A 71,314-nucleotide genomic window follows, 5' to 3' on the forward strand; every position below is an offset into this window, starting at 1 on the left:
AACACGAGGTCTGTGCAGCGGGGCTGCGGAGGAGAAGAAGGAAAACACGATTTTTTAAAAAGTTGGTCCAAAAAGCAATGTTTTGGCCAATTTGTTTATTATTATTATTTTTTTAAAACTAATGAGACAAATGGTGCCGGTGCCGTTTGTCAATTGTCCTTGATTCTATATGCCTAGCCCCACATGGGCTCATTCCCAAGAGTCCCTTCCCTTTCCTTTCCCCCATTCCGTTCCTCTGCTTTTCCCCCTAATCCCCATCTTTCTTATATTCACCCAAAACCTTAAATTTCTAATCCAACCCAATCCCATATTATAATTACATTACTCCAATATCATACCTCCACTTGTTTCAATTCTCCAAGCCACCACTATTTGGTTCAAAATTCAAGTAAGTTTTTTGGTATTCTAATATAATCTCAATTAAATTATATTAGATATTGGTGGAGATTTTTAGTCTATTATTGATATGATTGTTGATATGTTTTATGTTTGTATACTCAATTTATAATTGAAATTTAGATGGAGTTTTTGTTTATTGGTTGATTGGTATTTGCTTTGTGTTTTTGGTTAAATGTGTAGTTTAGAAATAAGAAATAAGAAATATGGAAAGATTTTTCAAGCCAAAGCCAATAGCACCATTTACTTGTTCAGGTAGTTCGAGCTCAAGATCAACTTGATATTTACAGATCGAGATAGATCGGCACTTCAAGATCAACTTGATATTTACATTCATTTTGTGCGTTATGATAATGATTTTTCTCAATTGCGGGGGATTAAATGAGCTTGCTAAGAAAATGATGGAGAAAGGGTTTCATCGAACATTTGCATATGTATATTTGCTTGTTTAGTTGGCTTTGGTTTTACCAGTTGCAACTGCTTCAGTGGAGAGGGCATTTTCCGCTATGAATATCATTAAGGGTCCACTTCGCAACAAAATGGAAGATCAATGATTGAGTGATAGCTTAGTTGTTTACGTTGAGAAAGATGTTTTTTCATGTATTGGTAATGAAGCTATCATGGAACATTTTCAGACTATATAACCTCGTTGTGGACGTTTGAATTAAGATTTTATAGCTTGTAATGTTGTCTTGCACATGATTTTTGAATGAAATGTATTATATTTAACTTTTCAATTTTATTTTTATTTATAAATTTTTTTACCTTTATTATTGGGACCGCCCAAGTTTAAAATCCTGGATCCACCACTACCTAGGCGGGTTTAGGCGGTGCTAGGTGGGAATGTTTAGAAGACTAGAATAGACTTTTTTCGAGATTTTATGGTCTCTCCTCGCACTCAGAAACAGTGAACTTTGCCCATCATTTTTTTTTTTTTTGCACCTACCTATCATTTGATTTCGTTTCTTTTCAGTCAGCCCAGCATCATCTTCCTAGCACTGTTCTTCTTTTATGGACAAACTTATATATGAAGGCTTATATCAAACCCCATGACGTCGGGGACAAGGAAAAGCCTTTGCCAACCGATTTCCAACTTAAATAAGAAAAGTGGGAAGCAAATGAAATGATGCAATTACAGTGAGAATATTACATTATTTTATTATTGTTGTTGTTGTTATCTTATTACTCTTTTGATCGGCAGATGGCATGTGGATGACGATGGAAAGCCAAGTCCACTAACAACTCTCCACCTACCGTCGCCTTCCGATGCGATGCCATGTCATCCCATATCGGATGAATGCTTACCAGTTCATCCATGCAAAGGATATAGTCAGTTTAGGGCTTCTCCTCTTTTGTTTTTTTCACGGACCCTAATATTAAATAGTAAGCTATTAAGTTTGGATACTGTGGACGGTGGAAAGACGGCTGCATACAAGTTGTTACCCTTTGTAAAACAACGCCAAAATCATTTGCCTAATTAAGTGCGACTATGAGCCATTAACTTTTAGTCATTGTGGATGACCGTGAGTCGTCGTTTACATGTTGTGAAACCTGCATTAGGCACATTTATGTGGTTAAATCATTGGGGATGCGTTGTAGATTTGCAATGGCGAAGCCATGAATGGGAGAAAAGGATTTACACGAAATCATTTTACTGTTATCGTAACATTTTCAACCAATAATATAATGTCACATGTACACTTCTCTATATGACATTACACTATTAAGCAGAAATATCACGTAACTGTGAACTCGTTTTATTAAAGTTGTTTTCTTGTAACGAATGACTTACATTTGAAGACATGAAATCATATGTCGTAAATTTTACTTTTTCAAAAGAAATACATGGGCTATTATCCCAAAGTGGGTTTGTTACTAGCTCCTAGACAAACCAAGCTCTTTAGCCTCTTCTAGACGAGAGTTCAAATACCGTGCAGTGGCGGGCGGCAGTTAAAACTTTCAAAACAGAAGACCACATCGTATCAATTTGGTTTTGGTTATATTTTGTGGACTGTATCCAATCATCCAACGGCTTCAATTCCTCCCCGCCCTCCAACTTTGGCCGCATCTTTGTTGTCCATCCGACGATACCATAACTAAATAATATTCTCTCTCTCCTCTATCTCTATCTCTCTCTCTCTCTCTCTCTCTCTCTCTCATCACAAAGACCTGCTTCCTACCCTTTCAACTCCATTGCTTATCAACTTCACCAATATATCCAAATACAGTCAAATACCATGTCCATTTTCCCCCATATAACCACACCTTATCTTTTTCCTATTTTCCTATCTTTTTTTTTATCATCGATAAACAATCTACTGCTTCATTGATTCATTCATTTGATTTGTTCATGGCAATATCTCCGCAAGCATTTCCACCGCGAAAACGCCAGCCCTCGGCGGGGGCCTTCATATCGCCCAAGCTCTCCGACCAGACCCTCCTCCGCTCCCTCCACCATCTCTCCCAAGAAATCTCCTCCCTCGAGCCGCTCCAGTTCCTCCTGCGCCGCACCTCCCTCTCCGTGATCCGCAGGTCAACCCTCCTCTCCATCTTCTTCGAAGACATCATCCGCAGCTCCACCGCCGTCTTCTCCCACTCCGCCATCCTCTGCTTCCAGGAGCTCTACATCCTGCTCCAGAGGATCCAGACCCTTCTCGAAGACTCCTCCAACGGCAGCCGGATGTGGCTCCTCCTCCAGACCGAGTCTCTAGCGAACAGCTTCCACGAGCTCACCCTCGACCTCTCCACCTTACTCGACATCCTCCCCATCAAGGAGCTACGATTAAACGACGACGTAGAAGAGGTCGTCTCCCTCCTCCGCACCCAGTGCTCCCGCAGCACCACGAAGTCGTTCGTCGATCCAAGAGACGACGGCCTGCGCCTCGAGGTCTGCTCCATACTCGACCGCCTCAGGAGCGAGATCGTTCCCGACCACTCCAAGCTCTTCGATATTTTCACGCAATTGGGAATTCGCGATGCTTCGGATTGCAGAGAGGAGCTTAAGAGCCTCCGGGAAGAGTTCCAGAACCAGACGGAGGAGAAATCCAAGTCGCAGCTCGTTGCCCTCGTCGGACTCGTTCGCTACGGTAAGTGCGTGTTATTCGGATCATCCACGCCGGCATCGGACCTAATCCGCCTTAAATCGGCGTCGGAATTAAGTTTCCCGGCGGATTTCCGGTGCCCGATCAGTTTGGAGCTAATGCGGGACCCGGTCACCGTGGCGACCGGGCAGACGTACGATCGTGAGTCCATCAAGCTGTGGATCGAAGCGGGTCACAACACGTGTCCCAAGACAGGTCAGACCCTGGGCCACACTGAGCTCATCCCCAACCGCGCGTTGAAAAATCTCATCGCCATGTGGTGCCGCCAGCAGAAAATCCCTTTCGAAACCGCGGAGACTAATAAGGGGCTGGTCAACGCCATCAAAAAGAACAAGGCGGCGCTCGAAGCTACTAGAATGACGGCATCGTTTCTGGTCAATAAGCTTTCGGTGTCTCAGTCCATGGAGGCGGCGAACGGCGTCGTTTACGAGCTCCGGAGTCTGGCGAAGACGGACGCCGACTGTCGCGCCTGCATTGCGGAAGCTGGGGCTATTCCTTTGCTCGTACGGTACCTGGGCGCGGATGTCGGTGGGGCCCGTCCGAACCTGCAGGTTAACGCCGTGACGACGATTCTAAACCTTTCTCTTTTGGAAGCGAACAAAACGCGGATCATGGAGACGGACGGAGCTCTTAACGGCATCATCGAGGTGCTGAGGTCGGGGGCCACGTGGGAGGCGAAGGGGAATGCGGCGGCTACGATATTCAGTTTATCAGGTGTGCACGGGTACAGGAAGAGACTGGGGAGGAAGACACGCGTCATAAACGGGTTAGTGGAGCTGGCGAGGGATGGACCCGAGCACGGATGCTTTAAAAAGGACGCCTTGGTGGCGATATTGAATTTGGCGGGAGAGAGGGAGGCAGTGGCGAGATTGGTGGAAGGTGGGGTGGTGGAGACGACCTTGCAAGTGATGGAGGGGTTGCCGGAGGAGGCGGTGACTGTGTTGGAAATTGTGGTGAGAAGCGGTGGACTAGTGGCCGTTGCCGCGGCGTACGGCGCGATGAGGAAATTGGTAAGTGTGTTGAGAGAAGGGTCGGACAGGGCGAGGGAGAGCGCGGCGGCGACGCTGGTGACAATTTGTCGAAAAGGGGGATCGGAAATGGTGGCGGAATTGGCGTCAATGCCGGAGATTGAGAGGGTGATATGGGGATTGATGGGGGTGGGGACGGTGAGGGCAAGGCGGAAGGCAGCGTCTCTGTTGAGGATTCTTAGGAGATGGGCTGCGGGTTTGGGCAGTGAGGTTGCGGAGGTGGGATATTCAACGGTGAATCATGTGAGTACATCGACAACGGCGACAATAGTGGCAATCTGATTAAATTTAGCCGTCACTAATTTCGTTGAATTTGATTGTAATTGTGTATAGAGATTTTCGTTTTCTTTGTTTCGATTTGTTGAAAGTTTAGATGAAAAAAAATCTTATTCATTCTTTCGTATAGATTATACACGCAACCCAATACATTCTTGGCTATATATCCTCACCATATATCCTCTTGATTTGAGAAAAATGTCAATATCCCTTGCGCATTTGTTTTGCCATCTTCACGACGTCTCTTCTCTTAATGCGTGTAAGATGTCAGTACCCAATGCGCATGCATTTACTTATCCAGAATTAGTATTAAAATATAGTATAAGATTATAATTATGTTTATAGAAAATGTGATTTTAATCCTTTGGATAAATTTATAGTTAGAAAAATGTCTTTATGCAAGATTAAATATTGTTTATAGTCCTTTGACTCTACGTCCATGTCAACATACATTATCCACATCAGCTTTTATTTGTTTGGATGGTTTTCTTGATTCAATTTTTCCTACATTGCCCTTATGTGACATTGGAAAATCACCACTTTTAAATGCCGAGTTATGAGTGCTGCATTTTTCATTTTAAACCCGAAGGTTCAGTTGTATGAATCTTTCATTGCCCCTTTTTATGGTGTTGTGCAGATTTGCTTCTTTGTCTAGCATTTCCACTAAAATCGTGTGGGTGTTTTTTAGGGTTTAGCTCTGTGGTGGGTGTTAAAATTAAGTTTTTAGTATGTTGAATACATGATATATTAGTTCGATATTTGTATATGATTTGCATATTTGTACTACACATGGTACACTAATCCATATTTTGGCACATTGTAGAAGTGAGGTGCACTAATCCAACATAGGTGCCATGGTTTAGGTACGTTAAAATTCTGATTAGGTCCTTTTACTTTGGAGGTACCATGTATTAGGTATACTATGATATAGGTACCATGATATAGATACTGTGATATAGGTACCATGGTTTAGGTACATTATATTACTTATTTGGTATTATGTATTCATTAAAATTTGATTTCTTGAGTTTTGTTTCATGGTGATATAATATTTTTTTTTTGAATTCTAATTAATAATTACATTCGTGTTTTTTTATTTGATATGTAACTGAATTTCTGATTCGGTGTCTCTATTATTTTTAGATGTATCTTCATGGTGATATAATTATGGGGTATTTTAGGAACTAAAATACACATAAAAACATTAAAACCAATAAATTAGGAGTTTTAATGTTAAATCTGAGGTGGACATCCAGTCAAAGGACTAATTTAAATTTTTAATCTTATACCAATGCCACAATATCAAGAAATTGAAAGAATTTAGTTTACGAATCGGGAGGAATTTGACACTTAAAATGGGGGCAGAAGTATGACTGCTAGAGAAACTATCATGCGTCTATTTTTGAATTAGGTGAATTAGTACGTAGAAAAGTTGATACACCCAAATTTGTCAACGTATCTTAGGGATATATCCAATGTACATTTTTCTTATCTTTGAAATATACACTTTGACCTTAATTGCAGCTATAAAAACTTTTTCATCTTTGATTAGGTCATGATTTTTCATTTCTTTTCATACCAGTTTGAACCTTCATATGCATTCTCATTTCACATTTTGGAGATTAGCAAACGTGTTATTACAACCTTACAAGAGTAGTTGTACCTGATTGACTAAGGCGTAATAATCTAACTTCCTCATCTCTTCTACAAAAATGTGTGGGTATAATTCTTCAAAGAGCCCAACTAGCGCGAACGGGCCTAAGTTTATGCACAAAACTTCTGGAATAAAGCCAGTTCCAAATTGGCAAATTTACATAGCCTACTAATTTATGCGCACTCATATAAGCTCTGTTCTAAAAATCTCCGTTTAACACTGCTTAAGTCTTGCCTAGGAGTTAGGTGGTTGGTCACCACTCTGATTAATGCTTAGGTGTTTGAAAATTTAGAAATGGCGCCTAGACCTGTTGAGGCGTCCGCCTAGACATGTTGAGGTGCCCACCTAAACCGCCTAACCCAACCAGACACGCCTAGACACCCCCGCCTAGGTTGCGACTCACTTAGACAGAAAATAGATAACTTTCATTTTGCATTATTTTTTTTAATAGATTGTAATAAACTTGTTGAATACTAAAATGAACACAAATTATATGCTTGTTTCCCATGTTTTCATTATGTTTTAATACTTCATAATATATATGTCGTTCTATTTTGTAATTTATGATGTAATTATATATATTTTAAGTATAAACAGAATAGAACGACATAAATTACTTCATAAATTACAAAATAGAACGACATATATATTATGAAGTATTGAAATATAATAGATTTACTTAAATCTGCCTAGTCCGTTTAGGTGCTCGCCTAGCCGCCTAGGGGCTAGGCCTCAACCTACCACCTAACTAGCACCTAGTGTCTTGTAAAACATTGCATATAAGTGAGAGTAATGAGGTTTTTCTTTGGAAAATTGCCCAAAATGATCAACTTTTAAACATCCATTGCTGACATGATCAAGATTTTAGCATGTCAGTCAATATATAATTGCTATATATATCACCAATATTTCAGCTCTATGCGGTCATGATTGATACACTAAATTTGATCAGTTCAACGATTTCGATTAAACCAAAATTTTCGCCGACTCCGAGGATTGCGTTGTTTTACTCAATCATTAACCCAAATTTCCATCCAAGACCAAGCTGTCTGCAAGTATATATAGCCATACTCTTGCATGTACCGGACAAGCGTTCCCACCGAAGCCAAAACAAAAACAAAAGGTCCCAAAACCTCCACAGTTCACGCATATTACTCGACACATCCTAGTTGAGGAGGAGAATGATGAGTATAATGTTGAACATATGACATAAATACTGGGAGGCCTGGAGTTTTAATTCTTTGTCCTCCTCCTCCTCCTCCTCCTCCCACGTATAAACAATTGTCATAAACCCCAAAAATATGCCCTAAGAAGGACAAAAATTCCAGTTGGTCCCCTCTTTTCTTCTGTATATGTACATAGTAACTCACCGTTTTGGCTGTGGGTTTGGTCCGGATACTTTCAGACCACTCAGCAGCAGCAGCAGGAAGGGCGACTAATATTCTTTGACCAGGAATTATAGGGCTGTTTAAGCAGCTGAATGTGAATCAAAACCATGCCCATTGCACCCACTGTTTGGCTTGCTGGCTGGCTTTTAATACTTTCTTGTGTGTGTGCGCGCGTGCGCGCAGTCATCCGAGTCAACAGCAGCAAGCAACTTCACCGTGATCGTCCTACATATCCACCGGTCTCTGCTTTTGTTGTTTCGTCATGCGTTATAAATGGGGCGAACCAGCCTTAAACCCTAGCTAGCTGCAAGTGACCTTTTACCACAGTAGTGGAAAAGTATTGTGCTCTTGCATGACGACGTGATTTCAAATTCCATCGGTGACTAATCTAACATCTAACTTACTAATGCTATTGCTGGACTAACAAAAAAATAAAACCCTAGCTAGCTAGGAACAATAATGATAACAAAACTCAATTTTATTTGACAAAACTAATAAGAGATAGGTGGAGTACAAACATCGAAAACTTTAGGACCCTTTTCCCTTCTTAGATTCAACGTTTTTCAGTTTTTGAAATGAGGTACTAAGTAATTTAATTATATTTATTATTTAAAAGAAAACTATAAATTGTTTTCAAATTGAAATACTATACAACTCCTTACAAAACCCTAGCTAAAGAGAAACAAATTATAAAATTATTTGACACAAATACAAATAAAAAGACTCATTTCACAGCAACGCAATGAGTTAGTGAATCTTGCCGTTTCCATCAAAACTAAATCTTAACTCACATATCCAACACCAAGTCCCTAATTTTAAAAGGAAGGGGATCCTCTCCGGATCCCTTCCGCCAATTCCTCCAAGTCAAGGAATCCCGGTATTGAAATTTTATCCAACGGCTAAAGTTATTATAACTTTTAAAGGGGAACCCTTGGTTTTAGCCGTTGAATCAAATTTCAAGAGCTCGGATCCCTTAACTTGGTGAATTTAGGGGAAGAAATCCGGAGAGGATCCCTTTCCATTTAAAAAAAACTAAATGATCGATTTTTTTGAACTTACGCCTAATCCTCTTTGTGGAACCCCACTTGCTATTATATAATATCCTTGTCCCATTTTGTACACTACCACAAGAAGATTTATTTTGGCTCCCAAATCTTTGAATGATCAACTTTAATATGAGTTTCCGGTTTAGAGTTTTGCTGTTACTTGGACTAGGGTTTTCATTTTGGGTTGGACTTGAATGATGAAAGAAACATAGGTTGGTCTACAACAAACAATAGATTATGCATAAAGATATACATTTTATGCCCTAAAAAAAGCCCAAGGAGCTAGGGTACTAACAACAAACAATAGATTATGCATATCTATCTCGATGGGACACAACTTTTCTATCTTGGAGCTATATAAACACAAAATCTTTCCAAACCTTTATGTCTTTTGGATCTTTGCAGAATTTCCCTTTATCCACAACTTAAAAACGCGAAAAATGCAAAACACACACTAGTCCTTACGGTCATTCAATGTACGACAAAAACCTGTGTTTTCTTCTGAAGCTGAATGAGTAGCAACTCTGTGAGAAGTTCCCGGCCAAGAGTAAAAGTGATCGTTTTAACAGAAGGTTGCCCTTCGGGGTAGTTTTTCCAATACGTGACCAAAGAGGCCAAAGAGTTGTGATATTCTGGGTCCCTTGTCCAGGTTAGGACCCTACCGGCCAAGGCTGCATGTAAGCCACTTTGACAAAAGAGTTGGAAAAGAAATGTAGGACACTGATAAGCCGTGGTACTATAAGAAACAACCTCCCGGTCACGATAAAATCGCTCCCAAACAAAACACCCACAAAACTGAAAGAAGGAGAGAGGGAGTTGTTTTTTTCTTTTAATAAAATGTTATTGGGGGCAAAATTTGGATAAAACCACTCAATTAACTAGTCATAATTACGTATTGAGCTCATAATTAATGTGAGGCGAACAACATGAGACCTTCAATTTATAAGCGGAGTCGTATTTAGGGAATGAGGATCCTGGGGATCCTCAATCGTGTCCGTTCATTGTATATCGTTTGGTCAAAAATCATTTTAAATATTTATATTTTAAATTAGATATGAATAGTATCTGACGAAAACTAGTTATACGATATACGATAAACGAACATGATTTAAGGATTCATAGGATCCTCACAAAAAGAATTCGAAAATATTCCTCCTACGTATTTTGGCTCTAGGGGGTGGATTATAGACTAAGGCAACTTACTTTAAAACATATCTAGCCCATGTCTTATCATATAGATAAGCACAATATGAGATATAAAAAAATAAAATAAAATAAAATAAAAAAGATAAAAGATAAGCTCAATCCAACCCCACTTGACACATCAAAGTAAGCCCATGAATCTGATCCTCATTCATTTTTCTTTTAGGCCATCTAATTTACCATTGGACTATATGTTTTAGCTCTCTCAAATATATTTTTTTCTGAACAGGCTCTTTATGCAAATAGATATATATATATATATATATATATATATATATATGTTTTTTTTCAAAAAATGGGATTAAGTGTGGGGTACACTCTACATCGAACTTCAACAATCCGAACCGTTTATTTTGTAAGTCTTGTTTCATAGATCATCATTACAAAAATTCAATTCAATCTGAAATCATTTGTCTATTTAATTATCAAGATAAAATTTCATTGTTTCTTATATAACAAAATATTCGTTAATTTCTTTGAACTCAATTAGATGCTTTAAACATTTCCGATTTGGCTAATACTTTGCAAGGATGATCTATAAGGTGCAACATGAAAAATAAATAGCTTGAATAATTAAAGTTTGATATGATGTGGACTTTACAACTAATCCCTATTTAAAAAAAAAAAAAAAAAAAAAAAAAAGGAATCTCTTTCTTTAAAGGTTTCCATATTTTGAATATGTAGTTTTAGCTGGTTATTTTTTCTTTTCATTTCCAGCAGTATATGGTTTATACTGAGAGAGTGAGAGAGAGAGGAACCTCATGAGAACTCCACATAAAGCTTTGTCAGAGGGCTAAACATAGCCCGCTCGAGAACTGCTTGAGGTTTATCTGTAGCCAACCCATCTTGGTGACTAGAATATGGCTCCCTTGGGTGGAGGTGGATTTTAAAGTTTCCAAGATATATTTTGGCATATTGCCCTTAGTTAAAGATGACCTTAATTTTAGAGGAAGTTTAACAAAATACTTCCGGTATTGTTCACTTTTAACGAAAAATCACATTTATATCTTTTCCTGGTATTGTTCACTATACCTTTAAAAATAGCTTTTCATTAAAAATGACATTTTTTTTTAAACTTTTCGTTAATTTTCCTTAATTTTAATGCTTCACTCTTTTTAGGCCTTCTTTGGTTATTCTTGGTTTTCATGTTTTCTCCTTTTTTTCTTAAATAATATGATGGTACTATCCATACACTCATTTTTATTTCTTACACACACTTCTTAATTTCCGGCTACTAGATTGAATGAATTAAAGAAAATTAATGGACAAAAACTAATAAAGGTGTATAGAAGATAAAAAAAGTGTGTAAATAACACTGTCCAAATTATATTATTCCACCCATTTAGAAAATCCTAGCTCTACTCTTACTCCTACTTATAAATATTACACTGTAGAGTTCCATTGACTCTATGATCTATGAAATTTAAGATCATATACCCTTCGATCTTTATATAATGGTAGGTGATCATTTAACTGTTGTTCTACTTTTCCTTTATCGTTTATAAAACTTTAGTCAAAAGACTAAAAAAATAACACGGAAATACTATTAGTCAAAAGACTTTATTAAAGAATCATTTTTTTAAAGACAATAAATTAGGGCATCATTTAGAGACAGACTTAAGTTTAAAGAAAATTAGAGCAATAGTTTCTGAAGTTTGGTGCAATTAGAGCTTTGCTCTCTAAATTAAAGGTCCGTGAGTTTTGGTCTTTAAATAACAAATAATGTGAAGCAAGGATTAATCTGTTAGATTGGCCATCTAAAATAAAGGATTTAAAGGGACAAAAGAATAGACGAAAGTTCTAAATTTGTTATAATGTGGAGTAATAATCTTTTTGGCTAACTTTGTTACGTTGTCCACCTAAAATAAAGAATTTAAAGGGGCCAAAAAAATAGATAGAAGTTTGAACGGAGTTAGCTAAAAATGTGCTAAATAGACCACCACTCTACATTATAACAAGTACAAAAACCAATCGTCATGAATTTAAATTCAGAGATCAAGGCTCCAATTGAGCTAAAACTCAGGGATATTGCTCCAATTTAAAGAGTTGGTTAAAGAAGTAAACAAAATAGCTATCTCATTAACTAAACAAGAGAACAAAAGTTCCTTAGAGTGGGGCTATCTACAAACTCATTTTTACTTCTCACACATCCTTTTCAATTTTCGATCGTCGGATCAAATAAATTGAATAAATTAAAAAACATAATATAACAAGTACGTGACACGTGAAAATTGGTATGCGATAACACCACCCTTTCTTCATGGGTAGACTACAATAAGGAGGCCATTTTACCAACTGCCCCCCTTGGACCCCACAACCCCATTCCTTCCCTTACTATACAAGTTCAAATCTTATGTACTCATTTTGTGTGTGACTTCTATCATTAATTGATATGTATTAATGAACTAACTCTCCTTACGTGTCAATAGTGATAGAGACCACAAAGAGATGAAATTTTTAGTGTGCCCGAACATAGGGCGGTCGCCACATGTTATTCTACAATTGGAGGAAATTTTTTTTTTTTCAAATGCCCCTCCAATTGTATAATAACATGTAGCGTACCGCTTGATGTTTTTAACATATTGAAAAATCTCTCAACAGGCAGACCATAAACAAAATGAGTGCTGAAATTTTGATCACTATTTTCTCCTTGGTGGACCCGAACCCCCTGCCCCCATAAAATTACAAAAAAACTCCCCTTTATTTATCTTTCAATATGAGTAACAGAGTGAGTGAGTGCCAGAAAACTCAAGTCCTCTCTTCCTTCTTCCCTTCGTTTACACATCACTGAGTGGAAGAGAGAGAAAGTGAGAGAGGAGAGAGAGAGAGAGAGAGAGAGAGAGAGAGAGAGAGAGGTGGTGATGGGAAACCACAAGTTTAGATTATCAGATATGATGTCCAATTCCTGGTTTAGCAAGCTGAAAGACATGAGCAAGCCTAGAAAAAAGCAATCCAAGAAGAAAAAACAACAACAAAAGCCACCCTCGTTTGCTTCTTCTTCTCTAACAAAAAAATTTACAGAGCCCTCGAAGCCAACGCGGCAACTGCCCCACCACCTCCACTGCCACCCAAGACAGTCTTACTACTTCACAAGAGAGCTCACCTCCCCTGCGCCTGCCCCATCTCACAGATTCCCCACCTCCTCTTCCCCCACCAATGACCCACCACCAAAAAAATCCAACAGACAAAAACTCAGGAACAGAATGACCACCTTGCCCTCTTCCGATCCCAACCTCCTAACTTCCTCTGTTTCAGCCGGCTGCGGCTGCCACGCCACCACCATTGAATCCGTCTGGACTAAATCCCAATCCCCACCTGAAACATGGTCGTCTTTCTCCTTCGACAGCTTCCCAGACCCGACGTCAGAGACGGAGTTTCTCGACGACGACAATGAGCCTGAATTCCGGTGCGACCGCGTTCTCGCCGCTTACCATGTCGACTCCGGTGAAAAAGACGTCCTTGTCGACGTCGACAAGGCGTCTCTGACCATGAAATTATCCGATGTGAAAGTATCGGATGCGCCGGAGGATGGGTTGGATTCATTTTCCGAGCTCGAGCTCCCTCCAATTATAACCAAGCCACCAAAATTCAGCGAAATCGTAAGCGAAGTGAAGAAGAACAAGAACAAGAAGAAAGAACAGAGGAGCATTACTAAAAGTGCTGGTAGAAGGCTTCCTTCATCAAATGCAGCTACATCTCCCGGCGTCCGCCTTCGGAATTCGCCGAGAATTTCCAACCGGAAGATCAACCAGGCCGGCCTCAGCCGGCGGAGCGTGTCGTCGAATTCGAGCTCGAAGCGAAGGAGCATCTCCGAAAGCTTCGCAATTGTCAAGTCATCGTTTGATCCCCAGAGGGATTTCAGGGAATCAATGGTGGAGATGATCATGGAGAACAACATCAAGGCGTCCAAGGATTTGGAAGATCTTCTTGCATGTTATCTTTCTTTGAATTCTGATGAGTACCATGAGATGATCATCAAGGTGTTCAAGCAAATCTGGATTGATCTCACTGATATTAGGTCCAAGTAATTACAAATTACAAATTTCCAGAAAAAAAAAAAAAAAAAAAAACCCTGGAACTGTAAATTGTTAGTCTTAATTTCTTTGTTAGTTTGTCTTGTTTCTAATAAATTTCCTTACTTTTAAATCAAGGAGTTCATGTTTTCAGTTTTGGAAGACAACCCCGTTATCAAAATTCAGTCTTTAATTTGTTCACTAGTGTCTTGTGTTTCTCGATGTGAATGTGGAAATGGGTTTTTGTACATGTTATGCTTCTAGGGTATAGAATATAAAATTACATGCATTCGAGATGTGACAATAACGTATCTTAAATATTTCATGCGTTGCTTTCTACTTAACATCTTCATATATCAACCTGTGATTCATTTAAGATATATACGTTGTGATGGATCAAAAAGTTTTGAATTTGGCTAAAGATTAGCAAAGAAATTTGTTTACACCTAAAATGTTACGGTGATATTATTCCAAACTTATAAGTCATTGTCACACCAGATATTACATGATTTGCTTGAGATATTGACAACGTGCCCAGATAGTTCCTCTCAAAGGGCAGAGGGTGTGTGGTTATCCTGCTGTGTTGTATGGCTCTTGTCTTCATGCTATACATGAATTTTTTTATTTTATTTTTGGTCAAGAGCTATACATGAATTTTGGTTGCTGAAATTGAGTGCTTCATATGGACCCCGACCAAATTTTGGGTAACATATGCCGGACTATACACATAAAATTGATTGTGGGATGACCATCAAAGACTGACACCCTCTCAAATCACATTTGTGTTTTTTTGGAAAGAGATCGTCTTTGGATTTCATCCACGAAATCTATCAATCTGAATTGTTAAAATTTGATCCAACGGTTAAAGTTATTATAACTTTTAAAGGAGGTCCCTGTTTTTAGCCGTTTGATCAAATTTCAAAAGCACGAATTAATGAATTTGGTAAGTTTAATTGAAGGGGTCCGAAAATGATTCATTTCTGTGTTTTTTATCCGAATTTTCTACTTTCCTATATCTCGCCTCTCCATGTCTTCTTTCATCCACAGCAGTTCATAATATTTCCTTGTTCCTTGTTGATTCAATGTGGAAGATTATGCCACGTAGGCAACAACAAAAAGATAAACTTTGAGGACACAATTCATGTTTTTAAGTCTTTCTAGAGAGACGAGATTACTCAAAAAATGCTCTTTGTTAAGTGCCCTTCAGAGGTGATTGAAGAACAGTAAATTTTTTTTTTTTTTTTTAATACATCTATATTTTTACATTAAAGGGTGGATAAGTTCGGTTAAGCCACACAATAGGCAACTTAATTTGATATCAAATTCACCATCTACGAGATTCGAACCTAAAACATCTCACTTTTAAGTGAAGATGAATACCACCAGACCGTAGTACAGAATAGCAAGAACAGTAAATGATTTAATTTAACAGAATTTTCACATTAGGAATTTTCTAACATTAACTATCAAAGATCTAACAGTCAAATATCGCTGTTAAAAAATATATTAGAGTGTATTATAACTTTTGCATTAGTTAGCGTTAGTTAAACTCTAAAAGTGAAGTGTGAATTCAAATCCTAAAAGCTTTTGCTAGACACTGTTACCCTATAAAACTGTTCGAAGTGTTTTTTTTTTTTTTTTTCCAAAAGTAAAAGTGAACTTTGAATCTTTCAAAAGCATTGCAACCTTTCGAACCTCTGGATTCATACATGGCATGCAGTAGATTTTATGAAAAGAGAATCACGCGGCCTACCAAAGAGGATTTGTTTTGTGTAAATTGTGTTTGGTTTTTATACAAAACCAGGCGAATGATTCAGATTGGCTTCGTAAAAGAAAGCAAGTCTTGTTGGTAATTGGTGAGTTTTTCCATTTTATATGAATATTTTGGCGATTTGAGCCTGCACTGCACTTGGTGCTTAGGACTAAATGACTTGTTTTCTGTGGCGGTAACAGTTTTAACCAATACACGAAAAGAAAGCACTGAGTTAGTGTAGTGTCTTTCTGGGACATGGAGTTTCAAGCTTGACACACTTTCCACGAGACAAAAGAAAAGTATATGTGATTTATTATCATTCAATCTTACCAGTCCCGAACTTTGCGGTTTCAATTTGTTCTGTGTAAGATTGTTAAAAACTTCGTTTAGAGTTGAAAAAGAACTTTAGGCGTAAAGATAAATGTTATTAACCAACTGAATTACAAATCTTTTACGTAAAAACTTCAATTGATTTGTTTATAATCTGTGTTGACTTTTGGAGTTTGTAGTAGTTTAGAATGTCAATTAGTTACACTCACAAGAAACCTTTGCTATTACAAGCACAAGAACTTCTTTTATATCACTCATCTTCACCTAATCACAAAAATGTACACACGCATCACCATACTAATTAGGTTGCACAATTGTTAACTTTTGTCTAATAGCATAATGAAATCTATATATAATCACTTTACTAATTTCATGGTTTCCCTTAATTAAGAATCGAATATGGACAAACCATAGGTATAACAAGAGATTAATTATTGACGATTAGTAGGAATTGGATGTAACACTTAACCCACCTCAACTTTAGTAGTTGAGGGTAGAGCTCTCTTAACCTTATTGGTTTACCACTACAGACACATCGGGGTGTTAAAACAAAGAGTAAAAACTCTGTATTTTTAGGGTTTTTGTTGAGTCAACAAAACACACTGGCCCTACGACATGAAATTAATATTGAACTACGATGTATCTGGATGGGATTGGATTTGTTTATTGCTACCTATTTGGTTAATTATGCAAGAGTGTTTAATATTGAAATTCCGCAACCAGAAAGTATATTTTATTTGGACACACTAACCAGGAAACAACAAAAAAACATGATGTATTTTTTTGTTTATATAAAGACGTATATCTTAATCCTATTGGAATAGCATAAAACATGTAACTACTTTGCTTGATATTGGACCCAAAATTAAGTGTATGCATGTATCTATCACAATGTACTTTCCTTGTATTAGCCTCACGCTTCACTTAAAATCAACATTGACATAATGCCTCACTTGTTATAAAAAGGTCAAAGTTAGAGGAATAACCTTTTTAATGGTAGGTGCAAGGTAGATGTAAAATGCCACACTAAAACTATAGCACAAGAGGATAACAAATAAAAGGCAGAGGAATAGATGATGTTACTGATATTTCTCTCTTGTTTTTCTTCTTCTTATATTTTCTGTTACATGCGGAGTGCTCTATTTATAGAGCAACTCCAAACTGATGCATTAACTGCATGTTGAAACTTATAACACGTCCTCTGACAATACAATTTCATATTCAACTTTCACTTTGCATGGGCATTGAAAACTTCTGCCCATGCTGAAGAATTCTGCTAACATACTGTGTGGGCATTCATTGCCATCAGACTTTTCAACACTCCCCCTTGGATGCCCACATATCAACATGAGTTGCCTCGTTAAAACCTTGCTTGGAAAAACCCAGTGGGAAAAAACCATAGCGAAGGAAAAAGAGTACAACTTTCTTGGATCGTTGATATAGTGTCAAGTATGCTTATGTTGCCTCGTTAAAACCTTGATAGGAAAAACCCAGTGGGAAAAATCCTAATCGAAGGAAAAAGAGTACAACAAGCATGTATCATGGATACTCCCCCTGATATGTTTCTCCCCCTGATTCCGCATTCTCCAAATTTAGCTGTTTGGTAAGTCGACGTAATCTGATGCCTTGCACTAGCTTCTGAAATGTGCACTTTGGTAGAGATTTGGTGAACAAGTCTGCCAGATTTTCATTTGAACGGATTTGTCTGACTTCAATAACTTTAGCCTTCTGAAGCTCATGTGCACTGAAAAACTTTGGAGATATGTGTTTAGTCTTATCGCCCTTGATGAATCCTTCCTTCATTTGGGCAACACAGGCTGCATTATCTTCATGGATGACAGTTGGGTTGTCTGTCTTCGAAGCTAGACCACATGAATTCCGAATATAATGGATCATTGATCTTAACCAAGAACATTCACGACTTGCTTCATGTAAAGCAAGTATTTCTGAATGATTTGAAGATGTAGCAACTAATGTTTGCTTGGTTGAGCGCCATGAGATTGTTGTATCTCCATTCTTAAACACATATTCAGTTTGTGAGCGGGCTTTATGCGGATCAGAGAGGAAACCAACATCTGCATATCCAACAAGGACCTGGTCATCTGTGGAGTTCTTTGAGTAGAAGAGATCCATGTTTGTTGTCCCACGAAGGTATCGCAATACATCTTTGATACCCTTCCAATGACGAATTGTTGGAGCAGAGCTATACCTTGCTAGCAAGTTAACTGAAAAAACTATATCTGGTATAGTACATTGTGCTAAATACAACAAAGCACCTACTGCACTCAGATATGGTACTTCTGGACCAAGAACCAGTTCATCATTTTCTTTTGGACGAAATGGATCTTTCTTAATGTCCAAAGAACGAACGACCATTGGCGTGCTTAGTGGATAAGCCTTGTCCATACCAAATCGCTTCAGAATTTTTTCAATGTAAGCTGATTGGTGGACCAAAATTCCACTAGGACAATGCTCGATCTGCAGGCCGAGACAATATTTTGTTTTTCCAAGGTCTTTCATTTCAAATATTCAGCAGTTTTATTGAGCTCTTCAAGAGTTTCAACTAGATTCATATCATCAACATATACTGCCACTATAGCGAATCCAGAATTGGATTTCTTAATGAACACACAAGGGCAAATAACATTGTTGATATACCCTTTTTTGATCAAATACTCACTGAGACGATTATACCACATTCGTCCAGATTGTTTCAGACCATACAATGATCGCCTTAATTTGATCGAGAGCATACCTCATGGTTTGTTACTTGTTTCAGGCAACTTAAGTCCTTCTAGGACTTTCATATAGATGTCAGTATCTAATTCTCTTTATAGATACGCAGTGATGACATCCATAAGTCGCATGTCAAGTCTTTCTGAAACCACTAAACTTATTAAGTAACGGAACGTAATTGCGTCCATTACAGGAGAGTATGTCTCCTCATAATCAATTCTAGGTCTTTGAGAAAAACCTTGTGCAACGAGTCATGCTTTGTATCTTGCGATCTCGTTTTTCTCATTGCGTTTCCTTGTGAATACCCATTTGTAACCCACGGGGTTTACACTAGGCGGGGTTTGGACTACTGGTCCAAAAACATTCCGCCTTTCCAAGGAATTTAATTCTGCCTAGATGGCATTTTTCCACTTAGGTCAATCCTGTCTCTGTTTGCATTCATCAACAGAGCGGGGCTCAATATCATCACTTAAGATGATTTCAGTGGCTACTGCGAATGCAAACATATCATCAATGATTATTTCATTCCAATCCCACAATTCATTTGTACATGCATAATTTATGGAGATTTCTTTGCTTTCATGTACTTTTGTCTCTTCAGGGACATATGTCTCATCAAGGACATTTTCTTTTTCTGGAAGTCCAGAATTATGAATTGTGGATGTATCATTCATTTTCTCTTCCTGAATGACTTCATTTGGATTCAGTTGTGCCCTCGACTTTCTCTTTCGAGGGGCTGAATCTTTTGAACCTGGGGGTCTACCACGCTTTAGGCGTGCACCAGATGAATCATTCGCTGCCACTTTATTTTGTCCAACAGGGATATCAATTCTTGCAGGTGCATTTGCAGCTGGTATATGTGATTTTGTCACTTTCATAGCATCATTAAATGCATCTGGAATTTGATTGGCAATGCTTTGAAGATGAACGATCATTCTCACTTCATTTTCACATTGAATGCTGCGAGGATCAAAATGAGACAAGGTGGGAACAACCCATGTCAGCTCTTTCCGTTCTTCTGGAACGGTCTTTTCTCCCCCTAACAACGGGAAAATTGTCTCATCAAAGTGACAATCAGCAAAACGAGCTGTAAACATATCACCTGTCAAGGGTTCCAAATATCTAATGATAGATGGTGAATCAAAACCCACGTAAATTCCCAGTTTACGCTGAGGTCCCATTTTAGTGCGTTGTGGCGGTGCAATAAGCACATAAACAGCACAACCAAAAACACGTAAATGGGAAATGTTTGGCTGATGTCCAAACACGAGTTGTACTGAAGAGTATTGATGGTTGGCTATAGGTCTCAATCGAACCAATGATGCAGCATGTAAGATGGCATGTCCCCATGCAGAGACTGGTAATTTGGTTTTCATAAGCAGAGTGCGAGCTATTAACTGAAGTCGCTTGATCAATGCTTCTGATAAACCATTTTGAGTATGGACATGAGGAACAGGGTGTTCAACATCAATGCCCAATGTCATGCAATAATCATCAAAGGTTTGAGACGTAAATTCACCAGCATTATCAAGTCGGATTGACTTAATGGGATAATCTGGGAACTGTGCTCGTAACTTAATTATCTGAGCAAGGAGTCTCGCAAAGGCTACATTCCGAGTAGACAAGAGACAAACATGTGACCATCGGGTAGATGCATCAACCAAAACCATAAAATATCGAAATGGTTCACATGATGGTTGAATAGGCCCACAAATATCCCCTTGAATTCTTTGCAGAAATGATGGGGATTCAGCATCAACCTTTAGTTGAGATGGTCTAATTACCAACTTCCCTTGAGAACAAGCTTTGCAAGGGTTATCATTTGAGGCAGCAATGTGTCTGCTCACTAATGGATGTCCATTAGAGTTGGTAATGATCCTACGCATCATGGTAGATCCTGGATGACCCAGACGATCATGCCAAAGTATGTAAACCTTTGAATCAATGAACTTCTGGTTCATGACAGTATGTGATTCAATTGTCCTTATGTATGTATAATACAATCCACTCGACATACCACACAACTTCTCCAATATACGCTTCTGGGTATCATTGGAGGTAATGCATAGATACTCCACATTTTCTGCACTTTTTGTTTCAATGTGGTATCCATTTAAACGTATGTCTTTGAAACTCAACAAATTTCGAGTAGATCGAGTAGCATACAATGCATTCTGTATGGACAATATTGTTCCATTTGGTAACATAATCTGGGCTTGCCCTGAACCTTGAATTACATCTGAAGGTCCTGATATTGTTGTTACCTCTACTCTTGTAAGTATTAGGCTTGAGAAATACTTTCGATCACGAAGTATTGTATGTGTGGTTGCACTGTCTGCAAGACAAATATCTTCGCAATTTCTCATGTTCTGAGAATAACCACAGTTTTTATCCATGCTCTCTGAGTAAGAGAATCAGAGTTAAAGGCAAGTTATAACAAGAAATTTACATGCCACTTTTATTGAATCTGAAAATACTACAAGTTCAGCATAATAAAAGTACATCAATGTTTTAATCGGACCGGTATACTTCATTTCCCCTTTCCACAATAAAGTCTGGAACATCTAGATGAGTTGTGTTCAACTGCCCTGATAAGTCAAACACCGGATCAGGTATATCCATTGGTCTAGCCTGGTCGAGAAAATTGGTCTCGACACCCTTCTCCTTGAGGGAGGCTTGATACAGATCCACTAGATGTTTTGGGGTACGACAAGTACGCGCCTAATGCCCATTGCCACCACACCTATGGCAGGCTCCTTCAGAGTTTCTAGGAGCATTGTTCATATGAGCTTTGCCTTTGTGGCGATTCGCATTTTTTAAGCTCAAGCCTGAATTATGCCTCGGAACCTGGTTATGAAACTGAACTCCATGGTTCTTGCTTTTCCTATTCCATCGACCTCGCTTGTGGCCAGGTCCTCGTTTATGATTATCACCACCAGAGGATGTGGCGTTCACTTTGAGGGAAGCAGCATTCACTTTTGGGAATGGTGCAGATCCAGTAGGTCGGGAATGATGGTTTTTCATCAGGAGCTCATCATTCTGTTCAGCTACTAAGAGCACAGATATCAGCTGGTTGTACTCAGTGTAGCCTCGCGCTCTATACTGCTGCTGCAGGAGCACGTTGGAAGCATGAAATGTGCTGAGAGTCTTTTCCAGCATATGCTCCTCAGTAATAATATCCCCACAGAGCTTCATCTAATAGGTAATTCTGAACAATACAGAATTGTATTTTGCCACTGACTTGAAGTCTTGAATCCTCATATGAGTCCACTCATAGCGGGCCCTTGGAAGAATCACCGTTGTCTGGTGATTGTATCTGTTTCTCAAGGCATTCCAGAGAGCTAACGGATCTTCAACAGTTAAGTACTCGCTCTTTAGCGCCTCATCAAGATGGCGGTGAATGAAAATCATGGCCTTTGCCCGATCTTGAGAGGATGAGTTGCTCTCTTCCCTGATGGTATCTCCAAGATTCCCTGCTTCCAGATGGATCTTGGTATCCAGTACCCAGGTCAGGTAATTATTCCCGGTAATATCCAGGGCAACAAATTCAAGCTTCGCCAAGTTCGCCATTTTCTTTTCTGAAAGAAAATGAGATGTGTAAGAACTTGCAATAATATGTATTCCTGGAGGAATATGATGTTAGAACTTCTGGTTCTTACAAATTTTTCATTTTGATCTTCAGGCCAAAATGATAAGTACTCGAAACTTCTGGCTCGAGATTTTCAGAGTGAATGAGGAGGGCGATCGTACCGCACCATTCTCATTGAAATAATGTAATATAGAATGGGCGATTATTCCGCACTACTCAAGTAACAGGAAAATTAAATATGCAGAGCAGCGTAAGCGATTATACCGCACCACATAAAATTTGCAGTAAAATTAAATCTGCAGTCCAAGATAGGCGATGATACCGCACCGTCTTGAATTGCAGTAAGAATAAATTTGTAGTTCAAGATGGGCGATTGTACCGCACCATCTTGGATTGCAGTAAAATTAACATAAATAAATACTGGGTTAGTAATCAATCTCTACACCAAACAAGTAATCAAAGATGTATGTAACCGTTAGATTGAGAACTAAGAGCAGGCATGGAGCAAACAGTTCGTCGCGAGGGTATACGGCGTAGTTGAGGCAGAGGAAGAAGATGAACAGTAAAAACCTTAAAGGAAACATTTTTTCTTTCTTTCGTTCGTTCGGCGAAGAGAGATGAGAGAATAAATATATTTAGAAACTCGTGCTGATAACGTGTTATAAAAAGGTCAAAGTTAGAGGAATAACCTTTTTAATGGTAGGTGCAAGGTAGATGTAAAATGCCACACTAAAACTATAGCACAAGAGGATAACAAATAAAAGGCAGAGGAATAGATGATGTTACTGATATTTCTCTCTTGTTTTTCTTCTTCTTATATTTTCTGTTACATGCGGAGTGCTCTATTTATAGAGCAACTCCAAACTGATGCATTAACTGCATGTTGAAACTTATAACACGTCCTCTGACAATGAAATTTCATATTCAACTTTCACTTTGCATGGGCATTGAAAACTTCTGCCCATGCTGAAGAATTCTGCTAACATACTGTGTGGGCATTCATTGCCATCAGACTTCATTCATTGCCATCAGACTTTTCAACATCACTTAAAATGTTGCTATATTTTCTCTCATATGCATAATATGTGTAAGATTGCTGATTTTCAGTATTAGAACTTAGTTGACTCATCATACCTGGTAAATAAAAAAACATTTACATATATATATATATATTATCTGCCTAAATTCTTGATCATATATATCTTCACCAAGGTGAACCCAAGGATTAATTTACATGCATGCACTTCCAAGATGCAACCATATAATATTCTTCTCGATATATATCTAGCCCTAGGCCTAATAATACAATAATATTTTGACCATGGTATGGCTACGCTTAGCATATTATCTTGAGCCAAACCCCACAAGCCGATATAAAAGGTACGGCCCTCTGGATATGGGGTATTTATTAGAGAATCATTGCAAAATGACTCAACTTCAACGGACTGGACGGTCGAGATTAAAAGGTTTAATATGTAGGTTGTGTCGGCAAGCCGGAAGGAAATGAGACAGACGAAGGACAGAAATTGATGAAAGGGTCGTTGACGTAAAGAGAAAGAAAGCACCGCAACATATATCCGCAGATTCTGGGTTTTTGCAGTGTCGTCGACTCATCGCCATTGCCATGTAATGTAAAACCAGTAAAATATGCATGCAGCAAGGTAGCTAGGTAGGTAGTCCTCACACTCTTCGGTCCTCAGCCACCCAGTTTGGTCCAAGACTTAAACCTAGCTAAGGCTAGGGGCTTTACTAAAATCTTCAATAATTGGTGAGCATTCGTTTAATAATTTTTTTTTTTCTTCCCCATGAGATCTCCTTCGTTTTTATTTTTGTTTGTTCCTTGCCTGTTAATTCATAACCTCAAATCTTTGGCAACTAAAATATAATTTCAGTGACATCAATCGTTCATTTAACATTTGCTACATGTTTTCAAAATAAATCTTTATTCAAAAAACGTTTGTTATACAAGCAGCTTGGCCTACCATTTCACATGCATGCATCGGATGCACCCGTGCAGGTAAGGATAGAGTATTGACCAGTCAAATGATTAAATTAGCTTTCTATAGACACAAATTGCGGCTGTCATGTACCGCAGTCTCCAAGCCAACCAAATGGAGTGAGGCAGAGACATAACGGGCACACCATGTTCAAAAAGCCCACATTTAAGTGTTGTTCTAATTAATCAAATATTAAGATTTTAATTTGAGTGCAAAAAGAAGCACAATATTCTAATAAGTTTTGCCTAGTCAAGTTTATAAAGCCCAAACACCCTAATAGCACAAAAAATCGATGGAAAGCATCTTTTTAACACCCAAATTTACTTAAGTCGATAAGGTCTCAAAATAAATATTTATAGTAGAAATTTCGTATGTCATATAATTCGTTGTTGATTCTATTTTTATGAAATTTCGTATGTCATATGATTCAACATTCTGTGTAATTCATTAATTATTAATTTGTGGTCGTCCAAATTTTCGAGGTATATAACTATAGCCAAAATTACCATTTGATCAAGAGAGTTAACATGAGTTTTTTTCGGTTCGTAATTGTGCAACAAGATGTGGATTGTTCATGATCGATTCGGAGAGAAACCCACATTCCACCTCATACCCAAGAATTTTCACATGACCATCGCTACCTTCTTTTTCTTCTTTAATGTATAAACCTTCCACCGTCCTTTGGTCTGGTAGAAACCGGAGAAATATCAATGCTAACGAGCACGTGTGTTGGGGACAGAAAAATCTTTGGAGAATTTATGAGTACATATAAAGACGACAATTCAGCTGCGCACGGCTTTGTGAAGATTGGTATTCAGGTGCTTTTATAAAAAGTAGGTATAAAAAAAAAGTTGAGTTTAAAAAGATGTTTGGTAAACTTTTAAAAACAGCTTATTTTTCATAATTTTTTGTGAAAAAAAAACTGAAAATGTGAAGCAGCAAAAATGAATTTTTTCTTACAGCACATCAGAAGCAGTTTTTTTTTTTTTTTTCAAAATACAGAAATACCAAATCAACCATAAGACGCTGACTTTCAACAATCTCATGCGCGGATTGTCTCTCTGAAATTTCAACTCTGTTAGTTTACATTTTTTTTTTAATTTCCATGCATTGCATGCAATCCCCACCACTTGCCAATAGGAAAGAGACGAAAACGATATTTGGGGTTCAAGAATTGGGCACGTTGTAGACTCATAAACCAAACAACTCATCTAATTTCCCTGCTAGCAAACACAAAAGAAAACAGTTGAAACCAGATGAGTCAGTCTGAGGCTGATAGATGATGTCACACTACTAAAATTTATCAACTTCTTATTAAGTTCATATGAGATAAGTTGGGAAAGTAGTTATTCTTGTGCTTGATGTATATATAAATATAGTTGATAATCAATAAATGTACACTATCATGGAGGTGAAATTTTTCGACCCTTGAAGGAGTCAATCACGAATAGTTTAATGCATGCATATGTCGGTGGTAATCTTGTTTATCTGTGGCATAAAAAAAGGTGTGGCCAGTTACAAATGTAGTTATTTTAGCACACATTTTTTAATCTTTTGCACATTCTTTATTAGTTTTTATCGTTGATTTTACTTTAATTATTCAACAACTACAAAACAAGAGAAGTGTGTCTAAGGTGAGAAAGAGTGGGAAAAAATGTTTCCCTTACCAAAATATTGAGTTACATGTGAGTAGATTGAAAAATTCTTAACATATTCTCTCGTGAGTTAACAAATCGAGAAGGAAAAAAACGAATTACAAGCTCTATATAAGACTTATTCTTATAGAGTTACAAGATGTGTATTTATAAAGATCTAACCTTGAAACAAAGAGAGTCAGGAAATTAAGCAATCTTAAAACCTAATAAACAAATAGAAAAAAGATAATCACAATCCATATCCTACTAGAGAGTCTTAAATACATAAAACATAAAAAATACCCACACTTTTTCTGCATATGAACAATTATTTATGAAAGAAGCAGTGAGTCTCACTATGCATACTAGATAGCTAGTCTCTCTTGCATGATGTGATCTTTTAGAATAGCATATGGTTAATTGCTAATAACTGTAGTTATGTGCGCGTTAATGCAAACGTATATAAGTAAGCTTTAGATTGGATTAGATGTTTTATGGTTCGTTTTTACAGAATGAAAGATTGAGAGAAACTTCTTCAGTTTTCTGTCATCTTCAAACCCTAACTTCTTCGGTTCCTATTGATTCTCGAGTTGTTTCTATATGATTTAACAAGCTCAGCTGCTCAATCACATGCATTAACAGTTAACCACCATTCTGTGAACAAGATCGACTTCCAGAAGAGAATCTCACGAAAATAATCAGTTGTGTTTTGCAAATAGGGTCATATCTCAGTCTTACCAAAAGCTCACATGATTGCATGTTAAAGCATGCATAGTTGTTATAGTGGAGAAAAACTAATGGGGGTCCCCAATATAGGATTCCTTAATAAGGGTTAGATCGATCGAGTTAAGGCAAGATCAAATTTCAAAACTTGAGACATTGGTTGATGATAGATTGGTGAGTTAACTAGAGAAAACGATTAAAACAAATCTGAAGGGACTCACTCAAAAATGAAACTATTCATGAACTTTTTATCACCTCATGTTTTGAGCATAATGTTTTATAATGTTGGTATGAAATTAGACGTTGAACTATAAGATGACAGATACCCCATAAAGAATCTCACTTTTAAGAGGGTCCCTTACCATTTCTCAATGATTAAAGTGACTCCAACATCACCAATAATGTAAAGGGGTTATGGTACGATTCTCTGATTAATACAAGGTACTTTATTGAGTTTGATGTGTACATTCAGATTCAATACACACACACACACACACACAATACTAGGGGCTCGGAAATCTTTCACTTGTTATGTCATATGGGGCTCTAACGTTGACATCTCAACCAAACAAATCTAATCTGCTCCTTGTCAATTGCTTATATACCGCTGGAAATAAAACATTAATCAAGTAACCAAGCTTCACTCTTTTCAACTTTAATTTATAACCAACCGAATAAACATGGCAATCAATCAAGAATCTTTGGCGAAGAAAAAAATGTAACCAAATCATTGAAAATGCTGTTTTCAGTGTTTCCAAAATGCACAATTATGAACAATGGAATGGAATTGACCAAATATATAAAAACAACGGATGGAATGAATCTTATGAACGGTTGATTTTTTGTTATACTCGTAACATTGGTATGTGATGAGGTTATTATTCCACTCAATTATAACAATTCTAGTTCTTAATATCGCCCACGGTTATGACATGATCAGTAATAAAATTTCTCCTTATAAAAAATGTCATAAAATGGGCCTTATGCTAACCATTGCACCCAACAAAAGATTTAGACAACTCTAGGTGAACCCATTAAATTTAGCTTGCACAACAAACATCCCAAAAAAAAACAAAACAAAACATGTCCAATATGGTGGAATTACTGTGCTCATCACTGTATACAGTAAACGCCTACATCGAAGGAACTGCAATTGATGAAGAAATTCATACCTCCTATCAATTATGATAGCCACAATATTGTTTAGAAATTATATGGATGTCCATGTATGTAGCAGTATGGCTTGAGGCTCCACTTCGTCCACCAATAAACTTGAAGAACAAACTTAAAGAATTAATTTATATAGAAAAGAAGAAAAGCCGAAGAAGGAGGAGGTAAGCCATATGAGTGCCAGGGTTTTGAGAATGCTGATTGTGATGTGCTTGCTTGTGCTGGGAATAGCTCAATCGCCTACCGAGTTGTGTCATAGGGATTGTGCTTCTCTTTTTTATTTTATTTTATTTTATTTTTGACATAAGCGATAGAGTTTCATTACCACAAAGAACCAATTATAGACCAATTACAAGGGTGCCAGATGAGTATATATCCTCCAATGATCAATTTCTTGATTTGGAGGAAATTAGCACAAGAACACAAATAATTTAAAACCCCTATACGACTACCCCACAACTCATACCACTAGGACGAGGAGTCTTGAAACAAATATGCCATGTAGACGAGACATGATATACCAAGCATCAAAACCCTCGCAAAAGCCATTGTAGTCAACGAGGCTACAAAACACTGTAGTGGCACAATCATCTTGACGAAGTAAGCAGACAAAATAACAAAATGACCTAGACTAAAAAAAAACAAGAAAAACCGACATGTCCATAGTGGAGGAACAAGTGCAGAATTGGCAAGAGACATGGGAGCAGAGTCATGTGCAGAGATGGCAGGAGGCATGGGACGCCAGCTGTAGCTGCGGCGACATTTATAGCACCAAAATCCGTCAGAAATTCTGCCGCCCAATGTGGGTCGTAACGGTAGTAAGGTTAGCGATAAACGACATGGATGGCAGATGGTAGGCCAAACCATCCACACCGCTGCACCTCCGAACCCCACCACCGCCACGAACCAAAATAGGTTGAAACGATAGTTCCAAGGGCTTTGCCCTTGGAGAGCCCAAATCACCGAAAGAACAACAGCAGATCTGCAAGCCAAACTATGGGCATCCAAGAAAGCCCCCGCCGGGAACACCCCAAAACTGACCCCGCCCAGGACACATAAGCATGACAAATCTGAAGGTTCTCCACGCCAAAGCGAGATCAACCCTATGAAACATGCATCCAGAACACTGTAACACCAAACCCAACAGCCACCATAACCATCCAGGAAAGCCACTTATGCCGTGAGGGAGCAAAAGACACGATCCACCAAAAAGCAAACCCCGGGTTAACATCCACCAAATGAGGGACCAAGGGATGCCATTAATCACCTTGCTCAAGAGAGAAACTGGGGAAACAGTCACCAGAACCATCTAAACTAAAACACACACGACGGTAGAGCCATCCAAGGGAGCACACAGAGCAAAGGAACCTCGGATCTAAGCCCACCAGTGGGACGATGGAAAAAGCGTGGGAGGAAAAGGAAGGGAGAGAAGCCCAGGATGAGGGAGAGAGAGAAGAGAGGGATGGACACAAGGGGAGAAATAGCCACCGGCCCCTAGCCATAGCCAGAGTCCGGTAACTAAGGAGATGGGTTCTTTTTGGGCTTTTTTAGAGTTGGAAGAAGGATTCAGAAAGATTAGAAGAAAGATTACTAGGGATTGTGCTTCTCTAGCGATGCACGATTGTGCCTTCATGTCGGGCAAGTTGTGCTGTTTTGCCACCCTTGGAAGTTTCATATGGTTGTACTCATTACTTGAGATTATGCCAATTCCGTCGCCACCACTGCCGCCGCCACCACAGCTTCAATTCCTGATAGCGGATATAGTTTCAATTTTCTAATTATTGGAAATTGTAGTACTCTTGTTTTTTACTCATAGTTATATTACAGTTGTGTGTTTAAATAATGTTTAAATAACTGTTTGGGCCTGAAATAATATTGTTGGGCCGAGCATAGGGTCGTGCTCGGCCCAAAGCCATGTCAACTACTATGGGCTGCTTGATAGATTCCGGGCCAATTAGCAGGGTCGGTCGAATCATATCCTAAGAAGGAGTAATCCAGATAAACAAAAAGGGGCGAGGAAGTCCTGGTGCAACCAGGATTCCTGGCCAACAAGGAATAAAGCCTCGGAAAAGGGGAAAGTTCAAAGTCCTAACGGTAGTAGGTTTGTTCGAAGTAAAGTTGGAACGGGACAAGGACTCCCAATCCAGATAGGGGCACGATTCAGTCTCAAGGAATGGGTGCTATAAATACAAGAAATCATGCAACAAAAAAAGACCTTCAATTCAACATACAATTGCCCTGCGCAAAGCCTCTCAAGTACTTTGAGATTTGTCCATTTTCTTTTTCAGCCGACACACCTTCAGTTTGGATAAACAGCACTGTGGAGGCACCCGGCGAACACCTTCAGTTTGGATAAACAGCACTGTTGCCGCAGAATCAGCCGACCAAGAAGCATATTCAGTTTGGATAAACAGCACTGCGTCGAGGCCGACTGGTTACCTATCCAAGTCTCGGCCGAGAAGGGTTTTCGAATCCTTGTTGGCAGAGGTCACCTTGTTAGCCCTCTCGGCGTAGTAAGGTGTTACGAATTACGTTATTCGGTGTACTGGACGCCGAGTGATTCTATGATCGGATACTCACAAGTGAGTTTCAAAGTTCGGCATTCTGACGGCCGAACTACATTCACCATCAAGACATACATCACATTTGAGTACTTGTGTCCATATAGTTTGGTGTCGATTCGATGTGCCTGTACTCTTATAAATATAATCACAGTGACCGAATCGGGCGTCGACGATTTGTGAACTTCGCAGAACTAGCAGCCTTGTCTTCAGGCTCTAGAACCCAAAAACCGAGAGTGTTCCTTCCTCGGTCGCAGTCGCAAGATAAAGAAGTCAGCAACGTGCTCAACGCAACATCAACAAATTTTACTCCTCGGTCGAGCTCAGCCGACGAGTTGGCATGCCCCACATTCAACCGAAGGACGTAGTTAGCTTATTAGTTACTCGGCCTGCGCGCCACGTAGGCTTTGTAATTTTTAAGGTTAACAATAACATAAGCGAATAACTATTTATAGTTGTATTATCAAACACGATATACATTTATGGTTTATTGCATGTCATGTCCACAGTAGATGGTCACTACGTTAATTCTTGGTACAAGAGATGCTCCAACTCCGAGAAATAAAAACTAGTAGCTTGTACAACTCCACAATCCATATAATGTTTTACAAGTTCACAACACAATATATAAAATCTTGAAATGCAATAATCCAGCAACAAATTGACAAACTGGCAACACAAAATCTTTAAATCTGCACATAAAATACAATCCAATGGTTTGAACAAACCAAAAACCCATCAAGCTATGGATCCCATAATATACACGATCACTGTATCCTTGTATAAGTTTGTTGATAAAAAAGAGAGATAAATCATTAAAATCTTCAAACCAATTAATTATCTCAAGTAGTGTTTTCTATCAAGTGACAAGGTGTGTGTATGTAAATACAACAATCTTGTATAGTACATATAGAATGACTGCAATGACGATTTGATCAGCAATGGAAACTGTCTTACAATTCTTTCTAAAATTTGAAACTAGTGGAACTTTGAGTTGTATGGAGAAAGATGCTTGGCTTCTACTGATGTCTGGGACAAAGATCATTTCCCCTGAAACACATTTAAATCCCTGCATGCTCCAAATAAAGAAAAACCAACGTAAGTTTTGGGCACTGAATGCAAAATGCCAATAGCTGGAGGGCTAGAGCTTAGCTTAATACATGAACAACATCCGTGTGACACTGATTTCAGAATTTTGTGAAAAAAATAAGCTTTTAAAAAACCAAAAATGCTTTTGACAGTGTTTGATAGGAAATTATCATTACAAGTATATATCAAGGGTTTAAATGTGTTTTTAGTTCTATTAGAAAATCACCTTAGCTCGTTCTTTTTAAGGACATACTACTAAGCGTTTTAGTAAAAAAAAAAAAAAATTCAACCTCTTTGTAATTAAAACTCTTTCTGTTGAGAATGAATCACACATTGATGGAAAGGGCAACCTTAAACGAGCTTATAAGTAAGTTGTGTTACTCTTCATATTGTGAATTAATTTTATGTTAGAACCTAAACTTTCTTCACTTTCAACAAAGATACTTGTAGGCATAAATATTTTTCTTATAAGAAGTCTCAAGCGAGTTCTAAATTAAATGAATGAAGCAAGAGCTCAGCAAAATTACCTCTAGTTGCCTTCCAACAGTGATGACTAGAGTCTCCGGCCCCGCATCAAACAACAATGCAGGGCCTCCCTCTGATCCGAGGTTAAACTGAGAGTGCTCAAGCGGAAGGTGAAGGCAAAAAACATGTTCATCATCGCTCTCACGCATGTGAATTTGACTGCCATTGATTATCTCATTCTGTAAATAACTAGGGTTTTGCCCCATGGAATGATCTTGGTGATTGTATCTTAATAACTTTACGTTTCCCATTTCACTTCCCATCTCCTCAAATTGATTTTCTTTATTTCCTATAAAAACTTGGCTCAGCTGCTCAGCAATTGCCTGAACTTTTCTTGCAACCTTCTCCATACTGTTGCTGCAAATCAATGAACAAAAAAAGTTATGAACTTCCCTAAACTTGGTTAATTGCAAATTCGGAATTTTCCAAGTCGTCACACAAATGTTTACTCGAGTTACAATTCGCATTTTAAAATTTCGATGCAATATATCACCTTACTAATTAGTTGCAATTTTTCACCTACAGTTAACTCAGTCAATTCTTTCGTGACAAGTTAAAGTTTCTACTACAATAATTTTCTTGGAAAAATTATGCGTATGCGAAAAATTGTAAGTAAATGTTAATTCACACGACACAATAATTCAATAGCAAATTGCGCCTCGGAGCAAAGTAGCAATTCGAGACGTTGTAACCAGAAGTTGTTAATGACACTCCGAAAAAAGTCATCCTCTTAACGATTTCAGAATATTGTATAAGGGCCAAAAACACTTCCGTTTGCAATCAATAAATATGACTAGTGTTTCGTGGTGCTTAATTACCAAAAGTCTCGATATCTTTTGTCCTCCGATACCTGTGGGCGCCATTTAATCTCCTCCCGATTCCCAATGCGTTCAACGAAGCGTTTCCCGATTACTCTGCCATTTCCGGAAACAGATTGGGCTTTCCGAACCACCGATCCCAACTCCTCGGCTGAAATCCCGTGATTGCTGATCCGAAACGCGCCGAACTGCTTGGCCGAGGCGAGAAGCCGGGCGACGGACTCGGGGGAGAGCGATCGGAAGTCGACGTCGGCGGGGAGTTCGTGACGTGTGCCGGAGGCCGAAGGCGGCAACGCGATGAGCTCGGGGATCTGCAGGCACTTGTCGACGAATTGGGTGAAGTTCTCGTTGGACGCAGAGCGGGAGCCTCTGCCGGTTGGGATCGGAGAGGGAGGTGGGACCGCCATGGTGAAGCGGCTCTTGCCGCGCATTATAGCCATAGGGGCTTAGGATAGCAGCTAACTGAATCGGAGTGGCGATCAGTATTCAGTGGTGAGGTGGATTGATCAGTTCTTCATATGAAACATGAAAGGGTGGCACCTTTTTCTTTAATATAATTTAATTTAATTGCTTGCACGTTGGACGTGTTTTGGACTTTTGGGTTCCAACAGGATCCTCACCGGATCTTTTTGGTGGGAATGGTGAAGATTTGCAAATTGTGTATGTTCATCGTATATCGATTAGTTTTTGTCAAGTATTGTTTATGTTTAATTTTACATAAAAATATTTAAAATAATTTCTAACCGCATGATGTACAATGTACAATGAACGGACATGATTCACAGATCTCTGAGATCCTCACAAAGAGGATCCTGATTCTTTTGAATTTGTGAGTTGTTAGTTTGGAATGAGGATTCTGGGGATTTTCTAATCACATCAATTTATCGTACATCGTGCGGTCAGAAATCATTGTAATATTTTTTTATTTAAAATTGAATATAAATAACACCTGACAAAAATTGATCACACAATGTACGATAAACGAATGTAATTAGAGGATCCTCAGGTCCTCAGAAAAAAGATCCGGCGATGATCCTCTCTCATTAGTTTGGTGTCATGGAACTCATGGGCCATAGTGGCATTGGAGATGCTATTGGCTCAAATTTTGTGACGACTAATGTGAAACAAATTTATTATTGTTGTAAAGTTATGTTTCGGTAATATAATGTTATTGTATAACTCTCTATTTACATGACATTCTTTTATTAAATCAAACGTTTTGAACTCGTTCTGTGTAAATAATCTCCACATTACACAGCTTAAAGCCCGTAACTCCTCCTTTAAGAGCTTGTCCACTTCAAAATACATTGCAAGTGTAAAGAACCTTGTAACTTGCCTCCCAAGGAAACTACAACTGCTAGCTTCCTGGTGTTTGAAAACCAACGTTCTCAATTGTCCCAACAGTCTTAAACAACCGCCTCTTGTTTACCTCCTCCACCAGTGACCGGTGCAACAATTGACTGCGCACGTCGATGAGTGATTGAATCTTGGGTAATTTCCCTTCCTGATGATGATTCAATTTGTGAGGTCTCTGGTTATCTAGTTGTGAATTGCATTGTTTGTAAGAATTTGCACCCCTGCTTTCTGAAGGACAAAACCGAGTAGATTTATGAGTAGCCTTTCCGAAGCTCACGTCATGGAGATCATCTTCATTGCCTGAGTAGTAATTTATGTTGGAGTAGTTGCAGGAGTCGAATGAACTCTGAGAACTTACATCATCATTCATAAACAAATCACCTACATTTCAAAAAAATAGATCAAATACATTTGAAAAAATATTAGACAAGCAAGACTAATTGAAGTAAATATTTTTTAATTTTTATAAATGTACCGTGAAGCAAATGATGATTCTTGCAGTGAGATCTGAAAGAATGAAGAGAATTTTGGGACGAAGAGCACAAAGAGAATGAGTAGAAAGGATGATGGTTGACACCACCATCATCGTCATCCTCTTCTTCATAGTTAAAGCTGTGCTGATGAGGATGATAACCATGGGGTGAGCCCCATTTTGTGCGACCCGGAATCAAAGAAAATATCTCCTTTTCTATCATCCCTGCGATCTCTGGTGGTTCCCAGTCACTGATTTCTAATTCTTTCACCATCTCTGTCGCTACATCGATTGCAGTGTCGTTCATGATGTCAAAGGGAAAGTATATGTTCCTAGCATTTTTCCCTGCTAAGGAAACATCACCAACACAGAAGGTTACATACTCATAAACTTTAAGGGTCTGTTTCAATCTGCTTGACCAGTTAGTCATATAGTGCAAGGTGTATATTAGGTTGAGGATTTACCGTCCAGGTCAGAAATCCGAACTTTGAGAGAAATGGTATCATCCTCTGGATTCATTTTTCCAGTGATGATCATGTTTGTGCTTCTTTCCAAATCAACCTCGGCGGATAAATGTAGCTCATCCTCCTCGTCCCCCGCCTCCGCCACTGGATCATTATTAGGAATTAACTTGGGGATTGAGATTCTTGGAGGGGACGCTAGCTCTCCATCATCAGAGGCTAGAAAAGGGTCCAGCAATAGCTCGTGTGCCGGTAACCTCTTTGAAACATTCTCCAGACACTTCCCTACAAATCGCTGAGCCTCCAAATCTTCAATCTTGTAGAATGCGTTTGGTAGCTTCCCCTGCAAGCAAAGGTCACATAATGTAGTGTAACGTAATGTCACCCATTCACATTGCGAATCAAGTGAAGACTAAACTTACTGAAGTAACTTTCTTGTAAATTTGGGCAGGATTTGAGCACTCGCTATAGGGATATTCTGAAGTAAGCATTTCCAACACACACATGCCGAAGGCATATATGTCTACTAACTCATTGTATTCCTCATCATACAATTCGGGCGCCATAAATTCTGGTGTACCTAATGAAATAGAAGCAAATTAAAATTGAAAAAAAAAAAAAATTAGGAAGATAATCAGAGAGATCTAGTTTGATATCATTACCTATGACACTGTGGGCGTGTTGTGTACCACGAAGAATAGCAGCCAAGCCCAAATCACCAATCTTGACTTGCCCTAGATGGCCATTAACAAAGATGTTGTCACACTTGAGGTCTCTGTGAATCACAGGCGGATCAAGTTTGTGCAAATAAGCCAGACCACGTAAGATCTGCCGGGACCAATTTTTCACCGCACCAATATTCACTCGCTGGTACTTATGTCTGTACCTGTTTAAATTAATACCTGAGTGTGAATTGCTACCCTTACTTTTCGTGTGTGCGCAGAGAGCTTAAAACTTAGAAGTTCGAGTTGCCATACTTCATGATCAACTACTACCTTAACATATTTAAGTCAGGTTGTGTGCAAATTAATTATAAGTTGTGAGGATATTAATTACTCTCTGAGAGTGCCGGAGGTGAACATTTCGGTGATGAAGTTGAAGGTTCGACGATTAACATCGATCCACGACTTGTAGTATTGGATGATGGAGTCATGGTGCAGGTTCTTGAGGAGGTGGACCTCGGAGTATAGGCGCTGAAGTTCGTCCGGCGAACTGAAGGCATCATTAAGCTTGACTTGATTCCACGCTACCTCCATTCCGAGGACCTCATCAAATGCCTTGTAAACTGTCTTCATGGCTCCTTTGCCAAGCATTTCCCTGAACTGCTTGGATAGAAAAATTAATTAAGAACAAAAGGGCCCTCTTAATTAGCGTTAATGATCTGACCAATATTATCATCAAAATTAATTATTCTATTTCCAAGTTTCATTGGAAGCATGTTTTTACAAATTATGTTATTTTTCTTGGTCAAGACAAATTATTACCATTAAGCTTTGTATGCACGCATGATGGAAGACTGTTTCAGAAGAAAAAGTCCGGGAGCTCGGTAGCTCGATCGGCGCCAACATATTGCATCCATCAAATAGGCATGCAGGACAAATTTAGGGTCGAATATAAAAATCCATCAGGCAGCATCATCCAATTGGGCTAATTTAACAAAACTGATCGGATGACACATTTTCAATTTTAAATCAATTTAAATGAATATCATGTACAAATTAACATGACAGTTGACCCAGCAAACATAGGGAACTGACTTATTTAACCATCCATTTGGTTTATAAATTATATTCGTGTTCTTGTAAGCTATTGGTAAATGAAAATATGAACTTATGTTAATATTAATGTTAACAAGGACTCATTTGGAGTACTTTTAAAATAATTGAAATGTTGATTGGTCTCAAAAACATTTACACCAAAAGTGCTTTCAGCCATTTTAAAAGCACTCCTAAAAATTTTAATTTTGAACCAAGCTGACAGGTCAGTTTGTTCACAATTTACATATTTTACAAATCTTCAATTAAAAATAAAATTTTTCACTAAATTGGCAATAAAACAGGTTAGTGCTCTGTTTAGTGTCTCCTTAGAAAAACGTCATTTTTTATTAAAGATTTGTGAAAAGTTTTATGCATAGTTTTTCAAAAATTTATCATCATATGGTATCGAATTCAAAAACAAGGTAATTTTCTTGCATGCAGATACATGTAAACCTTATTCCCTATATAAATTTCCAAAAGAGTTTTGAAGAAAAACTCCATATAACTAGACATTATATTTCCAAGCAACTCGTTAATTAAAGACCATATATAAAAAGAATTAGTAAATAAAAAAAAGAAATAGTAAAAGGAACTTACACGTCCATATCGACCTGATGGATCTGTTTCAACGTATGCAGGTGACTGTGGCCTGCCTCCCATGGCAGACCTGCTTCCGATCCGGCTGTTGTTTTTGTTCATGGTTAAGAACTAATCAAGCAAACCTCAGAAACTCTCCGACCACAAACAAGTCCCAGCAGCTTTTCACTTTATTATATACTACGAGTACAACGTATATGCCTAGCAATTATAAACACATAATTCAACTCTAACAAACTATAAGGCTTGTGGAAGACTTTTCGTTACGTGCTACAAAATCCGAGGCTTTCCCTCATGATTTTCATAGGAGAAGACTCTAAACAGCAACCAGAAAAGCCTCGAGTAATCAACGCTGAGCATGATCCAAGCCATTTCCACAACACCAAGCGGCCGTTGGTAGTTTTTAGTAACCATTTGTGTAGAAGATGGAAGTGTGCCAAGGAATTTAAATATAGAGGAAGAGTAGAGAGTTATATCCGATTCTAATCAAAGATTTTTTTTTTTTTTTTCAGAAGGGACAGACGAACTGGAGCAAACTGTTGAGCTGTAGCCTGTAGGGTTTGGTAGGGAAGAGAGAATAATATTTGTCAACTAATGGGATTGGAAATTAATTGAACCTAGCTTGTGGAGGAGGACTATTTTCCCAATAATTTCTAAAAATTTAAAATATCAAATGATCATATGTAGGACTTTAGCATGGGACTGGAATATTAATCCTGAACTTGAAAAATCGGTGGCTGTGCTTTGATGGTACCATTTGTGGATGTAGAAAAAACCCTAATATCAATCAGAATTGTGGAAACAAAAATTGAGATTTGATTTGTTTGAGAGAGACTCTTGAGTTTGGAAAGATATGGGAACCTTGCAAATTTTGCAAACAACAATAATATGGATAGAAAAAAAGAAGATTGTGGTGGAAAAATGTTGGGGTGGGTTGATGTTATAAAAGAAAATAGGAAGGACATTTTTTGGGGTTTTTATTTTTATTTTTATTTTTTTTAAGAAAATTGTAGTAATGGTCCCTTAACTTTAACTCAATTAGAGTAATGGTCTTTCAACTAAAAATCTATTACCATTGCTCTCTCAACTCATCAAAACGTGCAGCTATGGTCCCTCAACTAAAAATTCATTACCATTGGTCTCTCAACTTTAATCCAACTGGAGAAATGGTCCCTTAATTTTAACCCAATTGGAGTAATGATCGCTCAACTTTAACCCAATTGTAGCAATAGTCTTCCAACATAACTTATTTTGACAAAATTCTAATGAAATTGACAAAAATGACCATAGTTACACGTTTTGATGAGTTGAGGGACCCCAATTGTAGTAATGGTTCTTCCAACATAACTTATTTTGATAAATTCTAACGAAATTGATGAAAATGACCATAGCTACACATTTTGATAAATTGAGGGACAAATGGCAATGAATTTTTAGTTGAGGGATCATTGCTCCAATTTGATTATAGTTGAGGGACCATTGCTACAATTTACTCCTTTTCTTTTTCTTGTTCTTTGTTTTTCGCATGGGGTTCCCATTTAACTGAGCTGACGATACACCATGAATGGCTGAGATGTAGATCCCTGCAAAGTGAATCAAGATGGGATCCAATTCTGTGGGTTCAATACCAGGTACCCACTTCAGCAATATTTATTTATTCATTTTAAGGGGGCAAGAAAATAAAACAAAACTAAGAAACTTCATGGATAGGATGATATATTGTTTTCCTATAAAAATAAAGGGTCAATTATACAAAACTATTTTAACTATGAATCAAACAACAATCTCATACCTCATATTTTAAACATTGCAATGTCATACCTTAATTTATTAATTTGTTGCAATGTTAGAACTCTGTTAAGTTTCCTGTCAATTTGACAATTAAATAATGAAATGGCAAGTGTGGGTCCACTCCTTTAGAATAAAAAATAATTAATTATTAAAAATTAATAATCTTTATTTAACAATTAAAATTAATTATAGGAAAATACCATCTCCTCCTTTCTCCCGGAAATCACCCCCCTTCCCCAGAAATCTCCCTTCTTGTTCCTCCCCTCACTCCCTCCTCCCTCCCCTTCTTCCTCATCGTCCTTAAACACAACCAATTTTCGTCCTCCTCCGGGAACCACTGATGCACCACCGATCGTAAAACGCCAGTCATCCCCCTTCGGATGGAGATCAACCGCCCCTTTCCCGCCGGTTCCACTCCAACGACTACGCTGACTTCCTCGCCTCCGTCACCCCCGCCCTCGCTGATTCCTCCTCACTTCAAGTTGCATCCAACTTTTGTATGGGTTCTTAGAGAACATAAATATGGAGGAGCTCCCTGCCCCATCCCTTCACCAACGAACGAAGTCTGCAAAGCTCCCTGCCCCATCCCTTCCTCCGTCGACCCCCGCTCCCTCCTCCAATGGTCGATCCACCCCCAACCTCCTGCAATTTTCCTCCGTTGATTCCACTCCCCACCTTCGAAAACTTAAACTATGGAAAAAAGAAAACCCATGTCCACAGATTATTTTTGCCACAGATCTCGTTGATTGCACCCTTGATTTACAATTAATCGATTGCATCTTTAATCGCCGTCAATATCACTGCGACGACGGATTCGATGGTTGATTGCGGAACTAGGGACGGGAGTGCGTTCGACAGTGGAGAGAGTTTGGAGGATGGTTACTGTGTGTAAGGAGGATGAGGAAGGAGGAGGGACGGATGATGGATTGAGGCGAGACGGGGGCAACTTCTGGGGAGAAAGGAAGAGACAATTTTTTTATTATATTAATTTTAATTTTTAAATAAAAAATTATTAATTATTAATTTTTATTTCAAAGGCCTGCTCTTGGCACGTCATTATGTAATAGTCAAATTGACAGAAGTTTTAAAAGAGGTCTGACATTGCAACGAATTCATAAGTTTAAGTATGACATTGCAATGTTTAAAATATAAGGTATGAGATTGTGGTTTGAACCATAATTAAGGTAATTTTGTGTAATTTACTCTAAAATAAAATAAAATAAAAAGCATAGTAGAAATTCTAAATTCAAACTATTTAAAATTAAGATTAAAATTTAGGCATGTGGTCGATTGCTCCTATAATTAAAAAACAAAACCTTTTCTGACTAAAAAATTTGAATTTTTCTCTTTGAACCTGAATAAGTCTAGACGAGCAAGTGGTGATTGCTGTGATGGTTAGGGTTTTCTTCATCGGCCTAGTGCATCCTAGATTCTTGCTCTTTTCCCTCCCTTTAGAGTAGTTTAAACTAAAAAAATCGCTTGATTTCAAATAAAATAAACAATAGCCCAGGCAAAGAAGAGGTCTCAAGAAAAAGAGAGGATAAAACATTACATTGAACAAGAAATGAATGAAAACTAAGAGAAATTATGGAACTTCCGACGCTTGCACACTGTTGACTGTTGATTGTTGAATGTTTCCTGTTTCTGCATCACCCAAACATTTTAGTCCGATAAATATGAACCATTTGCATTGCCCCCGCACAATTAGCATTAAATGTTGGAAGGCTTATAACACTTGCCTCAAATCCAAATTCGTCAAAAATCAATCATGATTTTATGTGAATGCTCTCCTTAGATATTTTCTCGTGAAACTGATTCACCACATGATAAGTATCTAACAAATAGATAACATATTACTTAAACACATTATGATCATCATCTATGTAATTAGTACCGCCAATGACACTAAATATTGATTTATACGCGATACGAAAGGACAAAAATTAGCATATGATTTCAAATTTAGGGATAATTCTATATAATAGTGGACTATACCCTGATTTATCCGCCAACCACTGTGTATTTAATATTCCCGTCTTTTTTTAATTAGAAGTTTATAACGGGCCCTGTGCAGATATTCTCCAAAAGATGATGTACAAGTTTGTAAACCAAATCTTTTTCGTTTGATTTTTTCTCTTTTCCAAAGGCCAAATCTTGCCTTTCTTTTTCAAAGGCCAAATCTCACCGCACCAAATTGGCTCTACCATGCCATTGCTAGGGGAACAAGATATCTCAATACCCCAAAGTCGACCAAGTGGACGCCAAAAATATGGTGATAGGGGTAGGGTAGGTCCCTAAAGCAGATTAAAAGGGCAAATAATTAGCCATCCAAAGGGCAATCGTGTAGAGCAGACTGCCCTTTTGCACCACTGAGTAGACAAAAAAGAGAAGTTAATCCGCATCTGTGTAATTAAAGCGATTCTGAATATAAGTTACATCAAACATCAGCAACAATATTTTGAACAGCGTTCGTACATTAACCGGCAGGGGCAATGGCGAGAACAAAACCTGGGGAAAAACGATTAACCAACCAACCTATACACGAACTACTCACTCGGTGCAGAGCACAGCTATCGGGATTTTTAAGGGGTGTAAAACTTATAACTTGAATTACAAATGGCTTCCAACAAGCAGAATATCTAACTCCATATGTAACGCTTCCAAAAAATAACTGCGGCAGAGAACAGGCTCAATCCGGTATGTTAGCAATTACTGTAAACACTCTTTCATTCTACTGACCTTATTCTCACACTGCTGTCAGGCCGATAAAGGTGGGAAATCTTCTTCATCTTTCAAACGGTATGATTGTGGAGCAATCCTACATGTCCAAGAACAAAAGGTTAAACGGAGTCCTATCTGTGTTCACTATCGGTGGCTAAGAATTCTTAGCAACGACAATGGAATTATAATACCTGTTAGGATCCGTAACCAACCCATCTTTTGTCAACTGCATCTTTGGTGATGACTGGCCACTACTCGAGTTTTGAACAAACGATGAGCCAGCGTTTGTATGTTTGCCATTTGCAGGTCCCTCTTGTGGGGCATGCCCCAATGCCCCAAATTCTATAACTTTCTCAGAGGAATGCATTGAACCATTCACATTAGTGTGTACCTTCCTTCTAGGGGAACCAGTGTAGCTATCTGCAGACCCAGATTTCCCCCCACCTTTATGAAGAGACATTTGTAGTTGTGACATATCACGACTGCTTCTGTCAGACGTATAATTCTCTAGAGGTGGTATCATGGCATGGCCATTGTTACGTGGAGACTTTGGCGGTGCTTGATTTCTTCCCCTTGGTGTCACAGGCCTATCTCTGAAATGGTTCTGAAAAATTTTATGCATAAAAGCACTTCAGCTAAAAAGGACCAGCAACTGAAACATTTAGCTGAAAACAGAAACTTCAAATGGCCACTAGATTGACAAAAATCTGGACCTTAAAAAATTATGACTTCAAAAACAAGAAATTTCTGAGGCTTAGAATGAGTAGTACCGTATTGGGAAAGTAAGTTCCGGTTCCTCGTGGCTTTGGCATCTCCTCCCTGCCAAAGCCTGTGCCATTAGGCAACATTGGTGGGTTCATTGGATAGAATGGTGGTCTAGGGACAACACCATTGACATTCATCTGGGAAAATGCATTCTGCCTGTGCTGCACTGACTCTCGAGTTACATCCCATGGCTTCTTGCCTTGAAACTGTGGGTGCACCGGAGGAGGCGCCATGGGAGGAATCGCCACATTTAGCTCACAATCGTAATACCGACGCCCATAGTCCAGACTATCTAAATGACTATCGTAATCCCCACTCAGATCTGTTACATAGTTAGAAGGTTTGGGACTTCCAGTAGTGCCACTTGACATTGGATAATAACTAGGATAGAAGTCTTCAGAGGAACACACAACAGAGCTCAACCGTGACGGATGGTGCTTAGATCCAACAGGAGATGGAACTTCCTGATTACCACCCAACTGATTCTCATCCTGGTTACTGACCAAAGTATCAGCTGAACCAAAGCTTTCTGGCAATAGTTGATCTTGGTTTCCAGTGCTAATGTCTCCATTTTCAGTTGATGAGTGAGAGGAACAGAGATGAGGTGCATGCTGTACTTTACCTAAAAGAGATATACTCACTTCACAACTGGACGGCAAAGGACTTTGAGCATCATTTGAAATTGTAAGACCTTGAAATCTGGACGTAGCAAGGTCTTTTGCATCTCCTGTAAGACGGTTTTCGGAAACAGCAATTCCATTTGGGGAACTGTCCTCGTCCAACAACATTGTTGGGGATGCAACCTTCATACTGCTTTCATGTGCTCCATTAACATCTTGATAAGGTTTCATATCATTTTCATGTGGTCTAGTCACACCTTGACCAGGTATATGACCACTTGTAACTTTACCATTCCATGATCCCTCATGATTTAACTCACATTCCCCAATCACGCCGCCAGAATAGGCAGATTCCGACTCATAAATTGTCTGATCTTCTTGTGACTCTGTACCTACCAATAATGGCACACTACCATACCCATCATATAAGGACAATGGGACAGGATCTTGGACATCAGGCCTTTGTCCACCTCCATGTCTGTCCAATGTGTTTGCGAAAAACTTTTGGATCTCATCATCTACGTTTACTTCTGGCTGAGAAAGAATGCGCCCTAGTTTACGAGCACCATATGTGAAAGCACTTCTTATTCGGTAAAAGTTCCCTGTATTTAGGATTGCAGGTTACATCAACTAATCCATACAAAAATTCCACCAGAAAATACAAAAAAACAAAACGGGAGGACTACAGGGAAATTAATTCACCTTTACTCACACTTCGGCCAAGGTTGTTATTGTCCTTAAGCGGATCAACTATGTTAAGATGCTTTGGTTGAAATGTTCTATGGTTTGTCTCATATCCTCTTGAAGGAACTGAGAACCTTTCCACACATCCCTTGAGAAAATCATTACTCAGTAATAGATCACCGCCACCATTTTCTGGCGTCTCAGCTGCAAAATTGACCACAAAGAATCTCAATTAAACACATTTACCCATACAGCATGGCGCCAAGACAACAAAGTGTTGCTCACCCAAGAGTTCTGGAAGAGAAGATATACGAACAGGACCACTCAAGCTGATACAATAGCTATCCCAATCAAATTTACTAAAGTAGTCCAAGAATTTATATAGGACCTATAGAACATTAAACAGAGAGTTAAATTTATGTCATAGATACGGAGGATACTAGTGCTAAAACATTAGAGCACTCACCACCAGAGGACCATTCAAAGATGAATGGAAGAGGTGGAAGATGTACAGAACCAAAGTCTCCAAAGCATATGTTGAAATCAAACCATGATGGGCACCAAGAATCCGGCTCTCATAATAGCACCAGGCCTTAATTAGTATGATACTGCGTTTAAAAAGATGGTCTTTGCCAATGAGGCGATCAACCTATGCAATAAGAATCATCATGGATATGATTAGGGAAGCTAAATAACAAGGGACATAAATTCCAAAAAATCACAAACCACCCAGGTCACCAAAAGCATACCATAAGATCAAAAGTAAAACTATGACTTGAAAACGATAGAAGAGGGTGGAGTCACCACTCAACAGAGTACCAATTGAATACCGTTCAAGGTTATTCAATTCATAAGTAAGAAATTGAACTTCATTTTCAGTTCAGCTCTGTATGAATGACTACCTGCTCAAGAAAGCATAGCGTGCATAGCCCTCCTAACTGATTGAAGGAAATATCGACCACAATATTTTGCACAAGGCACTTTACAAGCTTGACCTGCCACAACAAAACCAAATACTCTTTACAAAGGAAAATCAAAAGTTGAGTTAACTAGAATCAAAATAATGACTAATGACATAGACATACGTAGTAATTTAATTTAAAGGAAAAGCTAGTTACACAACATAAACTCAACCCAAAAACTTTACTAGACGTACATGGCAGCGTCAACACTAACTGTAACTTCTACCTATCATCATTCTAATAAAGTTAAGGGGTAAAAGCCAAAACCTCTGCCCGAATCAACTGCACATCTTTAACCATAAACTCAGCAGCCATATTTTGATCTTCCCTTTCAAGGACAGCGCAGACGTCATTGGCCAGCGCCTCCTCAACATTCATACCACCAAAAGCAGTCAAATCAATATCTCCATCAGGCAGATAGGTCTTTAGAGGTACAGACCCAAATGGGAACACCTGCAACAATTTTAAGTAAAATCATAATGCCCGCGTAGTTACACCCCCTCCACCTCCCCCCTAAAATATCAAACAGGGTCATGACATCATAAGTTTGTGATCCAAAAGACCATTCCCGAGTCAGAGAAAAATCAAATAATATAATGAGAAACTGAATATGCAAACACCCAACTCACTCAAAGTAAAAATCTTTGAAGCTAAACCACATTACATTAGCTATTCACAAAAAATGTAGACATAATTGCGGATTTAAGTAAAGTTTCGAGCTAATCATACAAACGATGTTAAACCATTGAACCATTGAACCAATGAACTATATTAGTTATAAACTAAACTCAAGGTCCAAGTCTTGTGTAGCTAAAGCAAGACATTTTCGACTTTTCGAACAATACAATCAAATTTCAGGGTACCATACAGATTAAACTAAAAGTGCATTAATCTTCTGTCCTATATTAACCTGTGATTCTTAAACACACAAAAAAAAAAAAAAAAATACATCCTTTGCAGCCCCAATACATCGTACGGCACTAAATTCAACTTCTTTCATTCACATTCGTTTGTACTCACGGAATACGTACGTATAAAAATACTGACCTCGCAACGAAGAGAACTTTTGATGAGCCTCTGAACGTAATCAATGACCGCCTTCCTCCTCCTCTCGGACACGTCAGTGGTCTGAACCTGCGCTATGACGCCCTGCGTCGCCTCCTCCGCCCGCAGCCAGTACTCGGCGCTAATGGCCGCCGCGGCGGCCTGTTGATTCGATGAAAATTGGGACGAAGGTGATGACGACAACGACGAGGACGAAGAAGCCCTCTCCGTCTCCTCCAACACGGCGCCGTTCGGTTCAGGCGACCAATCCCGAAGATCGCCCATGAAATAACACAAATTTACAGAAAAATTACAGGAAAACCGAACCGGAAATTCTCACGCCGGTTGACCGTACAACCATAACGACGACAACAATGGCGGTGTCGGAGAATTGAAAAAACCGAAGGTTTGATGTCGGGCGATCAGATTGTGCAGGACTGGTACGCGCAGTTGCGCAAAACGACGGTGTGGTTAGAACGAAACGACTTGCAATTTGCCGTTGGGGGAAGACGAAGTGGTTTTTAATTTTTAATTTTTAATTTTTTTAATTTCTCTGATGAAGGATTAATATGTGCGAGTGAGTTTGTCGATTTCATGTTTTTTTTTTTTTTTTTTTTTTTTTTTGAGGTTTTTATTTGTATTTATTTATTTATCAATTTTCGGTCGGTTTTTAGTTTTTGTTTTTTCAGGGAAAACTATAAAAAAAATTAAAACGAATCTTTTGTCTTTGTCGTTTGCCCATCTCTCCCTTCTTTCTTCCTTTCACACTTACACAGGTGTTTTTTCTTTTGCTAATTTACCTTTTTCAGCCGGCAAACGTCGACGTTTTATCCTCTAAGTTTGAAAAAGTTCGGGTGCAACTCGGCCGGATTGTACAAAGTTGTGAGATTAATCTAATTATAATTACTTTTATACGACTCGGTATTACGATTTTAAAGTATTTGAGTTAGAAATCAGATTTGATTTGCGCAAGCAATGGCAACCCAACCTAACCAAAAAATAATCTGGTTATTCGAGTTCAGGTAAGCGTAGATTGACCTAGTCCAAATTGCAGCAAACATTATTTTCTTTCCATTTCGTTATTTTGACAATATGATATATTCAAAACTATTTTAGTTTAACTCTTTCCAATAATTTAGATATGATTTTGTTTGCAACTTTACAAGATGCTATTTTGTGTGGCTGAACAAATACTAAAAAAGTCGTCCTTGTGACTCATAGCATAAGATTTGGGGTTTGAACATAATCTTATTACAATTTTGACGTATTAGGACGGAGGTAATAAAATGGCTCAAATCCTTGCCACGACTTTTGCTTTTCCTTGGTCCTTTTTTTTCTTGCTAAAGTTTCTCCTCCACTTCACTTGATGTACCATATTCAATTTGATTATAAGCGATATTTTATACTAATTTATAATAATAAAAAATATGATGGTTGGAATCTGAAACGCAATGAGTTAAAGAAGATGGCACTAACGACCATGTTAATACAATAATCTACACTAAAGGAGAAGATTTTAAACCTAAAACACAATGAGTTTTAAAAAAAAAATAAAAAAATAAAAAAAAGACGCTAACTATTAAGATAATGTACCACTTACAGATGCACTAAACCAAAATTTCTTTCTTTGTTTGTCTCAACTAGGTGGATGAAACAATATCTGTCATCATAAAATAACAAGAACTTCACCTAGTATTCTTGCATTATTATATAATATTATTAGAAATGCTATTAATTTGTTATAAATGGTGATTGATTCGTATAAGTTCCAAAGGAGAAGCAACACGGAGGATCAACTAGAGTTTAGAGTCTTAGAGTGCCCCAACCATCCAAGAAGTCCACATGGACCATTTATTAATCTTTAAGGCATTTGGTCCATAATTGAAGCCAAAAGGGAAATTAGGTCCAAAATTGACTAAAATCCAGTGTTTTAAAACACGGCCTAGGCGGCTGCCAAGGCGTTAGTTGTTGCTCAGTCGTCGCGATTATGGTAGGATCGGAAGAAAAATCAGAGGAGGAATTAAGCGGAGCCTAGGCAGCCGTCTGGGTGCTCTAGGCGGTGCAGGCGGTTTAAGGCAGAGTCGAGGCGGTGTGATGCGAGTCCCGACTTTAATAAATTAACCATGGTTGCAGAGCTTGGTTTTGGCGGACTTGCAGGCACACTCACCATCGCAGAGAAGAAGAAAGTGAACAGTTAACCCTTATCTTTTTGTTTACTCTTTTTACATGTGGCTTAGTAAGTGCCACTCTTTTCACCCATAAAGATACCAGGAACCAAAAAAACAAGGGAGTTTTAACGAAAAGCCCACGGTATTGTTCACTTTAACGAAAAACTACATTTTAACACTAAAAAGTCAATCCTGATACTATTCATTTACCTTTTATTTTGTCTTTAACATTAAAACTCAAAGTTTTTAAGTCTTTTTCATTAGTTTTCCTAAAAAACAATATGTCATACAATCCTATTAGCACTTTAATTGAAAGAAAATGGTACTAATAGACAAAAAAAGAAGAAAAAAGAAAAGAAAATGATAATATTATATTTTGCAAGTATAGTTTTTTTTATTTTTGTTGGTATATACACTATCAAATAAAAAACACGCTATATTTAATTTTTATTTCTTTTATGTTTCACCACATATAAAATAACATAAGATATATATGTTATTTAATGAATTTTGTTAAATTAATAATGTAAACTTTATAATTTATGTATTCTTTTATTTTACATTTTATTGTTCCAATACTTCATAATATATATGTCATTCTATTTTTTAGTTTATGATAAAATTATATATATTTTAAGTATAAACACACTTATTTACACGAAGTACAATAGATTTACTTAAATCCCCCTAGCCTGCGTAGGGCTCCGCTTAGCCGCCTAGGCGTTAGGCCCCCAACCTGCCGCCTGACTAGTGCGTAGCGTATTTTAAAACCTTGCTAAAATCCACTTGGCCCACATAGGAATGTCAACAACCTAAGGTGGGAAAATATCAAGTGGAGACTGTTAATTTTTTGGCTCTTTGTATTCGTTTAAAAGTATTTCCAAACGAGTTATTTCTCTACAATGCGTATTAGAAGTAGCTTATAAACATGAGAAAAAGAAAACTTTATTCGTACGTGTTAAACTGAGATTTGTTTGTGATAGGATCCTATGTGATAACTGAATTGGTTGATAAGATGGCATTGTATTAGTGTTGACTACGACATATATGAGTGGTTAAAAGGATAAGGTTGTTAGTAGTATGCTTACGGAGGAAACTAACTAGCTACTATATTAGATAGGGTAGTAAACAGAAAGAAGGTTGTTGTATTTGTTGTTAATTGCAATAGAAATTACTCGTTACTGCTACACAGAAGTCAAGATGCAAAGTTAGGGTTTTATCATTGGTATCAGCCAATGCATCAAATCTTACTTGATCCTTCTTCGTGTATGACCCAACTCGATTCCAGACACACCATGGAAACGCGAGTGAAAAAGCTTGAGTCCTTGTTTGCTGATTTCCAGCAGGAGTTCAAAGATTCCAGACATGAATTTCAAGAATCAAAAACTAAATTTCGAGCTACCCAGGAGATGATCTTGCAACAATTGCAGGCGTTATCGACGAGGTGTAGTGGGTCCGTCAGTGAATCATCGGAGGGAACATATTCCGATCATTATTTGCCTCCTGGAGTGAATCTTCAGTTTGGGCTTAAATTTTTCTGTCAAAAATCAATTTTGCCGCCTTGATAGCTATTTATCAAGATCGATTTCCCAGATTCGGTGATGGTGATGAACCCTTGGGATAGATCTACAAAGCGGAACACTATTTTTATTTCTTCAACATCGAAGATTTCAAGAAAGTAAAAATGGCATCATTTCATTTGGATGGCGAACCTCTGCAATGGTTCCAATGGGCAAATTGTATCATAACATACCCCAGATGGGAAGATTTCACACAAGCTCTTTGTCAAGAATTTGGCCCTTCCGAGTTCGACGATTCGACCAAAAGCTTGGTTAAACTTCTTCAAACAGGATCTCTGCGTGATTACATCTTGGAGTTTCGAAGTTTAGCGAATCATACAAGGGATATTACCCTATCTCTTTTGCGATCTTGTTTCATTGGAGGTCTGAAATCGAAGCTGCATCATGACGTCAAAATTCTGAAACCCAAAGATGTTCTTGCAGCCACTGCTTATGTTCAACAGATCGATGCCAAATTGTTTGAATTAAAGGTTAAATCTTTTCCTCATTCATCTGTTAATTCTTCTTTTCGTCCACTATTGCAAATTGTTGTTGATAATTCTGTGGGAAATAGCAAATTAAAACATGAGAATGTGAGAAAATTGACCCCAAATGAGGTAGAATATTGTCGAAAACATGGTCTTTGCTTCCACTGCAAGGAAAAATTTGTTCGAGGCCACACTTATGAGAAGAAGCAACTTTTATTGATTGATGTTCAGTATAGGAGTGATAATGAAGCATTTGACACTGAGAATTTGTAACCGGAGATTACAGCTTGTGCACTTTTGGGTACCTCAGCTCCTAAGTCAATTAAAACCATGAAGGTTCTTGGTAGTATTAAGATTTGTCCTATGGTAATACTCATCGATTCTGAAAGTTCCCACAACTTCGTGGATTCTGTTTTGGTTAAGAAAATTAATGGACAATTGAATACAGCTCACTCCTTTAGTGTCAAGATTGCGGATGGGGGCAAAGTAAGCATTACAGGTTCTTTGGGGGCTATTTCACTCCAGATTCAAAATTATCAATGTACTACTGATTTGTATGCCATGGCTCTGGGAGGTTGCGATGTGGTGCTAGGTGTTCAATGGCTAAGGACATTGGGTCCAGTCCTTTGGGATTTTAATAAACTGTACATGAAGTTTAAAAGGGGCAATACCACTTTCTGTCTTTCAAGTCTAGAAGCGCCTAGTGAACACATTCAAGATGTTTCTATCCTTCATATGGAAAGGTTACTTCACCAAGAATCATTTGTGGGTGCTTTTCTCTTTCAAATTCAACAAGAAGATATGGTAGAACATAAAGATGTGATGTCAGTAACTCAATCTCAATAGTTGGAACAACTTCTGCATGATAATGAGGTAGTTTTCGTTACTCCTAATTGTTTACCTCCTTATAGATCCCATGACCACAGAATTCCTTTGATAAAGGGTAGTAAACCACATAGTATGCGACCTAACAGATACGGTCTTTTACAAAAAACAGAATTTGAAAAGTGTGCACAAGAATGATTGGATGTTGGTTTTATCAGGGTGAGTAATAGTCCCTATTCTTCTCCAGTTATTTTAGTAAGGAAAAAGGATGACACTTGACGGATGTGTATGGATTATAGAGGCCTTAATTCGATCATTATTAAGGACAAGTTTCCTATTCCACTAATTGATGAGTTGTTTGACGAGTTGTATGGAGCTCAATTTTTCTCTAAGCTCAACCTAAGATCAGGTTACCATCAAATTCGTATACATCCAAGTGATATTGAAAAAAAAGGCATTTCCAACTCATGATGGGGCATTATGAGTTTTTAGTCATGTCGTTTAGGTTAACCAATGCTTCAGCCACATTCCAATTTCTCATGAATGAAATTTTTAGACCTTATCTTCGGAAATTTATTCTAGTATTTTTTTATGGCATATTGGTGTACATCAAGTCTTGGGAGTCTCATGTGGAGCATCTGAGAGTGGTCTTTCAACTTTTGCAAGCCAATACCTTGTTTGTCAAGAAAACTAAATGTGCATTTGGTCAAACCCAAGTCGATATATGAGCCATATAGTTTCTAAAGAAGGGGTTGCAGCTGATCCTTTAAAGTTGGAGGTTATTGCTAATTGGCTTATTCCCACTTCCATTAAAGCATTGAGAGGATTTCTTGGATTAATGGGTTACTACAGGAAATTTATTCATGGCTTCGGGAAGATTGTGAGTCCTCTCACAGTACTCACCAAGAATGACAACTTCAAGTAGTCTGATTCGACAACTGCAACTTTCAATGAATTGAAACAGGCTATGTTGTCTCCACAACTCTTAGCCCTCCCAGATTTTTCCCAACCTTTTGTTATAGAAAGTGATGCATCGGGTTTTGGGATTTAAGTTGTTCTCCAGCAAGGTGGCAAACCTATTGCCTTTACTAACAAGGCACTCAGTGCACGGAATCAAAGTTTGTCTACATATAAAAGGGAGATGATGGCTATCATACATGCTGTTAAAAAATGGCAATCATATTTGGTGGGTAGGCATTTCATCATCAAAACAGATCATCATAATCTGAATTTTTTTCTGCAACATAGGCCCAATAGTCAATTTCAACAAAAATAGGTTTCTAAATTGCTTGGTTTTAATTACAAGATTCAATATAATCAAGGCTGTGATAATCAGGTGGCAGATGCACTTTCCAGAATTCCTATTGATGAAGTTTCTTAATATTCTAGTATGGAATTGGCTGCAATTTCATACCCATATCTCAGTTGGTTAGATGATTTGAGACGAAACATGGAACAAGATGCTTGGATACTGGACAAGATTCAGGAAATCCTACATCCTTCAAACCCTACATCACTGAATTCCTTGAAGTTTAAAGTTGAGAATGGGTTTCTAAGACACAAAGAGAGAATTGTTTTGAGTCCTACGAGTTCGTGGCGACAGAAAGTCTTCGAAGAACATCATAGCAGTCCTGTTGCTGGGCATGCTGGATTTTTTAAGACATATAAGAGGCTTTCTAGGTCTTTTTATTGGGTTGGTATGAAAAACAACATTAAGGACAAGGTTGCCAACTACCAGATATGCCAACAACACAAGTACAAGACCTTAACTCATGCAGGATTACTGAAGCCCTTGCCTATTCCTTCACAGATATAGATTGACATATCCATGGATTTCATCATTGGTCTGCCCTCATGTCGAGGAAAAACTGTCATTTAGGTAGTTGTGGATCGTTTATCCAAATATGCACATTTTTTACCTCTATCTCATCCTTATACTGCAACTTTGGTGGCAACCTTATTTGTGGAGCATAATTTTAAACTTCATGGCGTGCCTGCATCTATTATCTGTGATAGAGACCCAGTTTTCATGAGTAAGTTTTGGAAAGAATTTTTTTCATTGCAAGGATCCTCACTATGTTTTAGCTCAAGTTATGACCCACAAACTGATGGTCAAACGGAGGTGGTAAATCGGTGTTTGGAAACTTACTTTCAGTGCTTTTGTAGTCCTCAGCACAAAAAATGGACCCTTTGGTTACCATGGGCTAAGTAGAGCTTTAATACAGCTTATCACTCTGCTACTAAACTCTGCCCTTATGAAGTGGTGTATGGTCAGCCACTACCTGAGATTCTAGTGTATGAAGCTAGTACTACTAAATTGGAAATGGTGGATCGATGTTTGTTGGAAAGAAATAAAGTTTTATCTCTCTTAAAGGCCAATTTAGCAACAGAACAAAATCGAATGACAGTACAGGCTAATAAGCATCGAACTGAAAGGGTTTTTGAGGTAGGTGACTTAATCGATTTGAGGTTGGTACCTTATCAGCATATGTCATTGGCCTCTCACTCGTTTCACAAGTTGCAACCTCGGTTTTATGGTCATTTTGAAGTGTTAACAATGGTTGGTTCTGTTGCTTATAGCTTGAAACTCCCAAACAACTTTAAGCTTCATCCAGTGTTCTATGTTTCTTGTCTTAAGAAACATTTAGGGGCTACTATTCAACCTACGATTCAACTACTTGTGTTAACTGAATATGGTATTTTACAAGATGTTCATGTGGCTATTTTGGACAGACGAATGGTGAAGAAGGGTACAACTGCAATTACGGATGTGTTGGTTCATTGGAAAAATCATACTCCAGAAGAAGCTACATGGGAGACTTACTTAGACTTGAAGCTGCGTTTTCCAGGAGTTGCTCAGCTTTAATACATTGTATTTTTGCAAATTTTTTCCTGTTTTTCAAGTCTTGTATACAAGCCTTGTTTTGAGGGGGGTATTGATAGGATCTGTGTGATAACTGAATTGGTTGATAAGATGGCACTATATTAGTGTTGACTAGGACAAATATTAGTGGTTAAAAGGATAAGGTTGTTAGTAGTAAGCTTACAGAGGAAGCTAACTAGCTACTATATTAGGAATGGTTGTAAACAGAAAGGAGGTTGTTGTATTTGTTGTTAATTACAATAGAAATTACTCGTTACTGCTACACAGAAGTCAAGATGCAAAGTTAGGGTTTTATTAGTTTGCTAAAAAGAATGAATTCTTACATTAAAGAAGTCAAGCAATATTTGTTACTTTCAAGATTGTAGTTTAATGCTCATTACAATTCAATTACAATGAGTAAATTGTTGTAGTTTAATTGGTTAAGAATATTTACTCTTCCCCTCGATGTTTTGAGTCCAATTTCGTCTCAAACAAATTTTTTTTTTCACAAAAAATATATTATTTGCAAATAAATAAAGTACTAGGACAAATTCCATTGAATGTTTTTTTTTTTTTTTTTAAACTCAAAAACATGCTAGTTTGGTATATTTACACCAATAAATAAATAAAAGGAAGTTTTATTTAAACTCATGTAACCTCTTTCTACATCCAACTTAAATTTTAAATGTTAATTGTCTATTTAATCATCTTGCATAATTACCATCAAGTACAAGACAAAATTAATAATAAAACTACAATTTATCAATAAACCCACACATTATAATTAAATGTTACCATCATTCCTTGTTATCCTACGTTCATACGACTAAAACCCTAATAACTCTTGTAGAGAAAAACAAGTTTTTTTTATCGATGGTTAAAACCCTATTTCCAGCAAGGATGGAGGAGTTGGATGAACAATATCTCACTCTCAAACCATTCGAATTAAATAAACAACATATAAAACAGGCAAAAGCCTTGAAGAAGTACCTAAGTTACAAGCCACATCTTTTATGTCAATTGTCAACAACCTTCTATAATCATGGTCAGGTGATATGCTTTGGACCCAAATCTTCAAGGAGTCCCCTCAAAATAAAAGGACCTGCATGAAAACTAGGAGAGAATTTATAGTCAACACGAATCGAAGTTTAGCACTGTGTTCAACATTGCCGGCCATGAACGCTCTATAGCTTTGTGAATTTTTTCCTCCTCTTTCTTGCCTCAGCTACTGCAATTACATCTGCGAGCAGGTACATAGGACCTAGAAGATTTTTGACTTTCGAATTTATTTGAAAACAAAACTACTTAGTTTGAAATTTTGTTTTATGAATGGGTGTAAAGAGAAATTAACATTTTGAATTGGGCATGGGAGGACATTTTAGGTAATAAATTTAGGTTTAAAGAGAGATTAATTCTTTAATTAAAAATAATATGGTTGTAGAGAGTAAGTTGAGTGTAAAAAGAGATTACATGGATTCAAATAAAATTTCCATAAATAAAATTGTGTGGGTATCCAGAGCAATTTTATTCAAACTCCAAACCCTGGGCCCATATGTAACTTTCCTATATGTTTTGGGCCTGACCCAAATTCTCCAAACTCCAAATCCGAAATAATAATTCCTGCACATTTCTGCCCGGCGACCGCATCACCTGCAACTCCAGTCTCCAACTTCAGAAGATCGAGTGAAAGTTTCAGAGCGATAGAAATTACAAGATGGCGGGAAGTGGAAGGGGGTCGAGATTCTCACTCCTGCTGCTCCCTCTGTTGATTTCTTTCTCCGTGCTGCCCTGCATATCTGCCGCTTACAAGCCAGGCGACATCGTCCCCATGAGCAAGATGGGCCTTTATCACTCTGTCCGTACTCTCTCTCTAAAATATTTGTTCAATTTCGGCTCAATTTTAATGGGCTTTGTTCAAATTTTAATGGGTTTTGTTCAAATTTAATGGGTTCTGTTTAATTTTTAATGGGTTTTGTGCAATTTCGCGCTTTCAGATGAAAACCGAATGGCATGATATGATCGGTCGACACTGCCCAATTTTTGCCGTGAATCGTGAGGTAAATATAGGGTTTATTTTTTGGTGATTTTACATGGTTAGTGAATTTTTGTGGTGTATAAATTTGTAGGTGTTAGTTCCTCTAGTGAAGCCGATGGACTATACAGGAGCTGATGCTTATAAAATGTGAGTATAATTAAGGCTTTAAAGTTTCGTCTTTTGATTCAAATTTTGTTTCTTTTCTGTGCATTATCAGTTTTAGATTGTAAACAATGGGAATCAGCTAAACTATCTGTACAAGCAAGGGCGAAATGTTTCGCAATCGAGATATTTTTTGTAATTTGAGAATTTCAAGTTTAGAGTTTGGTAGCTGAATTTACTTTGTTTGTACTTTACAATTGAATGTGCAAAACCTCGGATTATAATGTTACTATTACTAATAAATTAACAGTTGTTCGTCGAATTTCCTTTTGACACCCAATTCACGTTTGGCAGTGAATTAGTCTTGTTATGAACATTTCTGGTCAAATTCATATTTACAGAGAGTTTTTTGTGCAGATCATTTCAAGTTGGGAGAGAAAAGTTTTTAGTACCATGGCTTTTTGTGATAAATCGTAAAAGTTCCGAGGTCCCAATGATTGATGCCCATTTGGTAAGTCGTGATTTATGAGCGTTTCAACATATGTACGATGCCACATCTTTTGAGAAATTGGAAAATAGTGGCATACTGGGATAGCTTCGTTTAGATGCAAACACTTGATTCTGTAACCTTATATCTGTTAGAAAAACTAGTTATATGGAAGGGATAGAAGTTATTTTCTATTGAACTAATCTGTTATTGTGGTCAAATTATATGCAATACAGAGGTATTCAGGAAGTGATTTGCATGGTGTCACTGCTAAAGTTGTGGATATGCCTCACCACTGTACGTAATGCCATTTTGCTCATTCCGTAATCTAGTTCAATAATTTTCTTTATCATAGTGAACCTAGCTGGCTCTTTGGAAGGGATTGTCTTGTAGTATAGGCACTTTTTGCGTTTATCATGTTTTTGGTTAGTTTAGTTTCTTCACCACTTAGGTCAGTCCAAACGAAAGCAGGGAATAGGACTTCTCTGATTGTCATTGATATAGTTTTGAGTCTTAATATCATTTTCGGACAGAAAAAAAGGCACCTATAGTTCGAGTTTATTTTGCTGTTGTTCGAGGAGTTCTCATAACCATTGTGGATTGTTCTGTCCTGAGCAGACGTAGAAATCCATCCAGATATTCATAAACAATTTTGGGATGCTCAGCACTGGCCAAAGCATGTGTTGGTCAGATATACATGGTCAGCATCACCTTCACTTATATTTTAGTTATGGATTTGTGTAAATCTCGGGGTTTCGGAATTTTCACTTTGTGAGATGTGACATAATCTTGTTGTTACAGGGAGGAGCAATCAGAGATAGACGTGACATCTGGATTTTATGTACTGTTTGGATCGGGTAAAAATCAGTGCTTCATTATGCTCATTGTGTATTCATTATCCTATTCCTACCTGCTAGCCTATCTTCAATCCAACTGTTTATAGCACATGCATTTCTTTGATGCTTTAAGATATCCAAATCTAATACGATCCATGCATAAATTAATGCGAGACCACCTCAATGTAGAGCTTTTCTGACACTATTGCTACTAAATATTTTCATGCATTCAACAGGTCTTATGCTTTCTTTTATTCTGTCGATATACATATTGCAATCATCACGGGACAAGTTAGCAAGGTAATTTTCAGAAACATTGGGCTACTTTGTTGCCTAGAAACTAGACTTTATGAACAAGCTAAGTTTCGATCACTGTTGCGTGGTCATTCATGCTTTGCTCTACCTATTTGTCTGGTAATGTGGAATTTTGCTGTTCTATCCAGGTTTGTGAGGGAGAGAGTCGCAGAAAGCAACATGCCTGCTGGAGGTGTGGCAAAGGTTGAATGATAGAACACCATTGAAAGCGTCGATATATTGTCTGCATGTGCAACTCAGTCCAAAAGAGAGTGAAATTGGTTGGGGTAGGTACAATGCAGTGAACGCGTATGTTGTTATCTGAATTCACTCAAGAAGGTCGATCTCCAATCTCTCTAGAAGAAGAAAGCTGAATGAAACTAAAACGCCACAGCGCCTGGTCCGAGGTTTAACTAATCAGATTGATATGTAGGTCATAAACGTTTCTTTGTAAACTCTCACTGATGTACCTCAAGAATATGTATAATTTCTTTTTAATCTAACAAATCAACTTGCATATTGAAGCAGCAATGCGTACCGAATAAATTGGCCTCACTAGATAAAGAAAATCTTGGATTTATGTTTTTTACAACGCAATATTCTAAACTACTCTAATTTATCGGGCGGGAATTCAGACTCAAATTCTCGTCAACTGGCCTAATTTTACACTTGCGAGAATCTTGGTTACACACGTGACGGATTATTTATCGTGGGTTGGTGAACGAAGTTAACAGGGTGGTAAGGGTTTGTCACGAAGACTTCATACAAATGTGTATACAGAAAATATTCCTTGGCGTGCTTCAATAACTGATCAAACATGTCAGTAGAACAGCATGGAAGCATGAGAGGTTCTTCACCTTCGCAATCAAATTCCTGTCCCGATTCCCGTAATAATTTGACGATGAACGCTTCGAATATTGGATACGAGAAATATTTCTCCGGAACTTCATATCTGTTCTTCTCTTCGCCTACATATACAATTACTGTGTCGATATTTGGATCATGAACGGGAACAAATTGTTCGTGCGAGTTGTTCTTGAACAGCATCCTTAAACCTAACAACTTTCGGAAGAGAGTGGCGATTTTCTTAACAGGGTAGAACATTAGTGAAGACATGATTGTTGTTGTTGGAAAGAAATAGTCTGAGAGACTGAGAGTTATATAGTATTTGTACGTGCTGGAGAACTACTACTCCTACTGGGATATGGATTTCCAGATACAAATATGAAATATACAATCATTAATTTGATCAAAAGGCGGCTGAAGTAGATGCGATCATGAGCGCTGATTTAATCGTGATGTGGAGATTAAGTAATTCCGATCAAACTCAGATTATAGTAGTTTTAGTTGGACCTTAATTTTCCGCACAATGAAGATTGGTTCGTAATTTTCCACACATGGTAGTTTTAGTCCGACTGTCCTGTTCCCTTCCCTTCCATGAAAAATAGAACTATTTTTTAAGGCTAAATTTTTGTACGGTCCCCGTGGTGATACCACACTTTTAATGTGATCCTCGTAATGAAAAAGTTGTTAAGTAAACCATCAAAGTGAGTTCTATTGTCAATTGGTGTCCAAACCAACGTTATGTTAGTTTCCATTAAATAAGCACATGTGAGTCTCACATAGAGAGATTAAAGTCGTCCAATCAAACCAAATTCAGAAACCCAAGGCATTTGTCGTTGATTTGGTGATCGATCACGTGGAAATATGGAGGACCTTTTTCTTCTCTCCTCCATCAGCTGGCGATGGATTCTGCGAAAACAAACTCATCCCTTGCTTTTGGTCACTGTTTATGACGTTTTCGTGTTGCTTCTCTTTTTCCTGGGTGGGATAAGTTCCCTGGTTTCTTCTCTTGCGACCAAAAAAATATTCATGCCTTACAAGTGTATTTAAGGGAAAACTAACAGAAGTTTAAGTTTTGACCTCAATAGCTAACAGGGCTCACCATAAGGGTTTAATTAATATCTTTTTCACTACGAGGGCCACAGTAAAAGTGTGGTATCATCATAGAAACCAAAATATAAAAAAAATATAGCAGTTTTCCATATATAAAGAAAGACCAATTTTTACGTATGGGTTTGATAAGCAGTTCAAGTTTTAGTTTTCATTTAAACAAAAAAATTGTTATTGGTACTCTAAAAATCTCATCTTGCATATTTTATAAATGTATTTTTATTTCTAAATATATAAAATTTTGAGTGCAAAATGAGAATTTTAAAATACTATTAACAATTGTCTAAAGCAATTGAAAGTTAAAATATTAAAGCTACTTTCGTAAGTTTTCATAATTTAGTTTGAATTTAAAATCAATTTTATCAAACGGTCCTTAAGTTACATCAAGAAGAAAAAAATGGTCACTTCTTAATGCAGCAAATATATTTGTCGTATGTGTAGATATTTCTAGAATTTTTCGAGTCGAAACGATAATGATTTATAAATAGTGTGTAGACAATCCCAATTTCAATGATTTTTCGACTTCCATATATTAGAGGTTTTGCAGCATTTGTTTAAAATTAATTTAATTAACTTGATCATAATCAATCAAAGTTAATCAAGCTAATTTCTTGGCAAAAACAATCAATTAAATTCAGGATTTGGCTATAATGCTTAGATATATTTTATACAATCACCATCTCAATCGTCAGATAATGATTGTATTAAATATATATATTCACATGAATTATAGCTACCATTAGATAATAATTATATAAAATACATATAAGCATGGTAGAAAAAAAACAAATTAGCCGCCGGAGATGGGTTGTAGGCCAACCTTCATGGCGAATTGCTGTCAGTGGCATTGGGGGAAGCCAAGGAGACGCACAACCTGGACTTGGGGAAGGATACGACCTAAACGTCGTCGTTTTTGGGTCTGGGTTCTAGACTCCTCGGCTCAGCATACACGGCGCAATTATGGTTTTAAGTATTCTCTATTATTATTTTTTTTTTTTTATCCTTTCCACACACTTATGTAATTAAATAATCCAATTTCAAATCAGAACAATCTATTGCAAACATTGCAATATATATAATTCGAAATTGAAATATGGTTCATGCTTCATGGGATGGATAACATGCATAAAGGTTTGTAGAACTTTGACAAAGATAAAGTTTTAGATGTTACTTGGATTATGATCGCAAATTAAGATACTGGTTGACTCGATCTTCTCTTCAAAGAGATAACATGCATAAAGATTTGTAGAACTTTGACAAAGATAAAGTTTTAGATGTTACTTGGATTATGATCGCAAATTAAGACACGCTTGACTCGATCTTCTCTCCAAAGAGATAATTCGTGTTAATAACGTGTTGAATTGCACACTCCCTTCATAGTCATGTGCCTTAATTAGGTAAGCTTTACTTGCTGCACAAGTGATACAAATCGTAAAGAATTAGATATCCCAAATCCTATTAGAATCTTACTTTTAGATTTATACAATCACATTCGTAAAGAATATTAACTAAACAAAAAGCTAATTGTTAGCATATAATTTGCCATCGGCAAGTACATGATTAAATAGTTAATGGGTGTATTAGTGCTAATTATGTATAGTTGCTCAACTTATATCCACCAATAAGATCGACCAAAGTTTATAATTATTTGGTGCGCAAAGGAACTAGCACATTAGTGTGAGGCCAATTTTGTCCCTTTCTGTCTCCTCTTAATTTCTCTGAGAGACAAGCAATGAAAGCATGCATGTATCGTGAAAAAAAAAAATAAAGACAAACATCAAAGGATATATAATTATATATACATAGTATATATCGATAGCTACTGCATATCTTTCTTTCGTGCCCGATATTTTGACATAGACAGATGTTGCCGTGTGACTACAAGGCAGCACTTGGAGTTGTCTCAAATTAGACAAAAGTATTGGTTGATCTTAATTAACTCTCTATCTCTGGAGATAAAGAAGCCTTAATGGATTCTTTAACTCCATGAAAGCTTTCCTTTTGATTTGTTTAAGTTCGTCTTCTTGAGTTCATCATAGATCCATTGGGTGGACCCGCAGTGGCTAGACCTCAGGGGGAACAAAGCAAGAGTAGAAAATGGAAGACATAAAAAATCTGTTTGTGTGGCTATGTCATTGGAGGTTTGGTTGGTCCCCACTACTGAGATTCATGGTACAACGACGAATAGAAAATCACTTTCTCAGTTAAGTGATTTCAACTTCTTCTTGTCTCCAAGGATTCTTGTGTTGAGAATGAATTTCATACTTATAGGAAAAGAAACTCTATATGAGTTTATAAAAAAGTTGAGTCATTTCACATATTACCAATTGTTTTTGTAATGGAATCTCAACTTTCTTCATCCTTGCACGTTGATTCTTAATATAAGAAACTAGCTGAGTGAAGAGATTAGAGCATTTGTGGATGTAAAATTGTGGATGTAAATTATTTTTGAAATTTAATTCTCATTTTGTAAGATCTCAAACTTGTTAAATTGATCTCTTACATGCATATGCATATTCTGCACATAGAAAGATATATTGTTGATGAAAGAGAAACAAACATACAAGTGCATGATACACCGTAAAACTAATACAAAAGTGGAAAACGGGGGGTGGTGGGGGGGGGGGGGGGTGGGTGGGTTAAATTGATCTCTTACATGCATATGCATATTCTGCACATAGAAAGATATATTGTTGATGAAAGAGAAACAAACATATAAGTGCATGATACACCGTAAAACTAATACAAAAGTGGAAAACGGGGGGGGGGGGGGGGGGGGGGGGGGGGGGGGGGTGGGTGGGTTAAATTGATCTCTTACATGCATATGCATATTCTGCACATAGAAAGATATACCGTTGATAAAAGAGAAACAAACATATAATTAAGTGCATGATACACCGTTAAACTAACAAAAAAAAGTGACAAAACGGTGGGTAAGAGGGTTAAGCTGGTTAGTTTTTCATCAAAAGCGGTTTTTGTACCATCCGAAACCCTACACTCACATAGTTTCCACCGTAAGAATTAGGTCATAAACTCGTAGAGTTTTCAAATGCATACTTCTTTAATCGGCAGGATGAAATTATTTGAAATGTAAATTATAATGATGAGATTCACACTGAACTTGGCATGACCTTTATGAATTTACCTTATCTATATATGAGATAATATAAATTAATGAAAGAAGTTAATTTACATTTTCCTCCACCCTCTCGTAAGACCAGTGAAACCAACCAATGGTTGGACCAAATAGTGCTATGCATTATCACACAGATTACTCTCTTCCAACGTGTTCTATGCCTTTTTAAGTACAATGATAATATATAACTATTCCATGGTCTTCCTAAATTATTGGCTCAAACAACTTCTTTTATCATGATTATAAAAAATAATTATATAGCACACGCTCATACATATGCAGGAATCCAAAACACACACAAAAAAGAAAGAGAAAAAGAAGAAGAAAGAATTTAAATAAAACCACCAAAAGCATAGATCTTAATCAACTTATTTACGTATCCAAAAGGTTATTACATGCACAAATATACTTATTTATGAAGCTAGATACATCACAAGTTGGTTAATTATCTGGTAAACTGTCAGTCCATATGCTGAAGCTTTGGTTGGTCCTGCTGGGCATCTTCGTACAACTGAAGGGGTCTCCCTTTTCTGCTGGTCCCAACTGATTGGGAACGTGATGCTGTGATTCTAATATAGCACGCATGCCTTTCTTAAGTACGATTTTTAACCTATACCAACCTTTTGTTTTGTAAATTGCTCATAGTTTTGAGTTTAATCATGCCTACGTTCTATTTAATTTTGTTCTATCTAGTACACCTCTATGGTTCTTAATTATGTCTTTTCTCCATTATTAATGGAACTTTACAGCCGAAAGCTAGCCAATCTCTCCACTTTTGGCCTCAACTTGGTAGCTAATTATCATTTTTTTTTTCACCAACTAGTAATTGATTTAATGGTATCTATCTTCATTTGGTTCAAAAATCTCAAACTCATTTTACTTGAATGCGAGAAGAATATCTGTTTGTGATAAGTTCTATACCTAGTTTGTGGATGTTTCATTGAGCGTGTATTTTCTTGTTGTAAAGTATCTTAAATTTGTAATATAGTATTGCTTGTAAAAGAGAAAATTTATCATTTTTTTTTCCTTATAGCTCCCACTATTTTGTTGTTCGATAAAATTAGCAGCTAGTAATTCTCTGTGAGAATGTGAAGGTAAGAGTCTCATATTGGTGAAAGAAGAAACTTTGCAAAAGCTTATAACAGGTTGGGCTAGTCAGTTTGTTCTATGGTGGAACCTCAACTTTCTTCATGGTATTACATCTATGTTTGCTCACGTGTGAAGCCTAATAGCCACATATGTCACCCAATTTGTGTTGTTTATGTGTTTGACTTGAAAACTCACCGCACGTGAGGTGGCGTGTGAAGATGTGAAGGTAAAAGAGTCTCACATCGGTGAAGAAGGAAACCTTGCAAGGACTTAGGGTTATAGACTACTCCCTATACTACCAATTATTTTTATAGTGAAACATAAACTTTAACTTTCTTCCCTTCCTATAAATGGAGCATAATAAGAACAAGCGCGCAGGCACCTCTCATGTCAAGGTAGCAATGGAGCACATCCTACTTTAGAGCAATTCCACCCCTCTCAAATCTTCTAGGGACTAGGGAATTAAATCCCTCCCACCCACCCCCCCGAAATGCGTTGAGGCGCAGCAGTTGACTGGACATCTAGGGGTAAAGCACTGTTTCGGTGCGGGCTGCAAGAGCGGTACCAAATCGAGGCAAACTCTGAATACTAGATATGACCTCAAAATAACAGGGGTCAAGGTCGGCCAGTGAGACGATGGGGGATAAGCTTCATCGTCGAGAGGGAAACAGCCCGGATCTCCCAAAACTTCTTCACCCCATTCCAATCCACTAGGCTATGGGGGAGCCTAGTTGCTCACCTAGGCTAAAATCGACCAGCCTAACTCCTAGGCTATGCGACGCAAGGTTAACATCATCTACAATTAAAAAATTATAAAAAAAAATTAATTAAAGATACAAAAATATTAAAAAATAACTAAAAATAATTAAAATACAAAAAAAATATAAACAAATAATATTTTTCCCTAAAATACCTAACCATGTTCTTCCACCTTACACCACATTTCAATATTTTCAAATACTTTCAACCTATCTTTTATTATCATCCGAAATTAAAATAAAACTATCTTTTATTATTCGATAAAAAAATATTTAATAATATTCTAATACGAATTGTCTGGGCTATTCAGTTTAGGAGTGGAGATGCACTTAAACAGTTAGTCAGTAACAATTTACTTTAGGGGATTGGATTGCCTATTACCCGGGTGGCTTTTTAGGGGTGTAAATGCTCTTATATAGATGCATGGTTTCTATCAAAAACTTTTGTAATAGATTGAGGGGGGTGTGCTATCCACACAACTCTTTTTACTTCTCACACATCATTTGTTAATTTATGTTATTTAATCTTCTTCAATTCATCTGATCTGATGACCTAGAACTAAAAAGGTGTGTGAGAAGTAAAAAAAAAGTGTGTGAATATCACACCCCGAGATTGATTATAAAGATTATGCTGAGCAATCGATAGGCTCTCGTGTGGTCCTGTCTCCCAATACAAAATGGCATCATATGTATATGTTGACACCATAATTAACCATGGCATGCATGTTTTGTCGACTAAGTTAATGGACACCCCACATTTTAACCCTATGTTGCTTAATTATAATGAGGACTGAGCCAGGACTAATTGCTAATCTTATTGAAGCGGTCCCCTCGAAAAGAGTTAATAAATGTGGAAAGCCTCCTTTTTTAAACCAAACATTTCAGGTAAGTGTGTAGGAAAAGGGAGACATGGTCATGGACATCCATCATTTTGTTCAGCAACCACAAATAATTGAAGTTATGAACCAATTAATGACAAGGAAAAAAGCTAAATGTAGGGGGGAAACGGGAAACCCCTCAATTGTTTATAGTAAAAAAAATAATGCGTCATCAATTTCGTAAATTGAAAATATGTAATGGGTTCTTCTACAATACATCAATGTGCATTATGTATCGTTGTTTAAATGATTAGATGGTGCACAATAGAATTTTTGAAATATAACAGTCCAAAACGAAAACAAAAAGGTGAGACGATATTTGCAGAAAGCTTTCTTTAAGGGCAGTGTTGGGAACACACATTGCTTTCTAGGGTTCTAGCTAAAAGTCACAACTTGGATTTTAAAATGAATCATATATCATGTATGTTGGTTACTTAACCTAATAAAGAAAACAAAAAAGGAGATTAAAGAAAAGGGAAGGGTATGCATGTTCAAGTGGAAAGAAACCAATAGCGACTTGCTGGTCGATTCTGCCTTAATTAACTTTTGGTTAAAGAGACTAAAAAGGTTTAAAGCATTCCACCCATCATTTTATTAGTTAGTTCACCATGCTGCGCATTAAGCAAACGGAATATACAATAGGTATGAACATTAATTTACAAAAAAGTTGAGTGAAAAAACTGAAAGAGAATATAAACGCAAGTACCAAGTATTCTTCTTTCCAATTGTGGTCAGCTTAGTCAAATGAATCCCCAAATGAAAAAGGGTCCGTACGTAGCACAGCTAAAATGGATTCTAAACTCATGGCTTTCTACAAGAGCCTCGTTGTAAAACACGAGACCCTCTGAGGACCCAAAAGACACGTCTCAACACACACACACAGCGGAAGAAAGTTGAGGTGTACTATAATATTAATTGATAGTATAAATAGTAACTTAATTACTTATAAACACATGTAATGTCTTTTCTTTTTCCGATGTGAGATTGATACTCTCAAAAAACCCCTTCGCGTGTGGTGAATTCTCAAGCCTAGCACATGGGCAGGTCGTCTCTGAGATTTCGGGGGTCCTATTTGAAATTTATAAAAACGCCCCTTTTTAAAATAGTTTTTTTTTTTATTTTTTAAATAAGAAAATATATTGGTACTAGAAAATAATAACTTGAATCAAAACAACTTTTAGGACTCACTGATTGTAAGTTTACAAGTGTCTTTAAATAAGTAAAAAGAGTTACAAACATAACCTTCACTAATAATAAAAAACAGTTCAATCTTACGCAACCGAATAAAGAAAAAAAAAGCTTCAAAAACTCCAACTTTAAAGTTTCACTTGAATACATAGCATTATTATATAATAAAATTGAAAAGAAAATCGTTTTTTAAGGTGTTGTTATTAGCACTCCTTATATCTCATTGTGCACTCCAAATATTTATATTTCGAAAAAAAAATTTACACTTACAAAAGTGCACTATTAGATTTTAAAGTGCTAATAAAAGTTTTTTTTTTTTAATATATAACATTATTACATATAAATATAAGATACCAAAAATTTTTGGGGGCCCTTCAAATTTGGGGCCCTATTGCACCTTTCGCTCCCCCTCAACGCCGCCTCAACGAGTGACATGAAGCACGTGTGGCCTTTGAGCTTCACACTCGGGTAACATGCTTTGATACAATGAAGAAAGTTGAGGTTCCACCATAAAACTAATTGGGAATAAAATGAATAGCTCAACTACTTATAAATACATTTAGATCTCCTTTTTTTTTGTTTTTTTGTTTTTTTGGTATTTAAGATTGATACTCTCAACAAAAGGGAGTGATTTAATTTGATATTCCGTCCAATTAGTAAAATCATTTTTAGCTAATCTATTAAAACAGTGCGCATCGGAGAAGAATTTTATGTTTTATGTTAATTAATAATAACACTGGTAAGGAAAATAAAAATCAGGCATTAAAGCAAATGATATCCAATGACAAATAAAAAAGAGTGTGTGAAAGAAGAAAAAAAAATGCATAAATCATTCTCCTGCTAGAAAATGTTATAGAAATGAAAAACGCTTCATAAAGAATCATTCTCAAATAATCCAAATTACAAAATCAACTTGCCTGATGAATTTTATTGCGGAACTATTTGATAATCGAACTCGATCGTCTGCCCAAGTTTCTCAATCTTGGTCGGGGAGAATGTCCCATTATTTGGAGGTTTAAGTGTCCTACTTATGGTCCCTCTCATGCCACCTAGCTAGGTTCTTTCTTTTAACCTTCTAATTTAAGATGAGTGAAGAACAGTTTCCAAGGTAATTTATAATGATATTCTGTGTCACATGTATATGCGTAACAACGTAATAACTAAGTTGCAAGTGTACATAATGAATTAAAATTATGTATGTATTTTTTTCTTAGTATCTTTAATAAAAGTTGTATAAATACAATGAACGACAATAATAGTAGAACATGCCAATTTTTAAAATGCAACCTTGAAAAAGAGATACACCTAATCTTAAGAAGCTACTGCATGCATGTAACAATAAATTATTGTTCTATGCAATTTTAGCGAATTATTTTATTTCATCTTTTATTTGTAACAATATTGTAAATTTGTGGACCTATTGATAACTATAATTATGACATGTCCTGACCTGTAATGTTCAACTGGACACCCCAATCGAGTTGTGCTGACCAATGCCTTAAAGGTGACAAAGCCTTACAGTGATAGTGATGTAGAAAGTGCGAATAACTAGTACAGCGATGGAGATTATTCTTATATAAATAAATGACCCAAATTGAATTCAGAAATTTTATAAACTACATTGAAGTTATTTCTTCATAGAATATCACTATAAAGAGGTTACACTGCAAAATTTTCGTGCGAATTTTATTTGGCTTGAAAAATAACGAAAAAAACGCCGCTTATTTTTAGATTGATGATCACTTTGCTATGCTTAGCGAATTAAGTATTTTAAAATTACTGACATATACCATAATGTAAACAAAAACAAATTTTCTTGGAAAAATCCAAAATTTTGGTGGACATAGACATAGTGATGCGCATGCTTTATAACCATATTTTTCATCTAATCATGAGATACCAAATCTTAAGTGGAATTCTACATGATCAATTTTGAAGGTAGATAGAATCTCTAATCAATATGTCAATCTTAAATGAATTGACATAGAAATTTTGTGCCGCCAATTTGAAATATGAGAAATCTTTTTATTTTTTAAATGCTTTGTTGTGTGGGTTTTAGTAATGCATCAATCATAAATCAGAAAAATTAGTTTCGATTGATTTATTTTGAACAGTGAATCCTACAAATATTATTTCAATAAATAAAAAAAATGAAATTATTTTTGCTCAGCACTGTTAAGTGGTGGTGACCCTCACCGCCTTATTAACTATCGTTAGATGAGTTCTACTATACAAATTATAAGATTTACACTCATATAACAGTAATTAATAAGATGATGAACATCACCACTACTTAAAGGTAACGAGCAAAAATGCAGTCAATAGATGGATTGAAGCAAAAGGAAGTTAAACATTGCCACACATAAGCTATCAAATTTACATCTGACACTTTTGCTGGTCCAATTAACCACGGTACATATATACACACACATATAATACAATTCAAGGCCTGGGAATATGTTATAAGTTGATTAAAGCTTGCTCTCTGTTTTCCACTTTCCTTCCATGTTCAAATTACTGTTCTAAAAAACACCCTAGGCGGCACCTTGGAATCGAGGCGATTTTGTGCAAAACGGCTGGAAAAATTGGGGTGGCTCTAGACGGTGCTAGGTGGCTGGGTGGTTTTTTTTTTTTTTTTTTAATTTGTTTAAAGTCTAAGTTCTAATTATACATTGAAATTTTGTTAATTTTATAGAATAGGTGTGTTGTGTATCAACTTAAATTCCAGGACACTAAAGATAAGTATCTTACATTACTAAATTTTCTTATTGTCCTTCTATTTTCCATTTTATGTTGTTTTAAATTGTGAACTTGTTGTACATGTGTCATCCTACAGTACTCCTCACTATGGTTATATGGCATATATGCTTAATGAGTTTTTAAATTTTGCACTTGTTGAATACTCTTTTTGCATTTTATCATTCTTTTATTATCTTATCCATGGATTTTATACAAGTATAATCTTTTGTAAGTGTCAATATGCACTTATTTACAAGATATACAAAAAATTTAACTAAATTTGCCTAGGCGCTAGGCGCTAGCCTGCCACCCGACTAGCGCCTAACGTTTTTTAGAATCTTAGTTCAAATGCACCATTTCTGCCCTCCTCCTCCATTTTATATGCAATACTAAGCCCAATGCCACGGCCGAGGAGCTCATCTAGTATCTAGCTGATAAAGTGACGGACAATCCAGCAAGCTGCATCTTAATTTGGGGCTTTGAAATTAAATACAAGGTTTGTTTTCGGAATGATATCTCATTTTTTTTAAACAAAATTTTGGGCGCACTTTAAAATCAACTACTAGTGTTAAAATACAGGCTTGGAAACTCTACTTTGTAACAAGGAAAAAACATTAATACCGTACAAACAGGGATTAAGTAGTAAAAATTGGGTTTTGAAGTGCTTGATTTTTGTTAATTATTCTTCTTCTTCTTCTTTCTTTTTTTTGTTGGAGGAGTTTTTGTTTAATATATATCGGACCCCATTAGACAAAGCCGTCTCTGAAACCGGGCCGTGGTTGTACTTTTATAGGATTTTTTTTTGCTGTGTCCCTTCGGATAAACATGTGCCTACCTGGTACTGAATCTCGAGCTATTATAAATGGTGGTGATGCTCAGGACCTTCTGATTCCAAAGCATCATGGAACTGGAGATGGTAATAAGGAAGACTTGACAATGAGAGCTCTAGGCGTGGAAGGCGGCGGCACCACCACCACAATCACTAACACTACTACTACTTTCATACAGAGCTTTCTGCAACGCCTCCACCACCTTACCACAAATGGAGTACTTGTCCCAAATCTGCCACTTACTGAGGTATGCAGCCTACAACCTCTCATTCCCTCTACTTCTCGCTCTCACATACTTGAAGTTCCGTCTCACATTGGAAATGTGAAAATTTGTGAATAATATATGACATCACCGGCCATTAGTTTTGGGCTCAATGGTAAAAACAAATTCAAGCATTAAAGCGGATAATTCACTAGTTAAGTCTAATAGTCACATGTGTTTTACATCATTTTAGTGGTGTACATACACTATTATGGTTGTTGTTTAGAATTCTAAATGTTGAAGCTTAAGCTTTCTTGTTCAAGACTTCAAGTCATGTTTTTTTATTCTTTTAAGTGTAATCTAAACTGCTTGATGTATTTTTTTTGGAGACACAATTCTGAGATTGGCTAACGGATCTAAAGCATAAGTTTGAGGAGCTAATTACTCCCACAATTTACACACACATATGTGGCACCAAGTCTCCACACTCACACGAGTGAAAGGTCTAATTACAATAAGAAATATTTTAGTGTGACAGTCATATAATTACCCGAAGTTTTGAATTCATGCATTACAATATAGTTTAACGGTAAAGCTAATATATTCTAAACATATAACGTATTA

General features: G+C 37.3%; 7 protein-coding genes, 1 long non-coding RNA gene and 1 pseudogene across 11 annotated transcripts in view; 6 read left to right on the forward strand and 3 right to left on the reverse strand.

Annotated features, from left to right (window-relative positions):
• The first annotated feature begins 164 nt into the window (after positions 1-164).
• Positions 165-1,903, forward strand: LOC148697602 (uncharacterized). The gene is made up of 2 exons (XR_015961255.1): positions 165-388; positions 1,598-1,903. It is a non-coding gene; the product is annotated as an uncharacterized LOC148697602 (long non-coding RNA).
• Positions 1,904-2,390: 487 nt separating this feature from the next.
• LOC137723490 (U-box domain-containing protein 16 pseudogene) lies at positions 2,391-4,965 on the forward strand (annotated as a pseudogene). The gene has a single exon (XR_015961785.1). The product of XR_015961785.1 is annotated as a U-box domain-containing protein 16 pseudogene (transcript).
• A 7,839-nt stretch (positions 4,966-12,804) lies between these two features.
• Positions 12,805-14,258, forward strand: LOC137723555 (transcription repressor OFP2). Its single transcript, XM_068462755.2, has one exon. It carries the CDS (start codon positions 12,954-12,956, stop codon positions 14,118-14,120), a length of 1,167 nt encoding a protein of 388 aa, XP_068318856.2. The 5' UTR covers positions 12,805-12,953; the 3' UTR covers positions 14,121-14,258.
• Positions 14,259-31,410: 17,152 nt separating this feature from the next.
• On the reverse strand, positions 31,411-33,592 carry LOC137722114 (uncharacterized). The gene is made up of 3 exons (XM_088692017.1): positions 33,031-33,592; positions 32,215-32,569; positions 31,411-31,667 (listed from the first exon to the last, which is right to left on the reverse strand). The coding sequence occupies exons 1-3, from the start codon at positions 33,468-33,470 to the stop codon at positions 31,458-31,460; spliced, it is 1,005 nt and encodes a 334-aa protein (XP_088548143.1). The 5' UTR covers positions 33,471-33,592; the 3' UTR covers positions 31,411-31,457.
• A 624-nt stretch (positions 33,593-34,216) lies between these two features.
• On the reverse strand, positions 34,217-38,589 carry LOC137723087 (putative serine/threonine-protein kinase WNK5). 2 transcript variants are annotated; one of them, XM_068462242.2, is made up of 7 exons: positions 37,674-38,589; positions 36,376-36,641; positions 35,982-36,205; positions 35,742-35,899; positions 35,323-35,662; positions 34,862-35,203; positions 34,217-34,767 (listed from the first exon to the last, which is right to left on the reverse strand). In XM_068462242.2, exons 1-7 carry the CDS (start codon positions 37,773-37,775, stop codon positions 34,388-34,390), a joined length of 1,812 nt encoding a protein of 603 aa, XP_068318343.2. In that variant the 5' UTR covers positions 37,776-38,589; the 3' UTR covers positions 34,217-34,387. The 2 variants fall into 2 exon arrangements, with proteins under 2 accessions (XP_068318343.2, XP_068318342.2); XM_068462241.2 differs by having other exon boundaries at positions 34,862-35,206.
• Positions 38,590-41,851: 3,262 nt separating this feature from the next.
• LOC137722643 (uncharacterized) lies at positions 41,852-46,826 on the reverse strand. Of its 2 annotated transcripts, XM_068461692.2 has the most exons (9): positions 46,264-46,826; positions 45,484-45,669; positions 45,157-45,249; positions 44,721-44,903; positions 44,540-44,642; positions 44,273-44,458; positions 42,956-44,172; positions 42,377-42,789; positions 41,852-42,282 (listed from the first exon to the last, which is right to left on the reverse strand). In XM_068461692.2, exons 1-9 carry the CDS (start codon positions 46,543-46,545, stop codon positions 42,222-42,224), a joined length of 2,724 nt encoding a protein of 907 aa, XP_068317793.2. In that variant the 5' UTR covers positions 46,546-46,826; the 3' UTR covers positions 41,852-42,221. The 2 variants fall into 2 exon arrangements, with proteins under 2 accessions (XP_068317793.2, XP_088548943.1); XM_088692817.1 differs by lacking the exon at positions 45,484-45,669 and having other exon boundaries at positions 46,264-46,692.
• Positions 46,827-53,623: 6,797 nt separating this feature from the next.
• Positions 53,624-54,166, forward strand: LOC137722115 (uncharacterized). Its single transcript, XM_068461095.2, has one exon. It carries the CDS (start codon positions 53,624-53,626, stop codon positions 54,164-54,166), a length of 543 nt encoding a protein of 180 aa, XP_068317196.2.
• A 1,541-nt stretch (positions 54,167-55,707) lies between these two features.
• On the forward strand, positions 55,708-58,441 carry LOC137723167 (uncharacterized). Its single transcript, XM_068462343.2, has 9 exons — positions 55,708-56,018; positions 56,158-56,220; positions 56,290-56,345; positions 56,718-56,811; positions 57,024-57,084; positions 57,406-57,487; positions 57,589-57,644; positions 57,860-57,923; positions 58,067-58,441. Exons 1-9 carry the CDS (start codon positions 55,878-55,880, stop codon positions 58,128-58,130), a joined length of 681 nt encoding a protein of 226 aa, XP_068318444.2. The 5' UTR covers positions 55,708-55,877; the 3' UTR covers positions 58,131-58,441.
• Positions 58,442-70,483: 12,042 nt separating this feature from the next.
• The window catches only part of LOC137722116 (protein DETOXIFICATION 53-like), a 3,444-nt gene continuing 2,613 nt past the window's right edge, over positions 70,484-71,314 (forward strand). Inside the window, exon 1 of the mRNA XM_088692018.1 lies at positions 70,484-70,735. Within this exon, the coding sequence (XP_088548144.1) occupies positions 70,484-70,735 (252 nt within the window). The remainder of the gene's footprint in view (positions 70,736-71,314) is intronic.

This window comes from Pyrus communis, chromosome 4, assembly GCF_041283825.1.
Source record: "Pyrus communis isolate YQ-2024b chromosome 4, ASM4128382v1, whole genome shotgun sequence".
NCBI classification, from domain to species: Eukaryota; Viridiplantae; Streptophyta; class Magnoliopsida; order Rosales; family Rosaceae; genus Pyrus; species Pyrus communis.

Coding starts and splice junctions, on each gene's coding strand:
- LOC137722115 (XM_068461095.2), top strand. CDS start 53,624: ATGGTGGATCGATGTTTGTTGGAAAGAAATAAAGTTTTATCTCTCTTA.
- LOC137723555 (XM_068462755.2), top strand. CDS start 12,954: ATGGGAAACCACAAGTTTAGATTATCAGATATGATGTCCAATTCCTGG.
- LOC137722114 (XM_088692017.1), bottom strand. CDS start 33,470: ATGGCTATAATGCGCGGCAAGAGCCGCTTCACCATGGCGGTCCCACCT. Junction 32,570..33,030: donor AAAAGATATCGAGACTTTTG/GTAATTAAGCAC, acceptor ATTGATTTGCAG/CAACAGTATGGAGAAGGTTG. Junction 31,668..32,214: donor CTGTTGGAAGGCAACTAGAG/GTAATTTTGCTG, acceptor TGGAGCATGCAG/GGATTTAAATGTGTTTCAGG.
- LOC137723167 (XM_068462343.2), top strand. CDS start 55,878: ATGGCGGGAAGTGGAAGGGGGTCGAGATTCTCACTCCTGCTGCTCCCT. Junction 56,812..57,023: donor CAATGATTGATGCCCATTTG/GTAAGTCGTGAT, acceptor TATGCAATACAG/AGGTATTCAGGAAGTGATTT. Junction 57,085..57,405: donor TGTGGATATGCCTCACCACT/GTACGTAATGCC, acceptor TGTCCTGAGCAG/ACGTAGAAATCCATCCAGAT.
- LOC137722643 (XM_068461692.2), bottom strand. CDS start 46,545: ATGGGCGATCTTCGGGATTGGTCGCCTGAACCGAACGGCGCCGTGTTG. Junction 44,459..44,539: donor TTCTCTTCCAGAACTCTTGG/GTGAGCAACACT, acceptor TCAATTTTGCAG/CTGAGACGCCAGAAAATGGT. Junction 42,790..42,955: donor GAACTTACTTTCCCAATACG/GTACTACTCATT, acceptor AAAATTTTTCAG/AACCATTTCAGAGATAGGCC.
- LOC137723087 (XM_068462241.2), bottom strand. CDS start 37,775: ATGAACAAAAACAACAGCCGGATCGGAAGCAGGTCTGCCATGGGAGGC. Junction 35,663..35,741: donor TTTACAAGAAAGTTACTTCA/GTAAGTTTAGTC, acceptor CTTTGCTTGCAG/GGGAAGCTACCAAACGCATT. Junction 34,768..34,861: donor GAATCATCATTTGCTTCACG/GTACATTTATAA, acceptor TTTGAAATGTAG/GTGATTTGTTTATGAATGAT.